This window comes from Musa acuminata, chromosome BXJ1-8, assembly GCF_036884655.1.
Source record: "Musa acuminata AAA Group cultivar baxijiao chromosome BXJ1-8, Cavendish_Baxijiao_AAA, whole genome shotgun sequence".
NCBI lineage: Eukaryota > Viridiplantae > Streptophyta > Magnoliopsida > Zingiberales > Musaceae > Musa > Musa acuminata.
In genome coordinates this window covers 19420068-19492156 of record NC_088334.1, presented here as the reverse complement: position 1 = coordinate 19492156, position 72089 = coordinate 19420068, and the positions used below count along the sequence as shown (strand labels likewise).

Below are 72089 nucleotides of genomic sequence, written 5' to 3'. Positions count from 1 at the left end.
TATTGGTTATTGCAGCACACTATGATTATGAGATCTAGCAGATGATGTGAAAATCATGTTCCTCAATGGCAATCTCAAGGAGGAGGTGTATATGATACAGCTTGAGGGATTCATGTCCAAGGATTGCCTAGATAAAGTGTGTAGGTTGCTTATGTTCATTTGTGGATTAAAGCAAGCTTTCCGAAGTTGGAACATGAGATTTGATGAGGTAATCAGATCTTATGACTTCTTTAAGAACGAAGATGAGCCTTGTGTATACAAGAAGGTAAGTGGAAGTGCTATCACCTTCTTGGTGTTATATGTAGATGACATCTTAATCATTGGGAATGATGTAAGAATTCTATCCACAATAAATGTTTGGTTATCTAGACACTTCTCCATGAAGGACTTAGGGGAAATATTCTATATCTTGGGGATTCAAATCTATAGAGATAGATCTAAGAGGATGCTTGGCTTGTCCCAGTCTAGGTACATAGACACCATTGTCAAAAGGTTTGGCATAAAAAATTCCAAGAGATGTCTCATACCGATGAGACATGGGATATCACTTTCTATGAGTATGTCCTCAAAGACTCCTAAAGAAAGGACGAACATGGATAGGATACCCTATACCTCAGCGATAGAGTCTATCATATATGGCATGCTATATACCAAGCCTGATATAGCGCATGCTTTGAGTGTCACAAGTAGGTATTAAGCAGATCTAGGCTTGGAGCACTGGAAAGCAGTAAAGTGTATCCTTAAGTACTTGAGAAGGACTAAGGATCTTTTACTGGTATATAGAGGTAGTAACCTCTGGGTTGAAGGCTATATAAACTCGAGATTCCAGTCTATTGTCAATGATAATAGGTCTAATTCAGAGCATGTGTTCGCCCTGAATAGTGGAGTAGTAAGTCAGAAGAGTTCCAAGCAAGATACTACTACTGACTCGACTACAGAGGCGGAGTATATTGTTGCTGCAAAGGCAGCAAAGGAGGGAGTCTGGATGAAGAAGTTCATCATAGATCTAGGAGTTATGCCGGGCAGCGAGGAGCCGATTCCCTTATATTGTGACAACAATGGGACGATTGCTTAAGCGAAGGAAACTAGGTCTCATCAGAAGTGTTACAAAGATGTTCCAGCTTATTAGAGAGATCGTGGCTCGAGGAGATGTAATAGTGGAAAGAGTTCCATCTGAAGATAACATCACAGATCCACTAATAAAGTTGTTGTCTGAATATTGTCATTGAGTGTCATAGGGGTCTGATGGGGATCAGACACATAGGTGATTGACTTTAGGTCAAGTGGGAGATTACTAGTCATAAGTGCCCTACAAGCCAATCACGTGAGTGATGACACATGTGACATGACATGCATTCTTTTTGCTTAATATATTTTGACATTTTATCACTTTATATTACTTGTTGGATATATATATATAAATATATATATTGATATTTATGGATTTGTGCAATAAGAATCGGATCGTGATGAGATCATGATAATGAGACCGATTCACCTTTAAACACAAACCCTAAATAATCCTAGTCATAGTTTACTCGAGAAGGACATCAAGATAATATGATAGACTAGTGTGCTGTATACCCATCGATATGATAGAGGCAGCTAATCTTGTAGCTGCTCATGTGGGGACACTAAGGATGTTAAGAACGAGTTGGCACTAAGAGAGGGGGGTGAATTAGTGCAGCGGTAAAACCACATCGGTTTCGAAAAATTCTTTCGTACGTTGAAAATAAATTTCGAAAACTTGAAAGCGTATGCAAGCGTAGGCATAGTAAAAGCACAGTAAGAAGGAGAGGCAGTTTGCTATAAAAGTAAATTGCTCAAAGTAAATGCAAACGACCCAATTCAATCTGGGCAGTACCATTGCTTGACAGGGGCGGTTCGAAAACTAGTAGCATTTACTGTTGACGGTACCACCGCCCACGCCATTTGGGAGAGGCGGTGCCACTGCCGGTTGGGCTTTAAGGTCTGAATGGGCTATTCAATATGACCCAATTCAGGCCTATTAAGGGCCCAGTTGGCCCCTAATTATGTTAGTGAGATTACCTCCCAATTTTAACTTAATTTATAGACTAACTATAATATTTAAGATAATTGACAAAGCATTCTAGTTCCGGTACGTCAATTGCTCTTCCGGCGATCTTCTAGTGAACTTCTGACGAACTCCCGACAATGTTCCGGTAGACTCCTAGCAAGCTCCTGGACTTCACAATGATGTTCTTGGCGAGTTCCAATGAGCTTCTTTAGTAAGCTCCTGGACTTCTCGGCTGGCAAAACTTCCAACGAACTCTCGAACTCCCAACGAAATCACGTTCTTGACTCCGAGTCTTCATTTTGCTTTATGCCTTGCTATCGTAGTTAATCCTGCACATGTAAAACACACTTCAATCTAGACAATTATTACTAAGCATGATTCATATTATCCGACATGTCATTGGTCCATTGACGCTTCGTTCGATTCTTCGGTGCATCGTCCTTTCTTGCGGCATATTGCCCAATCGGCCAGTTGACCTCCGTAACTCTGGCATCCTTAGCAAAATATCTGCTCTTCTTGGCCCGATGTCCGAAACCGTGGCCCGAAGCCTTCTATCGATACGTCAACCGATCCTTCGGCACAATGTCCAATCTTCTAACATGTTTCTCTAGCCCAACATGATTTTTCCTGCTTTAAATGTCTCTCCCTGATCGAAGAATCCTGCGTCACTCAAAATGTAGATCAAATCATAAACACTTATCAATTGGTTTCATCATCAAAATATGAGATTTAACAATCTCTCCCTTTTTGATGATGATAACCAATTGATTATGGAGATAACCAAATGAGAGCCTCATATTGTATTTACTTCTTGCAATTTATATTTACTACAAATTGCCCCTCTTTACTTGTTTTACTTGAAACTTAAAATAATCGGCCAACCTAAGAACCTATGGCCGATTGGGCAATAGGCTACAAGAGTGGATGTAGGTCACAACGAGCGTAGGCAATTTGCTGTAAAAGTAACGCACCTAAGAACCAACCGACTAGGCTTTTAGGTGCTTAATAGGTTGTTTAATACGGCCCAATTTAGCACTGTTAAGGGCCCAGTTGGGCCCTAATTAAGTTAGTGGGATTACCTCCCAATCCTAACTTACAGACTAACTATAATATTTAAGACAATTAACAAAGCATTCTAGTTCTGGTATATCAATTGCTCTTCCGATGAGCTTCCGGTGAACTTCCGATGAACTCCCGGCAATGTTCTGGTGGACTCTCGGCAAGCTCCTAGGCTTCACGATGATCTTCTTGGTGAGTTCCGATAAGCTTCTTTGGCAAGTTCTTGGACTTCTTGGTTGGCTCCGGTAGAACTTCCGACAAACGTCTGGACTTCCAACGAACTCTCGAACTCCCAACGAAATCGCGTTCTTGACTCCGGGACTTCATTTTGCTTTATGCCTTGCTATTATAGTTAATCCTGCACATGTAAAATATACTTCGATCTAGAAAATTATTACTAAGCATGAATCATGTTGTCCGGAATATCATTAGTCCATCGACGCTTCGTTCGATTCTTCGGCGCATCGTCCTTTCTTACGGCCTATTGCCGAATCAGCCAATTGACCTCTGCAACTCCGATATCCTTGACACAATATCCGCTTTTCTTGGCCCGATGCCCGAAACTGTGGCCCGAAGCCTTCTATCGATACGTTAACCGATCCTTCGGCGCGACGTCCAATCTTCTGACATGTTTCTTCGGCTCAACATGATTTTTCCTGCTTTAAATGTCTCTCCCTAATCGATGTATCATACGTCACTCAAAACATAGATCAAATCATAAACACTTATCAATTGGTTTCATAATCAAAATCTGAGATTCAACAATCACCCCCTTTTTGATGATGACAACCAATTGATGACGGAGTTAACCTTAACTCCCGTTAAACAAACTCCCCTTATCAATATGTCATAGTGATAGAACTCTTGGATTAAAAAATCCAAGCAACATGTTATCATAAACTTATGCACAACATCATACTTCTCCCCCTTTCTCATCAACAAAAAGGAGAAGTTCAACTATAAGTGTTTGAGATATAATGTCAAACATTGTATTTTTCATCATATAATTTGTAAGCTAGAAAATTTAGCAAGTGTTACATCATATTTAGAATATGCAAGCTAGCAGATTTTATATTATTTAAGAGCGTGTAAGCTAGCAAGTTTTCAAAAACAAATACAAGATAGCATTTCTATTTAAGTGTGCAAGCTAGCAATATTTGTTTCCTTTTGCAATGTGCAAATTGCAAGTTTTACTTCTTGAGATCGGCAAGATAGCACTTTTGCTTTTAAGATGAGCAAACTAAAAAGTTTTGTCTCTTTTTGCGATATGTATATTTGCAATTTTTGCTCCTTTTAGTTGTGCAAGTAAGCAAGTAAGCTTTTGCATCTTCTTAACTTGTGCAAGCTAGCTATCTCCCCCTTTGTCATTGTCAATAAGAAGGGAAGAATACAATTTTGTATCTCTTTTTTCCTTTACAATAATTTTCAAAGCATGACAAAGATAAGTAATCATTTTTATTTCAAAATGCCATAATTGAGATAAACTTTGAATTCAAATCAAAGCAATTTTAATCATGATTCCGCAATACATCACATACATCATCATAATAAAACAAACATAAGTATTGCATGCATCATTCCAAATCATAAATATTTCATATCATGGTATCAATTTGTCAAATTACATCCTACCATGCATGATCATAACTTTTCCTCCTTTTATCATTGTAAACAAGAAATAATAAGGGAAGAACATAATAGTATAAAATATTTCAATCATTTCATGGTATACGTGTCATAAATATAAAAAAATTATGTCATCAAAGATAAGACCACTTGAATACCAAAAGACATTATTCATATAGTAAATCTCTTCTTTAAATAAAATACCAAGAATAAAAAATTATTGATGTACGAAGAAGATATCTTGATTCAAAAAATCTCAAGTAATTCTAAGAAACCAACCAAGATCATGATTTTGATAAAACTCATTCAAATTCAAATTATCAAAATCATCAAAATCTCAACATTTCTTTCAAGAGATTCAAAATAGCATAAATAATTTTATTGGTCTCTTAGTGAAAAAACGATAAGATAGAGAAAAAGGAAATTTTCAAGAAAAATGCTTTCCTCCTTTTGTTTCAACTTATTGATTGATTTCATACATGCATATTCTTCTCTTTTAAATTCATGCATCATTCATTAACACTAAAAAAGAACTTTCAAAAGATCGCAAAAATTATCATGCATAAGTTTGAAATATAAACTCGTTAAGCATGCTTTCAAATCATCATTATATTTTCATTAAGACTTCAAGCATGGTTTTGTTGAACATAATGTTGAATGATTCTTAAAGATATCTAAACTTCTTTAGTTTCAATTTGTGTGATTGACTTTATATTAGCATGCCCAAATATTTGTTCTTATGGTAAAACTATGCATCAACATTTAAAATGGAAAGATAAAAAAATCATCAAGATCAAAAAGTGTAACACATAATTCCAAAACATATGATTTCAAATCATTACTTCAAGTCCTTATGCACAAAAATCATCAAGTATGATACAAACATTTATTTTCAAAATATTCATCATGATAAGACATACAAGCCAAAGAAATTATTAAACATAGAGCATATTCATCGATCATGGTTTCATTGAGCATAAGACATTTTTAATCAAAATCATTTTATTTGTTTATCATATAACATATAATTTTCATGATTATTTTTAAAATCACTAAAAAGGTAAGCATGATCTAATTTTATTTTTGCATTTTCATTAAACATATAATTCAAAAAAATATATATTTATTTTTTCTAAACTAATTTAAGAATAACTCATGAAAAGCATTATGTAATTTCGTAATAAATTAAAGGAGTTTCATTTGAGTTGTTTACCTCATTTTCGAATGTCTTCGGACGAGTTTGATTCGTCCAAAATCGCCTTCTTCTTCTTTTTAAGTTTATTTTTAATTTTCGATTCTTGTTTTAAAAATTTCATAAGGAGTTCAAGTTCACCATCACTTGAGCTTATGCTCGAGTGGTCTTCAATTGTTCTAAGTCCGAAATCCTTCCTGTTCTTTAGAATGTGCTTCTCAAGTTCTTCATGTACATTGCACGTCATTTCATAGGTCATCAAAGACCCTATAAGTTCTTTAATTGGTAAATGGTTCAAGTTTTTTTTATTCTTGAATAGCCATCACTTTTGAATCCCAACTCTTATTAAGAGAACGTAAAATCTTGTTTACAAGTTCAAAATCCGAAAAACTTCTACCAAGTGCTTTTAAACCATTGACGACATCCGTAAAACATGTGTACATGTCAACAACGGTTTCACTTGGTTTCATTCGAAAAAGTTTAAAATTATGCATTAAAAGTTGATTTTCGAATCTTTAACTTTTCTAGTGCTTTCATGTGTGATTTTGAGAGTGTGCCATATATCAAAAGTCGTTTCACAAGTAGAAATCCGATTAAACTCAGTTTTATCCAAAGCGCAAAATAAAGCATTCATAGCTTTCACATTTAAAGAAAAAGTTTTCTTCTCCAAATCATTCTATTCTTTCATTGGAGTAGAAAACTTTTGAAATCTATTTTCAATGATATTCCATAAGTTCAAATCCAAAGAAAGTAAAAAAAACTCTCATTCGAGTTTTCCAATATGTGTAGTCCGTCTTATTGAACAAGGGAGGACGAATGAGAGAGTGACCCTCTTGAAAGTAGAAAAGAGTCATTTCTCTTGGGTATTAAACCAAATGAGAAATACGAGGCTCTGATATCAACTGTTAGGAACGAGTCAGCACTAGGGGGGGGGGAATTAGTGCAGCGGTAAAACCACATCGGTTTCAAAAAATTATTTCGTATGTTGAAAACCAATTTAGAAAACTTGAAAGTGTACGAGAGCTTAGGTATAGTAAAAGCACAGTAAGAAGGAGAGGTAGTTTGCTATAAAAGTAAATTGCTCAAAGTAAATGCAAACCGAGTTTATAGTGGTTCGGCCGTCGTGACCTACATCCACTCTCGATTCCTCCTCCGTCAAGGCCACCGGCATCGACTATCGGTCTTCCTTCAATAGGCGAAGATCAACCACCTTTTACAACTTGATTCTCCTTTTACTGAGTTTAGGAGATAATCTTTGCACCCCCCACTTACTCCTCTCTCAAACTATTCTAACACTTAGAACTTTGCGAGGAGTTTCACACAAGATTATAGTAGTGTTTCTTTTCTTTTTACTCTCAATACTTATGTATCTTAACTAGGGATGAGAGAGGTATTTATAGGCTTCAAGTTGATTCAAACTTGGAACTTAAAAATGTCTCATCCCGGGTTTCTCGAGTACGGGCGATACCACCGCTTGTGTTGGGCGGTACCACTGCTTGGCTTCCTGACACTATACGGTACCACCGCCTAACAAAGCTCGGAGAAATAGCTCTGACGGTACCACTGCTTGACAAGGACGGTACCACCACTGGTAGCATTTACTGTCGGCGGTACCACTGCCCAAACCACTTAGGAGACCGAGTCTCCTAAGAGATGCTACCGTCAACTGGGCTTTAGGTGCTAAATGGGCTGTTTAATACGGCCCAATTTAGGCCTATTAAGGGCTCAATTGACCCTTAATTAAGTTAGTGGGATTACCTCCCAATCCAAACTTAATTTATAGACTAAATATAATATTTAAGTCAATTGACAAAGCATTCTAGTTTCGGTATGTCAATTGCTCTTCCGGCGAGCTTCTGGAGATCTTCCGACGAACGGCAATGTTCCGGCGGACTCCCGACAAGCTCCTAGACTTTATGACGATCTTCTTGGTGAGTTCTGACAAGCTTCTTTGGCAAGCTCCTAGACTTCTCGGTTGGTTCCGGCAGAACTTCCGACGAACGTCCGAGCTTCCGATAAACTCTCGAACTCCCAACGAAATCGTGTTCTTGATTCCGGGACTTCATTTTGCTTTATGCCTTGCTATTGTAGTTAATCCTACATATGTAAAACACACTTCAATCTAGACAATTATTACTAAGCATGAATCATGTTGTCCGGCATGTCATTGGTCCATCGACGCTTCGTCCGATTCTTCGACGCATTGTCCTTTCTTGTGACCTAATACCCAATTGACTAGTTGACCTCCGCAAATATCCTTAGCATAATATTAGTTTTTCTTGGCCCGATGCCTGAAACCGTGGCCCGAAGCCTTTTGTTGATATGTCGACCGATCCTTCGGTGCGATGTCAAATCTTCTAACATGTTTCTCTGGCCCAACATGATTTTTTCTGCTTTAAATGTCTCTCCTTGATCGAAGCATCCTACGTCACTCAAAACACAGATCAAATCATAAACACTTATCAATTGGTTTCATCATCAAAATCCAAGATTCAACAAAGGATACAGTATAGGCTCTCGTTGGAGAATGAGTTCATTGATTGATTCGCTTATGGAATAATGGATGGATGATGATGCCTTATTGTCCGACAGTGATTCCATAGTCCTAGTAGTGTATCTGGTCCTTAGACTCGAGACACCAAGAATGTCCTATATGAGGACTCCACTATTTGATACCAGACTTATAGGTTTGGAAATTCCAAATCTAGTACAACCGGTTATTGGGAGTGGAAGCCAACCTTATGAGGACTATTGAGTACGATAGAGGATCATATGCTCTCAGTTTCATGAGAGAAATATCCCGTGTGTTCTTGCTCAAACAAATCCTTTGCCAAGGTCAATCGGATTGAGAGAAAAGAATTTTTCGGGAGAATCCGATTAGAGTGAGACTCAAGGAGAAACTGTATGGGCCTAACAGCACCATGCCCACTATATGATCTTTGGGATATTAGATGGATGAAGGACTATAGGTACATGGTAACTAAGGACAGATATGTCCAACGGATTGGATTCCCCCTGTATCTTCTAGGGACTACGGCATAGTGACCTGATACGTCCAAAATCGATAAATCGAGTGAATTATTAAAGAGATAATAATTCATTAAGCCTGAAGGAGTTCTGACATATATGACTCATGTCCAGCTCGATATTGGGCCTAGAGGGTCACACACATATGGTGGTGTTACGACGAGTAGAGGTTCGGATATAAGATATCCGCTAGAGTCCCTATCTTATTGGATATCCAATAATCCTCTGAATTATTGGATCCTATGGATGAGATCCAATAAGAGCTAATAAGAGATTATTGGGTAGAGACCAACTAATCTAATAAGCTTGGGTAATTAGATAGAGATCCAATACCCAATAGGATAGGATCCATTAGGGTTAACTGGAGGCCTCTATAAATAGGAGGGAACTAAAAGTCCATAGGCTGGGGTTTCTTAGTAGCCACCTCCTATTCTCCTCTCCCTTTCTCCTCCTCAGATAGTAGGTATGGAGATTTGAGGAGCGTCGTTGCAGCCCTGCTATGTGGATCATCGCTAGAGAGGATGATGCTTGACCTCCTTCTTTACTCCTACAGATCTATAGGGATTCAAGGATATATGATCTCCTTAGGTAACATAACCATCTTTCTAATATGTAGTTTTTAATTTTGTGGATTTTGTGCACCAATCTACGCATGACGACAAACACGTATTAGGAAATTTGGGGTTTTTTTGTTTTATATTCTTCCGCTGCGCATGTGATGTCGCCCCCAGATTTCCTAACAACATGTACCATCACTCATGTGATTGGCTTATAGGGCACCTATGACTAGCAATCTCGTATTTGACCTAAAGTCAATCACCTACTTGTTTGATCCCTATTAGACCTTCGTGATGCTCAAAGATAATTTGAGACAATGAGTTTGTTAGTGAATCTACAATGCACTCTTTAGGTGAAACTCTTTCTACTATTGCATTTCATTGGGCCACGATCTCTCTAATAAGCTGGAACATCCTCAGAATACTTTTGATGAGACCTGGATTCTTTTACTTGAGTTATTGCCCTATTGTTGTTGCAATATAAGAGAATTGACTCCTCGCTACTTAGTATGACTCCCAAATCTATAATGAACTTCTTCATCCAGACTCCCTCTTTTGCTACCTTTATCGTAACAATGTACTCTATATTTATGCTTGAGTCATCTATAATATCTTGCTTGGAACTCTTATAGCATACTACTTCATTTAGGGTGAACACATACCCTGAATTAGACTTGTTATCATCAATATCAGATTAAAAACTCGAGTTTGTATAGTCCTCAACCCTAAGACTACTACCTCCATATACCAATAAAAGATTCTTAGTCCTTTTTGAGTACTTTAGAATAACTTTACTGCTTTCCAATGCTCCAAGCCTGGATCCGCCTAATACCTGCTCGTGACACTCAAAGCATGTGTTATATTTGTTGAATCTCATATTTTGATGATAAAAATAATTGATATAGTTTATGATCTAATCTGCATTTTGAGTAACGCAAGTCTAGCTTTGATCATGAAGAGACAATTAAAGTAGGAAGAATCAATGTTGGGCCGGAGTGGAACATGTCAGAAGATTGAACATCGAGCCAAAGGATCGATCGATATTGTGACAGAAGGCTTCATGCCATGAGTTTGGGCATCGGGCCTAGAAGAGTAGACATTGCACCAAGGAGATTAGAGTTACAAAGGTCAACATACCGATTGGACAAAATGTCACAAAAGAGGACGATGCGCCAAAGGATTGGATGAAGCACCGATGAACCAATGACATGCTAGACAACAAGTGATTAATGCTTTGTAATAATTGTCTAGATCAAAGTAATTTTAGTTGTAATTGGGTTGGTTTAGAATGTAATTAAGCCAACTCAATTATGGGTCAACTAGGCCCAAAGTGGGGTTATTTTGGGCTAAGAGAAAGGCCCATTTAGTAACCCAAAAGTTGGGATAAGCGGTGGCACCGCTAGAGGCTCAGTCTCCAAGACACAGCCTTTGAGACTTTGTTAGGCGGTAGTATCGTCAGACTGGGCAGTGATACCGCTAGACTGGGTAGTGGTACCACCCAGTGTTAGTGCTATAGGCGGTGGTACTGCCCAACACAAGCGGTGGTACCGCTTGGGCCAGGGAAACTCGGGATAAGATATTTTTTACTCTAATTTTAAAGTCATTTGATATCTATATATACCTTAGCTATTCCTGTATGGAAGAGCATGAATTTGAGAAAAAGATGGGGAAAGAATACTTAAGAAAAATTGGAAACTCTATTAAGATGTATAGTCTCTTCCTCTTAAAGTTAGAAGTTTTCTAAGGAAAGAGTGAGGTCTAAAACAGAGGTTGTAAAGGTTCTCTCCTGAGCCTATCAAAAGAAGAAAAAGTGTAAAAGGATAGTTGATCTTCACCCATTGAAGGAAGATTGGTAGTAGAAGCTAGTGGCCTCGAGTAAAGAGGAATCGGGAGTGGATGTAGGTAACAATGACCAAACCACTATAAATCGATTTGCATTTCTGTTTTGCTATTTAACTTTATTGCAAACTAATTTACTTCATCATTACTTTAGCTGCACACTTTTATGAACATTTTTGAAGTTAAAACATTTTCGATACAAATTTTTATTATACGAATATTTCTGACTCGACATGATTTTTACATATGTACTAAGTCACCCCCCCTCTTAGTGCCAACTCAATCGTAACAGTTGGTATCAGAGCTAGTTTTTCTCAATTGGTTTAACACCCAAGAGAAATGACTTTTATCGGATTCTAAGAGGGTCATTCTATCATTCGTCCTCCTATGTTCAATGGGACGAACTACATATATTGGAAAACTCGAATGAGAGTTTTCTTGCTTTCTTTAGATTTTAATTTATGGAATAATATTGAAAATATATTTCAAAAGTCTTCTTTCCAATAAACGAATGAAATGATTTGGAGAAGAAGACTTTCTCTTTGAATGTCAAAGCTATGAATATTTTGTTTTCTACTTTGATTAAAAATAAATTTAATCGAGTTTCTATTTGCGAAATGACATATGAGATTTAGCACACACTTGAAATCACACACGAAGGCACTAGTAGAGTTAAAGATTCTAAGATAAATCTTTTGATGCATGATTTTGAGTTGTTTCATATGAAACCAAGTGAAACCATTAGAAATATATACACTTGTTTTACAGATGTCGTCAATAGTTTAAAAACACTTAGCAAATATTTTTTGAATCTTGAACTTGTGAATAAAGTTTTATATTCTCTTACTAAAAATAGGGATTCAAAAGTAATTACTATACAAGAGGCAAAAAACTTAAATAATTTTTCACTAGAAGAACTTATTAGTTCATTAATGACATACAACATAACGTGCAAGGCACATGACGAACATGATGAACTTAAGAACAACCTTCCAAAGAACAGGAAGAACTTGTCACTTAGAACAAAAGAAGACCACATGAGCAAAAGCTCAAGTAATGATGACATAAAAGTCCTCACAAGTAAATTTATAAAATTTATAAAATAAGAATCAACTAATAAAAATAAACTTAAAAAGAAGAAGTTGCCAAAGAAGAAGAAGACACTCAAGGCAACTTAGGATGAAAAGAGTGCATCCAAAGATGAGGAGCAAACCGATCAAGATGAAGTGACGAACTTCACTTTGGTGGCTCTCGGCGATGATGTAAATGACTCACCCAAAACTCCTTTACTTTACTATAAAATTACTTGATACTTTTCATTAGTTATTTTTAAATTAGTTAGTAAAAAATAAAAAAATGCAAAATGAGTTAGATTCACTAAAGAAGGAAAATGCATTACTACAACAAACAAAATTATTTTGATTGAAATTCAAAATTATTTGAGTTAGTACGAGTACTCCAAAAACTAACTCAATTAGACATAAACTAACTCAATCTAGACACAATCGATTACAAGCGTGAATCTTATGTTATCTGGCATATCATTGGTTCATTCGACGCTTCATCCGATCATTCAACGTATTGCCCAATCAGCATATTGACCTCCCGCAACTTTCGATCTCCTTGGTGCAATGTCCAATCCTTTGGCCCGATGCCCGAACTCATAGCATGAAGTCCTTCTGACACGTTAACCATTCCTCCGACTCGACATCTAATCATATGATATATTTTACTCTAGCCCAACATTTGATTCTTCTTGCTTTTAATCGAATTGTCTTTCCTTGATCGAGGTTAGTCTTACGTCACACAAACGTATATTAGATCATAACTTATCAATTGATTTCACCATCAAAATCCAAGATTCAACATGACCCTCTAAGCCCAATATTGAGTTGACCATGATTCATACATATTAGAACTCCTTCTAGCTTAGTGAATTATTATCTCTATAATAATTCACTCAACTCATCCACTGCGAACGTACTAAGCTACTACACTACAATCCCCATATGATATAAGGGAATCCAATCTATTGAATCTGTTCATCCTTAATTATTGTGTATCTATAGTCTCTCATCTATCTAATATAACAGAGGTCATATGTCAGGTATGGTGCTGTCAGGCTTATATGGTTTCTCATCGAGTCTCGCCCTAATCAGATTCTCCTAGAGAACTCTTTCTCTCTTAATCCGAGTGACCCTAGCTAATGATTTACCTAAGTAAGAACACATGAGATATTCCTCTCATGATACCGAGAGTGGATGATCCTCTATCGATACTCAATAGCCCTTGTAAAGTTAGTTGCCACCCCTCTACCGACTATGCTAGATTTAGAACTTTCAAGTCTATAAGTCTAGCATCAAAGAGTAGAGTATTTATATAAGACATCCTTGGTATCTCAAGTCTAACGATCAGATACACTATTGGGACAATGGAATCATTATCTAATAATGAGGTATCATCAACCATCCAGTATTCTATGAACGAATAAATCAGTGAACTCATTCTCCAATGAACACCTGCATTGTATCCCTAGTGTTCCCACATGAGTAGCTATGAGACCAACCTCCTCCATCATATGGACGGATATATAGTACACTAGTTTATATGGTCAGCTCGATGTCCCTCTCAAGTAACCTATGATTGAGATTATTTAGAGTTTGTTTAGAGGTAAATTGGTTTCATTATTGTAATTTCATCACGATCTGATTTTCATTATACAAATCCATGAATATCACAATACATATAATAGACAATATAAAGTATAAAAAATATCAAATAAATAATAAGTAAAAGGAGTATATATATCATATCACATGTTGTCATGGACAAACTTCTAAACAGGATGTTTGATGTAATGCTTATGTATGTCCGTGTCTTTCAATATGTTCATGCTTTGTACAGCATGTAGAGGGATGGTCGAAGGCTTAATAGTCCTATTTTAGTTAGGTTGGTGGCCGCTTTAGGCTTGTAAATAAAGGTTGTGTCATGTGGACACGTGTGAGAGATTATCGGTCTATAATGGATCGTTTTACCCTTTGTTGTGCAACTGTTCAGAGCTTGTAAAGTCTGTTTGTAATTTGCATTGTCTATAAAGTGTTTTTAGAGATGTTTGCTTGTGGATCCCGAGTGAGGCGTTTTCTCTATCCTTTTCTCTCTTTGTGGGTCCTAAGGGATCATGGGAGGCTTCGGGGAGGCTGACCTTTACGGACGGACATGCAAGGGTGCCGCACGACTTAGGTAAACCAACTAAGTCCGTGACAATTGGTATTAGAGCCTTTGAACCCCTTGGGTGGCACAAGGCTGGATGGGGCTTCGGTATAGTACCGGGCATTGAACACTCATTCGCAAGTTTGCACGTTGCTTGACAGGAACTTGTTGTTGCGCCCGGGATTTGGTGAGCAGCTGTTTGTGGGCTTGCAGCTCTTCCTTCAACCTTCTAAAGCCCTTGATTTCCCCCTCTCCCTCTTTTCTCTTGTGCACGCAAGGTGCTCACTGAATTACTTGTAAAGCTTCCCCTTTTTTCGCGAGACGTCGGGACTTGTCCGTCGCTCATTCTTTCGAACTAATCAACTTTTTCTTTTATAGGTCCTTCGGGACCTATGAGAGGTTACAAGTGGGCTGATCTTTGCGGAGCAATATCGCAAGGGCGAAGCGCGACTTAGGTAACGCAAGCTAAGTTCGCGTCTTGGCCGCAAGGGTGCCTTACGCCTTAGGCAATTCCAACTAAGGCCGTGACAATGTATTGTCATCACTCACGTGATTAGCTTGCAGGTACGTATGACTTGCATCAATAATATTTTATTAATTATATTCTAATATAATATTAAATTGATATTTCCACAATCATGGATATTCTATGCCAATTGTCAACTTATTGTATGGAACATTCATACAAAGCCACCACTATAAAAAAATCTAAGTATATATTAACATGATTCATCTTAAAAGCATTTGTTAGTAAAGTAATTCAACAATTTAGACTTGTCTAACTTTGCAAGGTAAGCAGCCTCTCCAATAACCGATTACGGGATTGAAATAACTAAATTTAGGTTATTTAAATATAAAATAAAAAAAGGATCATTTAGTGCTTGTTAATTCATTTCCTCCGGAGGATGCTTCTTTTGCGGAGGACCGCACATGGTGAGGGAGTGTCCATAAAAACAGGCACTCAATGCACTAACAGCTTCCATCCACCCTCCCAAATCAGACAAGGGCAAGGCTGTCGCCCTTAGCTCAAGTAGTTCTGAAGCCAGCAACGACGATGAGGAGTCGCAAGGACCCCGGATGGAAGCCATGCATTTGTTGAACGCCATGTGGGGTCAAGTGGGGGAGAACCCGAAGACAAGGCAACAAAAAGCAGGAAGTGGCGAGCTAATGTATGTTGACATCAAGCTCAATGGCTGAACAACTCGTACAATGGTGGACACGGGCGCTACCCACAACTTTATAGTCGATCGAGAAGCAAAGCGACTTGGGTTAATCTTGGAGAAGAGCCCAAGTCGAATGAAGGCGGTGAACTCGGTGGCCAGGTGAATCTCCGGGTTGGCGAAGGGAGTCCCCATCAAGATCGGGACATGGAGCGGGAACACCAACATGATGGCAGTGCCATTGGATGACTTCCAAGTGATTCTTGGAATGGAGTTTATGCACACGGCAAAGTTGGTGCCAATGCCGTTCTTGAACTCCCTATGTATGATGGGAGGCGACGATCCCTGCTTGGTTCCTGTCTCTCGGAGAGGAACCAAGGAATCACAACATATATCGGCGTTGCAACTAAAGAAAATGGTGCGAAAAGGTGAATTAACCTTCGTGGTTGCGATGAAACTAGAGCCACTTGACGAGAAGGCCATTCAAGAATCTGCTGTAGTGGCGAACGTCCTGAAAGAGTTCAATGACGTTATGCCACCCGAGTTGCTGAAGACTCTTCCACCACATAGGGGCGTGGATGACAACATCGAGCTGGAGCCAGGAGTGAAGCCTCCAGCGAGACCACCCTACCGCATGCCCCCGCCAGAGTTGGCAGAACTCAAGAAGCAGTTAGGTGAACTGCTAAGCGGTGGTCTCATCCGCAGCTCAGAAGCACCTTTCGGAGCTCCAGTTCTCTTCCAGAAGAAATAAGATGGGAGCCTCCAATTATGTGTCGATTACCGAGCCCTCAACAAAGTGATAGTGAAGAACAAGTATCCCATCCCGCTCATTGCGGACTTGTTCGACCAATTGGGCAAAGCCAAGTATTTCTCAAAACTTGACTTTCGGTCGGTGTATTGGTAGGTGTGCATTGCTAAAGGCGACGAAGTGAAGACTACCTGTGTGACCAGGTATAGAGCGTTTGAGTTCTTGGTGATGCCTTTCAGCTTAACCAATGCTCCGACCACATTCTGCACTCTCATGAACCAGCTATTCAACGAGTATTTGGATAAGTTCGTGATTATCTACTTGGACTATATCGTCATCTACAGTCAAACGCTCGAGGAGCACGTTAAGCACCTTCGGACAATTTTCAAGGTTCTCAAGGAGAATACTTTGTTCGTAAAAAGGGAGAAATGCTACTTTGCTTAAACTGAGATATTATTCTTGGGACACCGAATAGGTGATGGCTCCATTCGGATGGATAAGTCGAAGGTGCAAGCGATTGCGGAATGACGAACTCCAAATAAGGTGCTAGAGTTGAGATCCTTCCTTGGTTTCGTCAACTATTATCGACGTTTCATAGCGGGATATTCGAAGCGTGCAACCCCACTGACGGAGTTGCTGAAGAAGGAGCAGTCTTAGAAGTGGTCTGACAAATGTGAAATAGCATTCCAAGATCTGAAGGCTGCTGTTATGGAAGAACTAGTGCTCAAATTGCCAGACTATGGGGAGCCTTTTGAAGTCCATACAGATGCTTCAGACTTCGCTATTGGGAGAGTACTCATGTAGGAGGGTCATCCGGTGGCCTACGAGAGTCGCAAACTCAATGAGACCGAGCGGCGGTATCTAGTGCATGAGAAGGAGATGACAGCGGTGATCCACTGTCTACGAGTTTGGCGACACTATCTCCTTGGATCGCGATTTGTGCTAAGGACGGACAACATCGCTCTGAGCTATTTCCAAACTCAGAAGAAGTTCTCCCCAAAGCAGGCACATTGGTAGGACTTCCTGGCTGAATTTGATATGGCAATGGAGTATAAGCCTGGGAAGGCAAATGTCATGGCTGATGCATTGAGTCAGAAAGTGGAGTGCGTGAATGTCGCAAAGTTGGAGGGCGGAGGCCAAGCAAGTCAGTTACACTCCAACTTCCTTTCCAGGATCAGGGATGGACTGTATAGTGACCCCCAGGCAGTTATCCTGATGCAGCTCATCAAAGAAGGCAAGGCACGACGATTCTGGGTCTAGGAGGGACTCGTTTACATAAAAGGGAATAGAGTTTATGTTCCCCGAGTAGACAATTTGAGGCGTGAACTCTTAAAAGAGTATCACGATTCCCTTTGGGCTGGACACCCAGGCATTCACAGAACGTTGGCTCTCGTGGAGAGAGCTTTCTACTAGCCAAAGATGGGGATTGATGTGGAGGAATATGTTCGAACATGTCTTACTTGCCAACAAGACAAGGTGGAGCAGCGGAAGCCGGTGGGACTTTTGGAGCCGTTACCCGTACCAGAAAGGCCATGGGAGAGCATATCCTTGGACTTCATATCAAGCTTGCCATTTGTAGGGAGACTCGGATCGATACTCATGGTGGTCGATCGGTTTTCAAAGTATGCAACTTTTATTGCTGCTCCCCTACACTGTTCAGCAGAGGAGGCGGCCAAGTTGATGATGAAGGATGTGGTGAAGTATTGGGGAGTCCCATACAATATCACTAGTGATCGAGACGCTCGGTTCCTGGGACGATTCTGGACCGAGCTATTCAAATTATTGGGGTCAAAATTATACTTCTCTACAAGCCTCCACCCCTAGATGGATGGCCAGACTGAAAGGATAAACTCGCTCTTGGAGCAATATCTTCGGCACTACGTGAGTGCCAACCAACGAGATTGGGTGAAGCTGTTGGACATTGCCCAATTCTCCTACAACTTGCAGCGGAGCTCTGCATCTAACAAGAGCCCCTTCGAGATCATTACTGGATAACAACCGTCGACTCTGCACACCATGGCCATTGGGTATACTGGAAGTAGCCCGTCAGCCTACCATTTCGTAAAGGAGTGGCATCGAAATGCAGATATTGCGCGGGCTTACGTGGAGAAGGCGGCAAAAAGGATGAAGAAGTGGGCCAACTTGGGAAGGCGACCACAAGAGTTCAAAGTTGGCGATTTGGTGTTGGTAAAGCTCCAACCAACATCACTCCAATTCTTTAGGAACAAAGTCCATAAAGGATTGGTGCGCAAGTATGAGGGCCCTTCCCAATTATCAGCAGGGTAGGTAACGTCTCTTACAAGTTGCAACTATCGGCGTGGTTCAAAATTCACAACGTTCTTCACGCCAGCAACCTAAAAGCCTACCACTCGGATCCGCAAGATGCTTCCCGAAGTGTTCCAACTCGGCTACCTCCCATCACAACCTCCTATGAGAAGCGAGTTGAAACCATTCTGGCGGACTGCAAGATAAAGCTACCCAAAGGATTTAAGCAGACAGAGTATTTGGTGAAGTGGCGAAAGCTTCCCCGAACTGAAGCCAGTTGGAAGCCTGAAGACGCCCTACGACATGAAGAGGAGATCATCAATAACTACCAACAAGCGTTGATGAGGGTGTCGACAGTTTAAGTGGGGGAGAATGTCATGAACGGTTATCGCGCACCCACAACAACTCCGTTCAATGAACCGTTCGTCACACTCATCTACATATACAGTTACTGGGCAGCCTATTTTGCCTTAGTTTTGAGTCATTTTGCTTGTAAATATGTAAGTTTGAACAAGCTGCAGCATTACAAAGCGACCGCCCACCGAACCGAGCAAAACAGCCCCAAAACAATCCAAAACAGCTCCGTTTTCGTGTGCTGCGGGCTGATTTCTGGAATCTGCCTCCGCTCACTAAAACGTAAGCCATCTCAACCCCTTTGAATCCCCCGGGTGGCATAGGATTGGATGGGGCTTCGGTATAGTACCGGGCGTTGAACACTCATTTGCAAGTTTGCACGTTGCCTTGACAGGAACTTGTTGTCGCGCTCGGGATTCGGTGAGCAGCTGTTTGTGGGCTTGCAACTGTTCGTTCAACCTTCTAAAGCCCTTGGTTTCCCCCTCTCCCTCTTTTCTCTTGTGCACGTAAGGTGCTCGCTGAATTGCTTGTAAAGCTTCCCCTCTTTTCGCGAGATGTCAGGACTTGCCTGTCGCTTGTTCTTTCGAACTAATCAACTTTCTCTTTTACAGGTCCTTCAGGACTTGCGAGAGGTTACAAGTGGGCTGATCTTTGCGGAGCAATATTGCAAGGGCGAAGCGCTACTTAGGCAACGCAAGCTAAGTTCACATCTTGGCCGCAAGGGTGCCTCACGCCTTAGGCAATTCCAACTAAGGCTGTGACAATGTGTTGTCATCACTCACGTGATTAGCTTGTAGGTACGTATGACTTGCATCAATAATATTTTATTGATTATATTATAATATAATATTAAATTGATATTTCCACAATCATGGATATTCTACGTCAATTGTCAACTTATTGTATGGAACATTCATACAAAGCCACCACTATAAAAAAATCTAAGTATATATTAACATGATTCATCTTAAAAGCATTTGTTAGTAAAGTAATTCAACAATTTAGACTTGTCTAACTTTGCAATATGGTAAGCAGCCTCTCCAATAACCGATTACGGGATTGAAATAACTAAATTTAGGTCATTTAAATATAAAATAAAAAAAGGATCATTTAGTGCTTGTTAATTCATTTCCATGGTGTCGTGAAAGTTGGAGAGTTTTTTTAAAGGATGGTAAATAAGTTAAAATATTTTTGAAAGGATTACATTGTTTTTGAATAAGACTTAAAAACAACAGACAACCTTATTGAAAAATAGTGTAGCTAAGTTAAAAACTATTTAATTTTTTAAAACTTTAAAAATTCTTCTCTGAAAAATATATAAGTGAATTTGTGACCAAATTGGAGATAGATTCAGCCTAATTTGGGGAGAATTGGGAAAAAAAATTTTAAAATCCCAAAAAACGAGAAAGTTGTATTAGGTGCTTCTAAAATCATTTACTTGGTAACTGAGTTATATTGTTTCTGAAGACGACCCAAAAATAGTGTAGCTCAGTTTGAAGATATTTATTTTTTCATTAAAAAAATCAGAAATGCTTCCTTAATAATATCCAAGTGAAATTTTGGCCAAATGAGAGATAGATTCAACCTAGTTCGGCCAAAAGTGGAAAATTTTGAAAAAAAAAAAATTTCTTCCCATTAAGGGGTTGAAATAAATCCAAATAGGCCATTTAAAATCTCAAAAATAGTAATAGTTTTCACTAGGTGCTTCTCAATTCATTTTCATAATGTCCTGAATGTGATTTTTTTTAGAGGGTGACAACTAAGTTCCACTGAATGAGTTTATATTATTTTTGAAGTGGACCCAGAAACACTGTAACTTGGAAAAGTATGTAACTTAACTAAAATGTATTCTATTTTATAAAATTTTAGAAATGATTCTCTCATAATATACAAGTAAATTTGTGGCCAAACATGAATTTGGTCAAAGTTAAGAAAAATAGAAAATCTCAGCCCATTAAGAGGTTGGAATAACTCAAAATAGGTCATTTAAATCTCAAAAATAATAAAAGCTTGTCTTGAAAATGTATTTAACTTGAAAGCATACAGAAGGAAAAGGATAAACCAGATTTTTATAGTGGTTCGGTCGTCGTAACCTACATCCACTACTGATTTCTCTTCCGTCGAGGCAACTGGCTTCCACTACTGATCTTCTTTTAATGGGTGGAGATCGACTATCCTTTTACACCTCTCTTCTCCTATTCATAGGTTTAGGAGACAACCTTTTACAAGCACTCACTCCTCCCTAAATAGAATTCTAAACTTAGAGCTAGAGGAGGGGATCTTAAGTGATTGCTATAGCATTTTCCCACATTTAAGTTCTCTATGCTTGTGTATGTTCACTAGGGATGAGAGGAATATTTATAGGCCTTAAGTGGATTCAAACTTGGAGCCTAAAAGTGTCTCATCTTGAGTTTTTAGGGTACTGGCAGTACCACTGCCTGCAGCACTGACACTAGGCGGTACCACCGCCTAGTCTGGCAGTACCACCGCCCAATCTAGCGATACCATCGCCTAGTCTGGTAGTACCACCGTCCAGTCTAGCGGTACCACTGCTTGACACCTTGCCACTGGGCAGTACCACTGCCTAGTCTAGCAATACCACCGCTTGACAATCTCTCGGAGACTAAGTCTGGGCGGTACCATTGCCCAGACTGGTGGTACCATCGCTTGACATAGTCTCGAAGATTGTACCACAAATGTTTCCATTTGTTGGGTCATTGTTTGGGCCTTTCACTTGGCCCAACACAGCCCAAACTTGGGCCCAATTGGCCCCTAATTGAGTTGACCCAATTCCAACCCAATTATTCCTAAAACCTTCTTCGATATAGACAATTATTATAAAGCTTGAATCAAATGTTGTCCAACATTTTATTGGTTCATCGACGCTTCATCCGATTCTTTGGCGTATCATCCTCACTTGTGACCTATTGCCCAATCGGCCAATTGACATCCGCAACTCCAATTTCCTTAGCACAATTTTTGCTCTTCTTGGCTTGATGCCCGAACCCATGGCCCGAAGCCTTCTATCGATATGTCGACCGATCCTCCGGCTCGACGTCCAATCTTTTGACATGTTCCACTCTAGCCCAACATGATTCTTCCTACTTTAATTGTTTCTCCCTTATCGAAACTTCCTGCGTCACTCAAAATATAAATCAAATCATAAACACATCAATTGATTTCATTATCAAAATTTGAGATTCAATAATCTCTCCCTTTTTTATGATGACAATCAATTAATGACGAAGTTTAAATTAAACTCCCCCCTATCAATGTGTTATATTGATAGAACTCTTGAATTCAAAAATCTAAGCAACATGTCATCATAAAATCATGCATAATCAAATTTTTAATACATCATTCCATTCATGATCATCATCATACATTCTCTGCCTTTGTCATCAACAAAAAGAAGAATTGCAACTAGTAATTTTTAAAACATGCAAGTTCTACTTCGTTATAAAACATGCAAGCTTAGCAAGTTTTAAAGATATGCAAGACTGCATTTTTGTCTCTTGTTGAAGTGTGCAAGCTAGCAATTCTTGCTTCCTTTTACAATGTGCAAGTTATAAGTTTTGCTTTTTAAGATAGGCAAGATAGCACTTTTGCTTCTCTTGAGATTGCAAGCTAGCAATTCTTTGTGATGTTCAAGATAGCAAGTTCTTTCTTCTCTTTCGAGAAGTGCAAGCTAGCAATTTTGCTTCCTAGCAAGTTTTTCTCCTTAAAATGTGCAAGCTAGCAAGTTCTTTTCTTCCCTTTGAAATATATAAGCTAGTAATTTTTCTCTCCCTTTGTCATTATCAAAAAGAAGGGAAGAATACAATGTTGTAATTCTTTTCCCTTTACATCAATTTTTAAATCATGACAAAGATAAAGTATCAATCTTATTTCAATATGTTTGTGCATCATTATAGTTTCAAAATAAAACATGCATAATTTCAAAATATTATATTTCATCTTTACTTCATGCTACCAAAAATAAATCAATTATCACTATGGGCATATCATACATGATACTCAAGCATTCATGATACATCATTTTGGGCATAACATTCATGATGCTAAGACATTAAAATTTTTAAATATTTATCACTTCATGCATTAAATCAACATTTTGATCATGATACCAAACATCCATCATTTATTTTCTACTTATTCAATTTTTCAAATCAACAAAGTCACTTTGAAGAGATTCAAAATGAAATAAAGAGATTTATCGATCTCTTGAAATACAAGTGATTTTCTTTCTCTCCTTTGTCATTGTAAATAAGAAAGAAGAAGAGGGGAATAATACATAACAAGACTCAAGTCATAAATTATCAAGATGTCAAGTAACATATCATGGTTTAATAGGATAAGCCTCCTTTTTGGTGAATAGCAAAAAGAATTATAGGAAAACAAAGTATGAAAAATCTTGATTTATAGAAAATTTTCAAGTTGTAATCAAAAGACCATTGGATAATTTTTCTCTTTAGTAAATGACAAAAAGACACATAGGAGAAAAGATTTTAATTCATACATATGAAATCTTCAATCATCAAGATCATGATTTGGATAAAACTCATTCAAATCTAAATCATCAAAATCACTTTAATAGTTCAAGAGATTCATAAAATAACATAAATAGATTCATTAATCTCTTTTTAAAAAATCAATAAGATAGAGAAAAAAAAATTTCAAGAAAAATGCTTACTTCTTTGTAGTTGTTTCAATTTAAGTGATTTGATTTCTTACGAGCATGCCCAAGTTTTTACGCCAAATCAAAACATACATCATCATTTAAAACCAAAAGACAAATACAAGATTCACCACAAAAATCATCATGATAAAAAATATAACACATTAAATATAAGGCTTCTTTAAACAAGAGATTTTATTTATCATTTTAATTCTAATGATAATATATTTTTATTTTTATGTGTTTCATTTTATGTGATTGATTTCATATAAGTATGCTCAAGTTTTTCATATGGAAATCATCCATCATGTTTAAAACTAAAAAAGCAACTTTCATTACGATAAAGATCAATAAGCCATAAATCACAAAAATCATCATTTATAATTATAAAATATAAGCTCATTAAGCATGATTTCAAATCACCATTGCTTCAAATCATCATTACATTATTACATCATTAAATCATCAAGCATGGTTTCATTGAACATAAAGCATCTTGAATCAAAATCAAAATCAAAAAGTAATATGGAAATCATTAATACTTCATTACATCATTAAAACATAAAGCATTATTTCATTAAACATAAAGTATTTTTAATCAAAATCATTTTGTTTGTAATGTATTTTTCTTTTTAAATGAATCTAACTTTTCATGCTTAGTGCTAAGAGTTAACATGCAATTGTTATGCTCAAAATTTAATTATTATTATTTCAAAATCACTAGAAAGAGAAGCATGATATATATATATATATATATATATATATATATATATATATATATATATATATAATTTTTTTACTAACTAATTTAAAAATAACTCATAAAAAGCATCAAGTAATTTCAAAATAAAGTAAAAGAGTTTTGTTTGAGTTGTTTACCTTATTGTCGAGAGTCATCAAAGCGAAGTTTGTCGTTTTGTCTTCATCAGTTTGCTCCTCATCTTCGGATGCACTCATTTCATCCCAAGTCACCATGAGTGCTTTCTTCTTCTTTGGCAGCTTTTCTTTTTAAGTTCATTTTTCTTCTTAGTTTCATGTTTTATAAATTTTATAAATTTACTTGTGATGAGTTCTATGTCATCATCACTTGAGCTTTCACTCGAGTTATCTTCTTTTGTTCTAAGTGTAAAATCCTTTCTGTTCTTTAGAAGGTTATTCTTATGTTCATCAAGTTCATCATGTGCCTTGCATGTCATTTCATATGTCATCAATGAGCTAATAAGTTCTTCTAGTGGAAAATTATTAAAGTTCTTTGCCTCTTGTATTGTAGTTACTTTCGGATCCCAACTCTTTGGAAGGGATCTTAGAACCTTGTTTATAAGTTCAAGATTAGAAAAACATTTGTCAAGAGCTTTTAAACTATTGACGACATTCGTAAAATGAGTATATATGTCAACAATAGTTTTATTTGGCTTCATACAAAATATTTCAAAATCATGCATCAAAAGATTAATATTCGAATCTTTAACTCTACTAGTGCCTTCATGTGTGATTTCAAAAGTGCCAAATATCATAGCGGTTTCACAAATAGAAACTCGATTGAATTCATTTTTAATCCAAAGTACAAAATAAAACATTCATAGCTTTGGCGTTCAAAAAGAATGTCTTCTTCTCCAAATTATTCCAATCATTGGAAGAGAAGACTTTTGAAATCCGTTTTCAATAATATTTCATAAATCAAGATTCAACGAAAGCAAAAAAACTTTTATTCGAGTTTTCCAATAAGAGTAATCCATCCCATTGAACATAGGAGGACGAATAATAGAATGACCCTCTTGAAAGTCGAAAAGAGCTATTTCTCTTAGGTGTTAAATCAAATGAGAAAAATGTGGCTCTGATACCAACTGTTTGGATCAAGTCGACACTAAGAGGGGGGAGGGGAGTGAATTAGTGCAGCGGTAAAATTACGTTGAGTTGAAAATCTTTGTATGACAAAAGCTCGTATTGGAAATATATTTAACTTGAAAGCATACAGAAGCGTAGCGAAAGTAAGAATTCAGTTTTCAATATAAGGAAAAAGCATGAAGGAAATGTAAGCCAAATATTTATAGCGGTTCGGTCGTCCTAACCTATATCCACTCCCGATTCCTCTTCCGTTGAGGCCACCGGCTTCCACTACCGATCTAACGGGTGAAGATCAACTACCCTTTTACACCCCTCTTCTCCTTTTCACAGGTTTAAGAGACAACCTTTTATAAGCACTCACTCCTCCCTAATCAGAATTCTAAACTTAGAGCTATAGGAGGGGATCTTTCAAGTGATTGCTACAGCGTTTTCCCACTTTTAAGTTCTCTGTGCTTATGTATGTTAACCAGGGATAAGAGGGGTATTTATAGGCCTTAAGTGGATTCAAACTTGGAGCCTAAAAGTGTCTCATCCTCGATTTTTGGAGTACTGGCGGTACCACCGCTTGTGCTGGGTGGTACCACCACCTACAGCACTGACACTAGATGGTACCACCGCCCAATCTAGTGGTACCATCGCCTGACACCTTGCCACTGGGTGGTACCACTACCCAATCTGGCGGTACCATCGCCTGACAGTCTCTTGGAGACTAAGTCTAGGTGGTAATACCGCTTGACATAATCTCATAGATTGTGCCATCGAAGGTTCCATCTGTTGGGTCACTATTTAGACCTTTCACTTGGCCCAACATAGCCCAAACTTAGGCCCAATTGGCCCCTAATTGAGTTGGCCCAATTCCAACTCAATTATATCTAAAACCTATTTCGATCTAGATAATTACTACAAAGCTTGAATCAAATATTGTCCGGCATGTTGTTAGTTCATCGACGTTTCATCCGATTCTTTGGCGCATCGTCCTCTCTTGCGGCCTATTCCCCAATCGACTAGTTGACATCTGTAACTCTGATTTCCTTAGCATAATTTTCGCTATTCTTGGCTCGATGCCCAAACCCATGGCCCGAAGCCTTCTGCCAATACGTTGCCCGATCCTTTGGCTCGACGTCCAATCTTCTGACATGTTCCACTCCAGCCCAACATGATTCTTCCTGCTTTAATTGTCTCTCCTTGATCGAAGCTTCCTGCGTTACTCAAAACACATATTAGATCATAAGTACATCAATTGATTTCATCATCGAAATCAGAGATTCAACAAAAAATTCTCATTTGATGAAAATTGATATCGGAAAGAATTTAACTTGAAAGCTCGTTCGTAAGTGTAGTGAGAGTAGTAAGCAAGTAAATCAGTTTGCAATATGAGAATAAAGAGCAAAATAGAAATGCAAACTGAGTACACTGGGTTTATACTGGTTCGGTCGTCGTGACCTACGTCCACTTTTGATTCCTCCTCTATTGAGGTCATTGACATCTACTAACGGTCTTCCTTCAATAGGTGAATACCAAATACCCTCTTACAACTATTTTTTTCTTTTCATAGGTTTAGGTGATAATCTTTATAACCCACTCACTCCTCTCTTAATCTGAAATCAACACTTAGAGCTAGAGGGAAATTCTCATAAGGTTACAACAATATTTTTCCTAATTTTTGTTCTCAGTTTTGTGTTCTGAGCAGGGATGAGTGGGATTTTTATAGGCCCCAAATGGAATTAAATTTGGAGCTAAAATGGTCTCATCCCGGGTTTTCAAGGTACTGACGGTACCACCGCTAGTATTGGGTGGTACCATTGCTTGACAAATTGACAACTAGTGGTACCACCGCCTATTAGTCTGACACTAGATGGTACCACTGCTCAGTCTGACACTAACATTGGGCGACACCACCACTTGACACAGTCTTGAAGATTATGTCTAGGCGGTACTATCACCCAAACAACTTGGGAGGCCGAGTCCCAAGCAGTGCCACCGCCAGCCCTAGTGGCTTGGGCATGTTAAGGGTTGTTGCATGGGCCTCACTTGGCCCAAAATAGCCCCAACTTAGGCCCAATGGGCCCATAATTAAGTTGAAATTATTTCATCCCAATATTGACTCAATTAAACCTACACTAACTCGATCTAGATAAATTATTACAAAGCATAAATTATATGTTGTCCGTTATGTCATCGGTTCTTCCAATGCTTTGTCCGATCCTTCGGCGCATCGTCATCTCTTGTGGCGTATTGTCCAATTGGCATGTTGACTCCCGTAACTTCCGATCTCCTTGGTGCAATGTCTGATCCTTCGACCCGATACCCGAACTCATAGCACGAAGTCCTTTTGCTAGCCCGTCGACCAATCCTCCGGCCCGATGTCCAATCTCCTAACATGTTCAATTCCAGCCCAACGTTTAATTCCTCCTGCTTCAATAAATTTGCCTCTTCATGATCGAAGCTAGTCCTACATCACTTAAAACGTAAATTAAATCACAAACTCACCAATTATTTTAATCGTCAAAATATAAGATTCAATAATCTCCCCCTTTTTTATGATGACAATCAATTAATGATGGAGTTTAAACTAAATTCCCCCTATCAATATGCCATATTGATAGAAAATTTGAATTCAAAAAATCATGACTATTTCATCATTGCATACATCATGAATATTAAAAGAACCAATTAATCATATCATTGCATGCATCTTAAAATCATGAGTATTTCATGACATGTTCAAAGTACACCATGCATGATCATCATCATGACTTCTCCCCCTTTATCATCAACAAAAAGAAAAAGTGTAACTAGCAAGTTTTTGAGGTATAATTTTAAATCATTGCTTTATAAACATAATTTTAAGTTTTTGAAACATCATTGCATATATCATCATGCAAGCTAGCAAGTTTTTCATATATGAATAATAGCAAAATTTTTACATCTTTTGAGATGTGCAAGATAGCATGTTTTTGTATCTTCTTGAAATGTGCAAGCTAGCAAACTTTGCTTTTCTTTTGAAATGTGCAAGATAGCAAGTTTCTACTTCTTTGAAATATGCAATCAAGTAATTTTGCTTTCTTGTGCAATGTGCAAGCTAGAAATTTTTACTTCCTTTTGCAAACTAGCAAGTTTTCTTTACGTGAAATGTGCAAGCTCATAATTTTTACTTTCTTTTGTGATGTGCAAACTAGCGAGACTTTCTCTCCCTTTATTATTGTCAAAAAAGAAGGGAAAAATATAATAGTTTAATTTTTCTCTTTTATACATTAATGATTTAATCATATTATGAGATATACAAATCATAAATATAAGGCAATTATACATCATAAAATTCAAGTTCAAATCATAACATGATTAATTTGAATACATCTCTTCTTTTGAAAATACCAAGAAGAATCATAGGAGGATAATTAATGAAAAATCTTGATTCATAATAAATCTTAATTTATAAATATCAAGTGAAAGAATCAAGATTCATTTAGATGAATCTCTTCTTCAATGAAAGGAAAAATCTTGATTCATAGAAAACTTTCAAGTTGTAATGAAAAGAACAATCATGATTCATTTGGATAATTTTCCTCTTTAATAAATGATAAAAAGAAACATAGGAGATCAAATATAAGATCTTGATTAAAAAAAAATAAGTATTAAATATCGAGAAATCAAGATCATGATTAGCATAAAAAAAATCTCAATCCATAAATTTTTTTTGTAAGAAATGTCAAGTCATAATCATCACTTTGGGCATAATACCAAAACAATAAATTTTCAAATCATCATTGCTTGGGTATGCATGATACAGTTTCAAGTCTTCAAGATATAACATGCATAATTTCAAACCATTACAAACCATTATCAAGGTTATAGTTTGTTTGCATAAGTCTCTTATTTAGTAAATGGTAAGAAGAAATCATCAAAGATAGAAAAGATTTTGATTCTCGTAAAAGATACCTCAAGTAGAGAAATCAAAAGATGGTTCATAATTCGGTTGGAAAATTTTCATTCAAATTCAATTTGTCAACTCTAAACTCATCATCAAAATCACTTTTCTTACATTTAAAAAATTCATTGAAAATAATGTATATTGATTCCTATGAGATTAAAAATAGCTAAAATTCTTTAGTTTCAATTTGTGTGATTGACCTTATACTAGCATGCCCTAGTCTTCCATACAAAAGCATTGTATCATCATTTAAAATCGAAAAGCAATACGAAAATCATCAAGATCAATAGATTATTGTTTGGGTAACCATCAACCATTTTCAATCAAAAGATTTATTATAACAAAAACCATCAAGTTTCAATCATGATCTTTCCTTTATTATTGTTTGTTATAATAATATATTTTTCTTTTTTAAGTGAATCTAACTCTTCATGCAATTGTCATGCCCAATTTTTTAATTTTTCAAAATCACTAGAAAGAGAAGCATGATCCCGCTTTTTTTTTTGTATTTTATAAACTAATTTAAAAGTAACTTATGAAATGCATCAAGTAATTTCATAATAAAGTAAAATGATTTTAGTTGAATCACTTACCTTGTTGTCAAAAGCCATTAAGGCATAGTTCGCCACTTTGTCTTTATTGTTTTGCTCCTCATCTTCGAATGCACTCATTTCATCTCAAGTCACCTTGAGTGCTTTCTTCTTTTTTGGTAACTTCTTCTTTTTAAGTTCATTTTTATTATTTGGTTCTTGTTTTAAGAACCTTTTAAGCTTTATTGTTAAGAGTTCAAAGTCATCATCACTTGAGCTTTCGCTCGTGTGGTCTTCATTTGTTCTAAGTGTCAAATCTTTCATATTCTTTGGAAGGTTGTTCTTAAGTTAATCATGTTCGATACAAATTATTTCGTATGTCATTAAAAACCTGATAAGTTCTTCAAGAAGGAAATTATTCAAGTCCTTTATCTCTTGTATTACCATCACTTTCGGATCCTAACTTTTTGGAAGGGATCTTAGTATTTTGTTAACAAATTTAAAATTAAAAAATTTTTTACCAAGTGCTTTCAAACCATTAATGACATCTGTAAAACAAGTATACATGTCTCTAATGGTTTTGCTTAGTTTCATTCGAAACAATTCAAAACTATACATCAAAAGATTAATTTTTGATTCTTTAACCCTATTTGTGCATGTGCATGATTTCAAGAGTGTGCCAAATGTCATATGCAGTTTCACAAGTCAAAATATGATTAAACTCATTTTTATCCAAAGCACAAAGCAAAGCATTCATAGCTTTTGCATTTAACGAAAACGATTTTTTCTCAAAATTATTCTATTCATTCATAGGTTTAGAAGGTTGTTGAAAATCATATTCAATAATATTCCATAAATTAAAGTTTAAAGAAAGCAAGAAAACTCGCATTCGTGTTTTTTCAATACGTGTAGTCTGTCCCATTGAACATAGGAGGACGAGTGATAGAAAGACCATCTTGAAAGTCGAAAAAAGTTATATCTCTTGGGTGTTAATCTAACGGAGAGAAACGTGGTTCCGATACCAACTATTAGGATCATGAATCGGCACTAAGAGGGGGGGTGAATTAGTGCGTACGATAAAAATGACGATTTGAAAATTCTTATTTGATAAAAACCGATATCGGAAAGAGTTTAACTTGATAGTGCATTCGTAAGCGTAGTGAGAGTAGTAAGCAAGTAAATCAGTTTACAATATGAGAATGAAAAGAAGAACAGAAATGCAAACCGAGTATATTAGGTTTATAGTAGTTCGGTTGTTGTGACCTATGTCCACTTCAGATTCCTCCTCCGTTGAGACCACCGGCGTTCACTAATGGTCTTCTTTCAATGCGCAAATATCCACTACCCTCTTATAACTCTGTTATCCTTTTCACGGTTTAGGAGATAACCTTTACAACTCACTCACTCATCTCTTAAACTAAAATCAACACTTAGAGCTAGAGGAGGGAATTCTCACAAAATTACAATAGCATTTTCCCTAATTTTTGTTCTCAGCTTTTGTGTTCATTGAGCAAGGATGAGTGTGGTTTTTATAGGCCCCAAATGGATTTAAATTTGAAGCCAAAATAATCTCATCTTGGGTTTTTGGGGTACTAGTGGTACTACCACCAGTATTGAGCGATACCATCGCTTGACAGATTGATAACTAGCGGTACCATCGCCTGTCAGTTTGATACTGGGTGGTACCACTGCTCAGTTTAACACTGACATTGGGTGGTACCATTGCCTAGACAACCTGGGAGGCCAAGTCCTAGGTGGTGCCACTACTTGGGCCTATTGAGGGTTGCTGCATGGGCCTCACTTGGCCCAAAACAGCCCTAAATCAGGCCCAATGGGCCCTTAATTGAGTTGACATTGTTTTATCACAATACCGATCCAATTAGACCTAAACTAACTCGATCTAGACAAATTATTACAAAGCACGAATTATATGTTGTCCAACATATCATTAGTTCTTCCGATGCTTCGTCTAATCCTTCGGTGCATTGTCCTCTCCTTCGGTGTATTGCCCAATTGGCAGGTTGACTCCCACAACTTTTGATCTCCTTAACATAATGTCCGACCCTTCGACCTGATGTCCGAACTCACAGCACGAAGTCTTTTTGTCGGCCTATCAACCAATCATCCAACCCGACATCTAATCTCTCGATATGTTCAACTTCGACCCAACGTTTGATTCTACTTCAATCAATTTACCTCTCCTTGATCGAAGCTAGTCATACGTCACTCAAAACACAGATTAGATCATAAACTTATCAATTGATTTCATTATCAAAATTTAAAATTTAACACAAACCACTAGGCTAAACCAATTTTTGATAAAGGGTCATTTCTACTAAACCCTATCATAATGAGCAATCCATTATCATCAAAATGAGTGACCAAATTGAACGTAAGCAAGCAGTATCTAATATTGGGAGCCTTATTGGGAGAAACTATCCACTATCTAATATTTTAGCATGACATGCCTGATTGAAAAAATAAAATATATTTAATAAGATAAATATATTATTTCAACCGAATAATTATGTAAGTTTATAATTATATAAGTTTATAAAACAGTATCAAATGGGACTAATCTAAGATCAATCACCGAGTGAACAATAGAGATACTCGGATTAAACACCCAAGGATAATAGGTTTTGATCATCGACATGGAGAGAGTTTAAAAGGATAGAGAGAGGACCATAAAGTGAGCGGATGAAGATGAAGAGAAAACACCTTGTTGGCCGAGGAAGATGAGAGGCTTCGTGTGGAACTGAGACGTCACCGCACCAAGGCTTAGAACGGAGAGGTCACTCATTGGAATTGAGAGGTCATAGGAGAAAGCACAAGAGTAGTTTGATATTTTAGGGAAACGGAAAGTGAACAGAACCTTCAACTCGTTCTTCTTCTTGTTTAGATATAAAGGACCAAACCGATTGTTTAATAATGTTCTAATATTTTACAAATGAACAGGTACTCTGCACAAAAAAAAGTTAACGTGGGCTCTTTGTGGGAAAAATAAAATCAAGGGATTTTTTTTTCTTCTGAAAATCCACTTGATAAAATATGTATTTGTATTTATTCTAACATTTAAATGTAAGAAATTTATTTCTCCAGTATATCTCCTCTTTTGTGTGTGGTACAAATGATTATTTGTTTTGATAGGGTGAAAACGTTCTAAGTTATAGTATTGACAAAGGTAAAAATCATTAAATTATTCATGTTGTTGCAAATTGTTGCTGATCAAACTATCAACTACTTATAAGAAAACAAAACTAGTTTATAGCAGCACGAGAACTTTATCCCAAGGAAAAACAGTGCAAGAGAAACTTGGATCACTATGTTTAAGACATATGTCATTATTTATGTGTTTGAATTATGGAAACAATCACTCTCTTTTACAAGTATGATCATGTATTTATATCGCTACAATCACAATAGTCAAGATAATCTTTAATTAAAATATGGTCATCAATTTATATCCTTGCAATCATGATACCGAATATACAACTTATAAGAAATAAGGAAGAAAAAAAAAAAGAAGGCAAACTTGAAAGTTAGGATCAATGAATTGCCTTTTATGTATTTTATAATATATTAATATTATAAATATATTAATAAATTTTATTATATATATATATATATATTTATTTAATGTATCTTACCATCCATGTATGTGTTCGTAGCGGATCAAATTGATTAATGGATTCAGTTTCAAAATCATAATTTAGATCGAGTAAATAAAAAATATATGGACAAATACATGTGCTAGACAAGAGAAAGGAGTAAGAGAGTTTGACTTTATCGTATGCACTACATCCATATGACAGGGTTAGATCGCACAAACCTCCATCCTACGGTCTAGTACTATAACAAACTCTTTGTGTATACAAATCTCGTTAGGGCTACAGCTTCGCTTCACACACTCTCTCTCTCTCTCTCTCTCTCTGTTTGGCTGCCACTATTTTCTCTTTGGATTTTTAAGAGCTCCTTAGGCTTCCATCAGGATGATAAACCCTTGACTATATACTTATTTCACTTATGTTGGTCATATAATTAATATGATTAATTGCGATTGAACGACTTGATGATATTTTTTTGGAATTAGAACACCTGTTTGATTTTGTTTCCTTGTATATGCATCCGAATAGTTCCTTAGCTTTTATGTCTGTGTTGATTCCCGTTCCTTGGTGCTTGTGCAAGAAAAGGTGCTTCTGAACATCCATTTGCTGAATCCGCTGGACGAGAGGAGGCACAAAGCACCAGCGTGAAGCTCCGTGGTTGTGCAACTATTGTTCAACTATTGTTCTTTCGATGGTGTTTCATGCATTTTGCTCATAGGATGTGAAGCTCCGTGGTTGCTTCAGCATGTAAGTCTTTTCATCTCATGGTTTTAATCTATCTATTCAAGGCTGATTATGAGACTTCATCTATCATCTAACACGAGTTAAGCATTGTCGTCTACACGAATACTAAAGTCGTAGTTGATAAGTAGATGAGATTTTTCTAACTGTTTGAGGAAATCTCTCTATTCTGTTGAGGAAAATCCTCTGTCCACAGTAACACGCTGCCTCAAGCGGAGTCATTGAAGAAGCACAAGACACGGATTCAGAGCCAGTGCTAACGAGCACCGTCTTAGCTCTGCTCATCCACTCCTTCTCTTCCTTCATCGTCGGTCTTGCTTTTCTTCGCCGGCCTTGCTCCCTCTCCTATTTGCTACTTAGAGCAGACACTCTCCGTCGCCGTCACGCAAGGAGGAAAACATTCTCTCACTGCCTCCTCAATAGTGGTGAATGGCGAACAGCGGTGTCTTCCTCACTTCCCGACCAGCAGCAATCGGGAAGCGAGGAAGACACCGACTACAACATATCAAGGTTATCATTGATGACTTGGCCTTGATAGGTTATTCCCTATGTGACGAAGAGGTTATCATTCATACCCTCAATGGTCTCGACACCGACTACAAGGAATTGGCTGCTGCAATTCGGGCACGCGACTCGCCAGTCTCTTTTGAAGATCTCTATGATAAGCTGACTGACTACGAGATGTACTTGAAACGTGCGGACAAACTGCCTGGATCAACTGTCACAGCTCAAGTCAGTCACAAGTCTAAACGGAAGAGCACTCGGTACTTGCTGAACATCACCGAAGGTTTGGCTAATGCGCCTCTTGATTCTGTGAGTTCCATGCAACACCCCTCATATCCTCCTAGTCATCACTTCTCGCAAAATGGCAACTCCAGCCATCATCCGTCTTGGCGTCCTGCCCTACCGAGCCATCAAAGACGGGTCGTTTGCCAATTGTGTGACAAAGTCGGCCGCTCCGCTAAAGTTTGCCGGTCTTGTCCCCACCTCTCTGCTCCGTCACACTGGCCTCAGGCAAATCTCCTAACTTCTCCGACACCTAGCCAGTCCAACTAGATTGTCGGCTCTAGTGCCTCTCATCACATCACCGTTGATTTTCAGAATTTGTCTCTTCATAATCCCTATGGCAGCAATGAAGATATCATCATCGGTGATGGTAAAGGACTTCCTATAACTCATACTAGTTCCACATCGCTTAATTCTGACTCTAATACATTTACCCTCGATGATGTTTTATGCGCCCCTCATATTAAACGCAACCTAATTTCTGTTTCTCAATTTTGCAAACATAACAATACTTCCATTGAATTATTTCCTGATTCATTTCTTGTTAAGGACTTGAGCACGGGGGCATCATTGGTTCAAGGCCCGAATAAAGACAACATTTACGAATGGTCGTCAACCTCTCAATAACCCAGCCCACTGTTCATTCTTCTGTTGCGGCTCCAGTTGATGTGTGGCATCGTCGGTTTGGTCATCCCTCATCCTTTATTCAGCATAAGTTATTATCTCGTCACTCTCTTCATCTTTTTAAGTCCACTAATTCTATGATGCATTGTGATGCTTGTCTTAGTAATAAGAGTCATCGGCAGCCTTTTGGCTCATCTTCCATTTCCTCTTTTAAACCTTTTGAAATTATATATACTGATGTTTGGGGTCCTGCTCCAATCTTATCTTTTTATAAGTTCCGATTTTATGTTATTTTTATAGATCACTTCTCTAAGTACACATGGATATATCCTCTTTCCCATAAATATGACGTTTCTCGCATTTTTTCCACTTTCCAGAAGTTGGTCAAAAACTATTTTCAGGCTACCATTAAAATAGTCTACTCTGATGGTGGCAATGAATATCAAGCCTTGGCATCCCATCTCTCAGCTTGTGGCATTCAACACCTCAAGTCTCCCCCACATACTCCTCAACTAGTTGGTTCTGCCGAATGCAAACATCAGCATATAGTAGAAACTGGACTCACACTTCTACATCAGGCTTCCATGCCTTCAACTTTTTGGACAGCAGCCTTTCAAACTGCTGTCTACCTAATTAATCGAATGCTTACACCAGTTCTACAATACCAATCCCCCTTTGACACATTATTTCACAAACCTTCTAACCTTCGTAAACTCCGAGTGTTCGGTTGTTTATGTTATCCTTGGTTACGTCCCTATGCCTCTCATAAGTTAACATCCCGCTCTACTCCTTGCGTCTTTATTGGTTACTCACTTGAACATAATGCTTTCCACTGCTATAATCTTCACACTCACAAAATCTTCATATCACGTCACGTTGTCTTTGTTGAGTCTAACTTTCCTTTCCAAACCCTTTCATATCCTGCCATACGGACCACTTCCCTATCTTACTAGAGTATACCTTTGGACCAATCAGACAAGCCTCCCATAACTTCGTCTACTTCCTCCCCTCCTGATCCGCACTATATCACTCCAGTTCAACACTTGCCCGTTTCCTCTATTCCTACTCCACTCCACTCTTCCCCAATTGATGGGGCAATATGTTCCGAAACACAACCATCCTCTTTACCTCCTTCTTGCCCAAGTGCCCCTAACGTGTCTCCACTTGACCTGGCTTGTGCCACAGATCCTCACCCAACATCACCTCCCAATCCTGTCGTCTCCAATCATCCTATGACCACTCGCTCTAAGCATGGTATTTTTAAACCTCGTCAGGTACTTAACCTACAAGCTATCATGAATTCCTCATCCCCCAACGTTGAACCCACCACCTTCACTCAAGCCTAAAAATCTCCGCATTGGCGTACTACCATGAGTGAGGAATATAATGCCCTCCTCCATAATTCAACGTGAGATCTCATTCATTTCCATCCTTTACAAAACATCATCGGGTGTAAGTAGGTCTTTAGAATTAAGCGGAACCCAGATGGCTCTATTGCCCGATATAAGGCATGCCTGGTCGCCAAAGGGTTTCATCAACGACCTGGAGTTGATTTCACTGAAACGTTTAGTCCTGTTGTTAAACCCACTACAATTCGGCTTATCTTGAGTCTAGCTACCACTAAAGGCTAGCAATTACAACAATTGGATGTTAATAATGCCTTTCTACAGGGATCTCTATCCGAAGATGTTTTTATGCAACAACCCCCCGGTTTTACTCATCCTCAGTATCCACAACATGTTTGCAAACTTCGGAAAGCCATTTATGGACTTCGTTAGGCTCCGAGAGCTTGGTACACTGAACTTAGCTCATTTTTGACTTCTATCGGCTTTCTTAACTCCAAATCTAACACTTCGTTGTTTCCGCGACATCATCATGGAAACACAATGTATATTCTGGTATATGTGGATGATATTATTGTCACAGGCAACAATCCCATCAGCATCCAAGCATTCATCAAACAGTTGGCAGCTCGATTCTCGCTAAAGGATCTCGGACCCTTGAGCTACTTTCTGGGCGTCGAAGCTACCTATATGTGCGCTAATCCGGTCTTCCACTCCCGTATGAAACATATTGCTATCAACTTCCATTTTGTACGCGATCAAGTTGTCCGTCGTCAACTTCGTGTTTCTCATGTTCATACGGCTATTCAATTGGCCGACTCATTTACGAAGCCTCTAGCTCGTAAACTTTTTGCATTACATCAGTCCAAGATTGACCTCCTTGATCGGAGCACCATCTTGCGAGGGCATGATAAGTAGATGAGATTTTCCTAACTGTTTGAGAAAATCTCTCTACTCTGTTGAGGGAAATCCTCTAATCTGTTGAGGAAAATTCTCCTTTCTAACCTGTATAAAAGGAAGGAAGATATGTTAATAACAATCAACTTCTTCTACAACTTGTTTATCTATTTATTTTCTAATAGTAGTGACCTATAGCGGGTTTCACACGAGTCTTGAAGCTATAATTAATTATCGAGTGGGTTTCACACAACTCTCAAAGATGTAATAGCGTGGTGGTTTTGCATGAATCTTAAAGATATAATGTGACCTTGTGATCTTTCTTAAAAAAGAACCATGATGACACCAAGCACAAATTATTTCGTCTTCTCCCTGCTCTTTTCTCTCTTAGTCTTCATCTTCATCTTCGTCTTCCCTTGCCGGTGTCTGCAAGCCTCCTCCGACCGGGTGTTGCCTCCTCCAAATCTCTATGCGACAGCGATGGCAGGCATGTGATTTTGCATGCCCCACTTGGTGAAGTCGCCTTCTCTGCTCTGGGATGCCCCACCTTCCAATGTTGCGCAGCCTTCTCGCCGCCATCGAAGGTGTCAAAGGCCGCCTATCTATGCCTTTTGACTAGTTGAAAAGCGTTCTTGGGGGACGCCCATCGATTCTTCACACTTCGAACACGCTAGTTTCTAGTTGATTCGTTCATTGCTGGGTCTCGATTCTTAGGTGCTAATTTCTTGGATGCATGTTAGTCTAGATTATGATTCTTTGTATGCGGTGCATGGTCTTGGTTTTTTGGTCATGCGCTAATCATAGATCCTACATTCTCAATTCATCTCGCGTCAATGCTGATCATGTCTTCTGTTAAAGTTTTTTTTGTCTTCTATTCAAGTTCTTTCTTACGCATCAGAAATTTCAAAATGAGTAGCATTTTTTTTTTTGCCCAATCATTAATTAGGACCATAATAACATAACTCATATATCATTACGTCTCTCCCTTCTTGGGTGGCATCATTTGTCAACGAACTCTTCTATTACTATTATCATCGAAGATTTCTCATATTGAAGTTTAAAGAATTGTTGCACTATTATTTGGGTACCAAGTTTATTTTTTAATGTTGGACATACTTATATTGATGTTAGTTGAACTCTATCTGTGTATTAAATTGCACACTTTGTTTTGGGTTCGATGTTTCTTTGTCTATGCCGTAGAGTTTTTTTTTATTTTTTTATGTGAAGGCTTGGCACGAGTTTTTTATTTTATTTTTACTACTCTGTTAGTTAGCTTCCTTTTCTTCCTTTTTTTTTTTTCTTTCTTCTTTTTTCCTCCTCTATTCCTTCGTTGTTGTTTTCTCTTCTTCCTTTTTTTTTTCTTTCTATATAAAACATCAATATATACCAATATACCGTGTGTTGATACGTCGATAGATTGGACACCAATCTGATTCGATCATCAAAATGGATCCGATACCTAAAACGGTAATCCTTGACATGAAAAAAATAGCAAATCAAGCCTTGTTAAATCATAAGATTTGATAAAAGCAAAGTTATTCAGGTTAGTGCAAATTGATCAATTCAAGCACTGAGAAAAGAGTCACAAAGATGTAATAGCTAGCTAGGAGATCCTTTCAGAATCAATCCATTTACTGTCAGCTCAAAGGCAAAGAATAACAATGTAGAAAATATGGAATATTAAATTGTGACAAGAAAAGATCGACAATAGAATGGCTGTCAAAGATAAGATACAGTGAGTATTTATCAGAAACTGAGTTTAATAAGCTAGGATAGACAAAAAGGAACGAGTAGTTGATACACCTGCAAAAACCTCAGAATATTACCTAGATCCAATCCAAATAGTAAGGCTCTCGTGACATTGCAACAAAAGGGCAGGCGCATGGTTGATACACCCATCAAATATCCCTTCTCACGTGTACCTAAGAAAATGATAGGGATCTGTACGTGTCAATAAAAAATAAGTCGATGTAGCTGCCCAACAAATAACAGTTCCGAGTTTGTTGAGTTTTACGACTAGCCACCGACCAAAAGACCTAATGAAGTACCTCATTTTGGAAGTGCGTAATTGCAAATCGGGACTTATTATGGAGGCGGTAGGAGTTTAACATACAGCTGGAAAGGATAGGATACAGTGTAGGGATTGATTAGCTCTAGCAGAAAATTTTGTTTTTCTGTTGTAACTTCATTCTAAGCCTCCGGCACACATATTTAATCTGCAAAGATCACACATATTTCTAGCAGAATAAATTTGCCCTTTTTCGTTTACTTTACTTTACTTCCAACGACTCATCTATCCCATGCTTAATTCTGCTGCTGACATGACAGTTCCATCTGTTTTTTTTTTTTTTGTGCCAAAATATAATGAATCAATTATTCAAATATTTGCTCTCGAGTTTAACTTCCAGATACAATAGACGTTTAGATAATTTTTGCTAAAAAATTAATAACAATGGAAGATTAATGTGTTGATAAGAACAGTATTGTAAATACAAATGCAACAAAAGTCAGAGAAAATCAAGTATTCGGTTTGCAAAGACACACGTTTGCCCATCTACATGGAACATTGCTGCAAGCTGAAAATATAATTGATAATATCATTAAAATTGGTTCGATATCAGTTTAAAGTTGATCTGTAAAATCTTCTTTGTACTATATACCCAAAAGACTCAAATGGGAACTGCCATTGAAGACTGTCAATAGTAGAAAGCAACCTAAAGACATAACAAATTGTTCTTTAGATGAGGGTTAACGCCTTCAATCATTCATGATAGACAACTAATAAATATTACCTAAATAACATCCTTGAAAAACTATTTAATAGTAAAGCATCATGATCTAATTCGTATGTAAGACACTTCCGATGGAAAAAGACCAAAGACAACAATATCAGCTAGAGACAAAAAAGCTGTGTGCACATTTGATGAATTTATATGTTACAATGTAGGATTAGCTAATCCCAATATTAGCTTCCAATAGAATTATTGAATATGTAAACATATTGTCATTTTCTTTGATATTTCAGCATTGAACACCCACAGTAACAAAAGCTAGTGTTAAAATTCATGTTCTAAACATTTATATTACACCGTATGTTTATTGGACGATGTCAATAGATTTTGGTTCAGTGCTAGTTGCACTTGATGGGTATACATACTATAAAGAAAATTACCTTGTGACCTCCAAAGGGCTTGACTAGTACATCAGGTGATTCCTACAACCATTAGGAACCAAGATCATTACTTAAAATATTGTTTGAACCAATACATACCTACACAATATTTACCTCTCCATCTAAGTAACAATGATGAAGCATATAGTTTTTACTGCCGTGGATAAATCATTTTTTTCAATAACATCGGGTGGTATTGGCTGATAACAATCTGATAGATTATCAAAATTGGTATGAGAACACAATCTAAATCCATGAAGAAGACCACTCGATCATTGGAGAAAAAAAGTATAAGATATGAGCAGTGACTCCTGGCAAAATGAATGAAACTAACACACAGGATCTTCTAACCTATAATTGTCTTATTGTCTCTAAGCTTCAAATATGAATGCATACATAACATCTTGTCAAAGTGGTTCACACAGAATTGATTCCAAAACTTTGAGTCAAGGTAAAAGCTTCAAATAAACCTGTCAAGAGGGAGAAACAGGGGTTTAAAAATCGCTAGCCAATGTACAGGACTGCACTAATCTGATGCTTGATTAACAGAATTGATGCAATTTCCATTCAGAATATGATGTAATTGATATGAAATATACAGACATGGAAGCATGTGCATATTTCAAACTTCTGATAGTAAATATCGTCCACGAGAACAACAGAATAAGGAAACTAAAACTGTTTCTGATTACTAACAGCAGTGGAAGAAGCATACACCATTTTTTAGACTAATCAATGCCAATATGTATGGACAAAAGCTGACGACTTAGTGGGGCTTAGCAATGTCTTTGCTGAGTTGCAGAAGGAGAACCATCAATTTGTCTACATCCAAACATCCAAGCCCATCATCCAACGGGAGTTTCCCATGCAAAACTCTTCAGTTATATTGTCTAGGTGTTGCTGACAGAAAACTCTAGAGTTATCCTAGAAGCTTACTACTCAAAGCATCCTTGTGTTACAATATGAGCTGCACTCATTTTCGGACTTAGATTATGTTATAAAAAACTTAGAGCTAACAATAAATTTTCCTTTTATTTAACTATAACTTAAAGAAGCAATTAAACCCTTTAAAGTTCAAAAGTAGAGCAACCTTTTGGTCAGGTATATCAAGCAATTTTACTATAAGCATAGAGTTGAAAAGATTATCAATGCATGAACCATAGGTCACAAGACCCCAGACCTTTACACATATATAATGTAGATATTTTCACACCTGCAATGGAATTCCTTAACACAAGCATAAAATTGGTCATAAATTTCTAGGACATTGGAATTAAACAAATGAAAATATAGTTTTTTCCATAACCAAGGAACTCTTTGTGAAAGGAATAATAAAACCTAATTAATCATCAACACTGGACCAACATAAGTAAAAGGTTATTGATCATAAATGAGTTCATTTGCAGACAAACTACCAATAGCCATCCTAGGAAGAAAAGGTGATACAAGAACTAGTAGAATAAAGAACCATATAAAATTTATATTATAACATAAAGCATGTTTATGTCATCATCTACCAATTCAAAATTATTGTGAGGTCTACTGCATTTGCATCTTTCTCATACCAACTTCTAAGTGTGTTCAAATTGATAATAACAGATGAATGCTCCACCAAGGTCATTTGGCCTCCAATTATTAGCAATTTTAATGTTACTTACTGGAAGATTTAAGAAAGTTCATAAACTGAATTTTAGTGGGAATTATCTAAAATTGTTTGAAGAATTAATAGATCAAAATAAAACAAAATTGAGATGAAAAGAACAATTGATGGCCTTTTGGTGTTTTAGTACACTTTCTCTAAGGTGATAACTGCCCCCACTCAGCATTACAAGTTTTTGAGATGGAAAGAACAAGATTGATGGGCTTATGGTGAATTAGTACACTTTCTTTAAGGTGTAACTGCCACCAGTCAGTATTACAAGTTTTTGATATAGAACTCTTTGGTGCCATCCGCAAGTCATCGATTGAATACTTGAATCATTGTTCCCCAAGCATGTATTGTTCATCAAAAAGTCGTATTAACATTTTCTTTACCAAAGAACTCCTTAATCCATTGACAGGTTGCTAAGCCTAAAAAGATTCACGAACACTAACAATTCCCCCAAAAGCATCCAAGATAAACCCCACCAGAAAGAAATCAGAGAAGAATGATCCACAAGATCCTTCAAGAATCGTTTGTGTAGCATCTTACTCCTAGTTTCATTCATACCCTACATGCATGACTAAAGTAGGATATCATATTTTCAAATTTCATTATTGATCGATAAAAGTGCAACGGAAGGCATGCAATTTTAAAATTAAAACATACTAATTTACTAATCAAAATCATAAGGCTTTTGCTGTACATAATATTTTTGACACATGTACATGATTATAACATCGAACCAAAGAAAAACATAAATATAACATATTTAAAATTTATACACAAAATTCCCACAGGTCATCGTTTAGATCTACGCTAGCATGGGCTTGCACGTGTTTACTTTCCTGCCCAATCACTTGGGTTGGAAACTAGTATTCTTATATGCAAATTAGAGTCTACAGTAAGTAATTACTCAGTAAGTATAAGTCTTTAAAGCTTTATTCAGGTGAACATGCATCATGTTATGTATACAATATTTCAAAATCATTAGTATAAGATATTTAACGGTAAACCCCTCATCGTATGACTTATTTAGCAAGCATAACCCTATAACATAGCATATGCAAAATAAAAAATTAAAATTCTATATAAAAATAATTCGAAATGCTTATATGCACATGTAGTAAGCATGGTGAACTCACAGAGTTCTACACCTCATATTATAACATATACGTGCACTTTCACATCGTATGTCATCATAATATATACGTGCGCTCCCACACTCTATGTCATAATATATACATGCACTCTCACACTATACGTCATAATACATACGTGCACTCCCACAGTGCATGTCATAATATATACATGCACTTCCACACCACACGCCATAATATATACATACACTCCCACAATGCACGTCATAATACATATGTGCACTCCCACACGACACTTCATAGAATATACGTGCATTGCACGTCGTAACATACTCATGCACTCCCATATCACACGTTATAGAAAACAAGTACATGCCCACACCGCATGTTATCATATATGCATACATACAAGATATTTTTATCGTAATTTATATATTTTTATGCTTACAAAATATATACATTCACATCTAGCTCATGACTAGCTCATGACGATTATATCAGTGGAAACATACTTTCGAAAATATCTTATGCATACGATAATTTATATGACTACTATTTTGCAATGAATTAAACTTATACATTAAACTAAAAAATGAACATACCAATGAAAGACCATGTTCGTTAATAATCGAGGATGCTAGGGAGCGATACTCCTATCAAATTGAGAGCATAGAGTCACGAAATGCCTTAATTAAGAACCTTACATCTTGAATTGTTGATTTATAATAATTTATTACAATAATTTATAGAAAAAGTTTGATAAAATCCCTCATAAAATAAACTATACTAAACCTAAAAATTTATCTAAATTCAACCATCAAATTTTCCAACAATTCACTCTATAATTAAATGAACTAGCTAGTATCAATCAAATCATCACATAATTCTATGAAGAAATTTTATTTCACTATTATAGTTGACCAAATGATCTTGAATTATCATGAAATTTTATAAAAAGCTAGGAGATATATAAAACTAAATACACACCAAATTTCAACTTAAAACGAAATCACTTAGAGGCTAAACTACATTCCTAATTCAATTAGTAACACCTATTCTATTTGTTGAAACTGGGTTGGGATTATTTGAACCTCATATCTTGGTATACAGTAGTGGTATTCATTCAATTCCAAATTTCACAGAACCCGACAGGAATCTTTTAAAACATATCAAAAGGTCAGAGCCTAATCATATTCCTAAGAGGTCTAATTCAACTCAAATAGAACCCCTTCTCAGAAAATAGGGGATTCTAAGTATCTCAGATTGGAACAATCATAACTCGATGCATTAGTCTTAGATTAAGGTCATGCTAGACCATAAGAGAATCATCCAAAACATACCCAAAAATTAAAGATACATTCAAAGTCTAGGTTACTCAAAAGCAGTTGAAAAGATCAGTTTATAATCTGTAAAACTGAAACCCTAGATATAGCAAGGGAAGAATTAGATTTCTCTTACCTCAATCTTCCATAGAGCTAGGGTTTCCTAGCTTCCATGAGAAAAACTAAAAGAATGGTTGAAGAATGAGAGAAATGATAGTGGGTTATCCGGTTGGTAAAGAGGATGAGGCTAAAATAAGGTAGAGGTGCTTAAGAGGTTGCCTTGAAGTCTAGGATTCAATCCCATTAGATCTCATTTCAAGTTTTTCTTTTCTTTTCTTGTTTTACTAAAATAATTTAATGTTGCAACAACTTTCATTAAGGTTAATTTGGTTTGACAAAGATAACATTTTTGGTTCAAACTCATCCTTCAATCTCACTTATGTATCTCAACATTTAGTATAATACTTCTCTTTGATTTGCATCTTCATTTAATTTTTCATTACTCCATCCATACCAAAGTAGCTTACGATCCTCCACAAACTTAATGTATAAAACTTGAACTTCCTTACGTTAATCATAGTCAAACTCATTCAAGCATTGAGATTCACGTAAGGCCTATGACACTTGATGAGATCCTATATCAGGGACAATTATCAAGTAACTTTATGATCTATTACATGCAATGGAATACTCTTGTTTTATGGCATGATCCGGATGAATATGGTGAGTTGGCGGGGGAATACGATACACATTCCTTGCCAAAAATTGATGCTCGATGCAATAGTGTGCAATCCAAGTGGATTTGCCATTATGGTATCCCATGTACTTTAAGCAAATGATATAACACTATATTCAAAAGATTTGAGCATTCTCACTTGTTCAAAATACATGTTTAGAAGAAAACAAAAGTTCATTATGTTAATGAAAGGCAATTCATCTCAAAGACTCAAACATACTTGATTGATAAATCAATCAAACCATGTAGTAGTTTAGTATTTTTACTTCTAAAAATCATTATTTCAACCAAACCATCAAGTAGTTCAAAGTTTTAGTTCAAGAATTCAATTTTTGATACCCTCGGTAAATGGTATATGAGCTAGAATGAAATATAGACATTAAATAAACATTCCTAAAGGTACTTTGGATGTCCAATTCCCAAAAAAGGCTAAGAAGATTTTGAGTCTAGATCATGATAAATATGGTACAAAGTAGAGCAAAGTAGAGCTAGGACCATAGATATATAGATTGTCAACCCAAATAGGACAATGAAAGAGAACATCGCAAAGTAGATTCGACAATATAGAACTATGTGTCCAAAATAATGCAAATTAGGTGGTGATTCTATGATATATATATCATAGAATCACTACCTAATTTGCATTCTTAGGGACACCTGGTTCTACATTATATATATATATATATATATATATATATATATATATACATATATACACACACACACACACACACACACACACACATAGAATCGCCACATAATTTGCATTATTTGGGACACCACCTAGTTCTACATACATACATACATATATGTACATGTACATATATGTGTGTGTATGTGATTGTGTGGATCTTACAAAATTGATAAAAGATTGAGTGTGAATGTAGTATTCTCAATTAGTTCACATAAGATCTTAGTTTGTAAATATTATAACCATAGTGCACTATCCAAGTGCTCTTTTTCCAAGTACAAGTTGACATGGTTTCAAAACACTGACATTTTAGACATATTACAATGAGCTTTACTATTCAGTTCGACAATAATTGATAAATCATAAAAATCTAAATTAAAATAAATTTTGAAATCAATTAAAGAATAATAAATTTTGATTGGGATAATAAAGATCTAAGTAACAATAATATTCGATAATGTTTTATCATAAACATCATCACTGTATAGTTTTGCTGTTCGCCTTAGTGTATTGTTACAAATCATGGGACACTAAATTCAACATGCAAAAAAGATATATGATGGAAAAGTAAATTATGTAAAAGTTTACATATGCCAAATCCTTTATCATTGAATAATTGCACATCATCTGACTTATTTGTAACTATTATTCAAATGATAAAATATTAGGAATAAAGCACAAAATAAGAAAAATCCAAAGACTGACTTTTGCAGGAGGGTTAAGCATATCAGAGAGATTTGTGAGATTATTAAACTCAAAATCCCTGGAAAATTAAACCAGGAAGCTTCAGCTAAAATAAGAAATTATCAACATAGAACAGTCATTTACCTTCAATAAGGTCTAACAAGATCAGACTTTTATTGCCATAAAATTCATGATTTGCCAAATGATGTATGGAACAGAACCACTCAGACTATTATTCTCAAGCAACCTGCAAAATACAATAAAATCCTAATATAGTGTTTGTTACAGCACAGCAAGTCTCCAAGTTGCAACACTGACTCTGCAGGATTTTAAAGTGGAGAATTAGGAACATAGCAGAAAAAAAAAACTCTTGAGATCAATAAATAAGGAACATACCATAACGTGGTTCTATATTAATTGCCTATGTCGACGGAAGAAACTAATTTTTTTGTTATATGAGAAAAACCAATACAATAAGTATCTGTCCCGAATTAACCCAAACCCCAGTCTTAAATTTCTTATATACTCAAATAAAATTCTTCTTTAAAGCCTCTCTAGATCAACTAAGAATACACAAGAGTACTGAAGTATCTTCAAAATATCTTCTTCTATACCTCTCGGACTCCTCCAACTAGTTTGAATCTAAGTACTATTACTAAACTTTGGAAGACTAACAGGAATCATATTAATCAACAAAGCAACCATTCAAAAAAAGGGGAAAAGGGATGATTTCTGGAAAAATAAGCTCAAGTGACACTTATATAAATGTTGACTATCTCACCGCATTCTCATACAAGGTGCTAAAAGAAATTAAATCAATGGTACGATTTTTACAGTATCAGTAACAACTTATTGGGACTGCACTAATACTGAACGAACCTGAAGATGATGCATAAAAAAATTAATGACATATTTAGCATACAAGATTCTTTTGCTTTATGAACTTTTTTTGATGGATAAAAATGTAAAAATATTAGAATAATTAGGATAAAAATAATTCCCAGTTCACGGACACAAAATCTTAACACATCAAACTGAAAACAATATAATGAACAAATAGACCCATTGAGGCTACTACCTTACAATGAAGGCGGCCAAAATGGATCACATGCATACTAATGCATCATATAAGATGCCGAAAGAACTGAAAAATTGTGCCTGATAAAACATAGAAGCTCAATGCATTTTATTTAACCAAAAACAAAATACCGAAGGGAAGCGGTGTAACTAGGGTTGCGAATCTCCACTCACAGGGAGGTCGAGATAGGTAAATAGAAGGTTGAATCTATAGGAACGAAACTGTCTGAAGATTCCGAAGCAAGAAGCGGAGAAATGCGAACGATTAGGGTTTACGACAGGAAACACTCATCGGAATAAAAAACAAGATAACAAATCGATTCTCTAACAGCCTCCAAATAAAAATCCATCGAGATTGTACCTTTACAAGCCGACTCGGACACTTGAACACGGCGATCAAGCAGGAATGGCCGTATGTTCCGTAAGACGAGAGCCCGCTTGTAGGCGAGCACGGAACAACGGCGCTCCAACAATGCCTATCTGAGATCGTCTACTTTGTGAAACTATCCCGGTAATTAGACCATGACGCCATAAGTGAGCCGGCCCAACTCCTTGATGGTATCGAGGACGCGCATGTTTGCCTCGGGGGAGGAGGCCTAATTGCGCGTAAGAAATATTAAAAATATATCACGTGGACGGGTGCGACGGGTCACACGTGGATTACCGATCACACTTAAAATATTTAATCTTAATTCTTCATTAAAAATTTATATAAATCGAAAAAATTATATAAAAATAATAATTTAAAATATAATAAAATTATATTTTTATTATTTTTATTTATAATTTTTTTAAATATATTACTTAAAAAATAACGAGAATTTAGATTAAATATTTTATTTTTTATATAGATCATAATATTATTTTTTAAAATATAAAGATCAAAATATTAATTATGGTTAATTATAAGGGTAGATGACAACTCCATGGACTCTAATAAGTGCGAAGCTTCATTTAAGAGAGAAAAAAAGAAAAAAAAATTCAAAAGTAAAATATATTAAATTTTCCCGCTCCGAAATATCTTCTTTCCCATCCCTTTCACTCGTAAAAAAAAAAACAAAAACGTTTCGTTTACTCGCAAAGGAAGCACGGGGCCACCGTTTCGTAGGTTACCGAGAATGGAGGTAAACAAATTGGGTTGTGTAGTCGGGCTCTAAATTATAAAACCAGTCGATAGAATCTGCGCTTCGCATATGCCTTCCCTCCTCTCTTCCCCAACAAGACCAGCACTCTTTTCACAGACGTACCTGTTTTTTAATTGGAGATTGTAACAAGAATGGGCGGGACACACCGAGGCATAGGTGGTTGGTGAAAGCGTGTGTCGAGAACTGAAATGCAACGTATTTTTGGCAGTACCATAGGCTTGCTCTCGAGCCCGCTCTCTTATCCTGTACCCTTCGTTCTTTAAACAGCGTTCTCCCTTTCCTTCTCCCTCTCCCTCTTCGTCTTCCTCTTCATCGCTCGCTCTCAGTCCCATGGCGTCGACTTCCTCTACTTTTCTCCACGCCTCCCTCTGCTCCCCCCAAACCCTCTCCTCTCCCTCCTTCCCCTTCCTCTTCTCCCTTTCTCTTCCCCAATCCCAATCCCAATCTCGCACCCTCCTCTTCAGACGACCCCTCCCCTCCACATCCCCCTCGCTATCGCCGTCCTCTTCCTCTTCATTACGATGGCTTCGCGTCTCCACTGTCCCCGTTGAGCAAGCTCCGGCACCTGAATTTGACTTCGGTGAGGAGATTGCCCACCTTGATGCTCTCCGCTCTGGCCTCCTCGCGGCGAAGAGCCTCGCGGAGCGGCTAAACGTTCTCGATGCCGATTCTAGGGTTAGGAATTTCTTTGGGCCGTCCGCGCACCCGGTCCTTGATCGGTTGGAGGCTTCCGAGGTGTTCTTGCTTAAATGCCTAGTCGCCGGCGGCCAGGAGCATGTTCTTGGCGCGGAGATGGATTGGGGCCGCCAGCTTCATCAGGCAGAGAGGAGCGCGTTACGGACAGCATTCTATGCATTGGCGGATATGATTGAAAAGTGGAGTTTGGACGGCAATGAGATTGGCGGTAATGAATGTAGCAAGCGGGACATTGGGGATATCGAAATTGACCAGCTGAAGATGCTTTTACATACTCTGGAAGAAGTCGAGGAATTCTATGATTGCATTGGAGGAATCATTGGGTGAGTTGAGTTTGTTGTTCATTACCTTATCTTTTGGTAGACTTCTATTTGTTAAGTTGGACTAGGAATGAAAGATTTACTGCAATCACTTTATACAGGATTCTTTTCCTATAAAAGTTTTCTGTTTAGCACCAGAAGGGTGAAAGAAATTGTAACTAGCAGAAGAGCAATAAAGGTGTAAGATAAAAGAATTGAAAGTATAACTCCTTTTCTTTTGGTAAACAATTGAATATTCCCTTCTCCAACAAGTAAAATACTCCTCTCCAATTGGATATATGTTTGAGTTTTCAACATGAATATATCCTCTAAATTCAAATTTTCTCTTAATAATTTATAACTTTCTTCCTCTTGGGGGAATTATTATTTAGTTCTTTCACTCGTGTGGAGAGATAAAACATGGTGTTTGTGTTTTTTTTTCTCAAAAAATAAAAGCAAGGTCTTATTTATGGATGAACATCTGATGTTTGATTTAGGTTACCTTTCCTTCCCATGATCCATTCTACTAATCTTGATATATATTCACAAGAAGATTCTACTAAACCTTTTCCAGCTGAATTAATCCTACTGACTGCCATCTAACTAACCCTACCATTTCGATTTGTAGAATCATCTGAAACGACAAAATCATCTTATAACAACCCAAATCAAACTCGGAATTTCAGATTGGACTTAGCCAATATGCAACACCTTGCCTTCGATGACCTTCATTTTCTTCTCCTTTCTTTCTTTAATTTGTAAACAAAGAAGTTTGTTTCAAAGACACCTCAAAATCATGCGGACTAAGTGAGCTTTATTGCCGAGGTATTGTCTTTAGGTTGAGATATTTCTGCAGAACTTTTTTTGGCTTTATTTTGATTCCTCTATCTTTATTTCTCTAATTTCGAGCTTTTGTTTGCTTAATCAAAACCATATGTGAATTAATAATTTTTAAATTAGAAGTCTGTCATATTAAATGACATTGTATATGATGCTCACACATGGAGTTGAACCCGAAACCTGTGATTTGTGCAATAATGCACTAACCAATCGGATGTCTCAACTAAGATGAACTAAATTAAATTCAAAGATCCTCCAATAGAATATCAATGAAGATTAACCCTTTTGTGACAGTATGCAAATGTGGTAATCTGCTCTGGATGGCCTTATCGTGGGGTTGATGTTGTAAGCTTATATTTAGACATTAGGTAGTGAGATAAGATGGAGACACAAGTACTTAAAATTGGGAATCTTGTTTACAAAGGACTTGGTCTTGGACATGACCAAGTCCAGGTGTTATATGGATACTCAAGTGTTGGCTTATGATTATGGTTATGGTGAATTATTTAAAATACACAAGAATTTACAGTTTAGATAGTTTAATTTACGAAGCATTTTTCAAACTAAAGCAAAATGGGATTCCTCTTAACCATTTTAGTATAAATAATGAAGATGTTAGATGCAATATTTAAGATTTTTTTTTTTACGTTTGATGCATATATTTAAGATTTAAGACTATAGTAAAATATATTCTTTTTTCTTACTTAGGTATCAAGTAATGACATTACAGCTTCTTTCGTCCTCGAAAGTTGATGGACAGTCTATGAATTCATATCTTCACTCTTACAAGGCTCGAGGAAGTGAGAGGATAAAGCTTCATGTTCCTAGAGGACTTGATCTTCTGGAAAATACAGAGGATGCATCTCAAGCAGCTCTATGGGGAATTGAGGTTGGTAAACCTCAAATATGTTATAAATGTTTGTCCTTCTATACATTTGCTACGATAACCTTCTGAAGTTGTTAAGCAAGTTTCATTACCTCTAGGGTTTGCCGAAACTAGGTGAAATCTATCCGCTTGGTGGTGCAGGGGACCGTCTTGGTTTGGTTGACCCCAACACACGTGAATGTCTTCCTGCTGCACTACTTCCATTTTGTGGACGAACTCTATTGGAAGGTTTAATTAGAGATCTCCAGGTACAAGATGTAGATTCTTTTAATCTAAACAAGGATGTTATGCTTTTTACAAATACAATTCTTTTTGTTCTGTCTTTTTATTGTCATTTTTATTTCATTTTTTCCAAAGAAATATCATTGATTGGATTTTGTTAGTTCTTTAATTATTTTGTTGATAAATTATGGTTCATACAATTTTACAACAACACCTGCTTTAAAGCAATGTGAATCCTTATCTTTTGTACATCTGATTATTATGTGTATATGTATTAGATTTATATGATTACAGAGTTGGTGTAGTTAATATTTTTATATGAACTCATAAGTCATAACCGCCTATTAAGAAACAGATTATGATATAATTTTTCTCTCTTTTCTCCAGTAGCAACAATTTTTTTCCAAGGAGAGAAACCTGACCTACTATATTTACATGTTCACTTTTAGTGTATATTATGTTCTTGTGAGCTTTAACATATGAAGCAATAAAAAGCACCAAATGTTCTAGCTGTATCGGCTATAATTAAGTGGTACTTACCAACTTACCATGGTGCTGTACAATGTTTGATACAGGATGATATTTAATTCATACTAGAAGTTGTTTTCCGCTGAAAGTATTAGGGAACTTATGACATCTGTGATCTAGTGGGTAAAAGTCTTTCTTGAGGATATAGTAGTTTCATTTAATTGCCGTTATCTTTATCAGGAAATATTCTTGTTAGTATTTTGGGAAATTTTTCTGAACTAATCTATGAGTTATATTTTGTGGTGAATCCAATTTCTTTCTCTATCTTAGGAAGCATTTCAAACTCTTATCTATTACTTCTCTTCAGATGGTTCATTTTTCCTATTTAATATTTGAAAATAGATATCTTATAACCAATAAAGTGTGGACCAAGACAGTCTGCTTTACATATATATAATGGTGAAAAATAATCTTCTGTGATATATTTCTCGTGTGCATGTCTGTCTTCCTTCTCTGTTTCTTTGGTGAAAATTTACCAAAAGATCTAGAAAATAAATGCAAATAAGTGGTGGATATTTCATGTTGAACAATATATCCTCTTCTGCTTTTACATAGTGATTGTGGAGATCCTACCAAGCCAATAACTCTAGATTATTATTATTAGGCTTACATCCAGTTAATGGATTATTTTCTTTTCCAATTTGTCTTAACCAAGCAGCTATAGGTTATTTTACAGATATAATTATGTACGTATTTGAGATATGAGCTGATCAGGTTATTTTTTGTTCTTATGAGGCATTGTTTGATTCATTGCTGCCTATATGACATCTTCATTGGCTTGCGGGAGCCAGGATGTGCTTTTAATATTATAACTGATTTACTCAACTAGAAAAGCTAATTAACCCGTGCTGAATTCCAGGCTAGAGAGTTCCTTTATTTCAAGATCTATGGGAAACAATGTATAACTCCTGTTGCAATCATGACAAGTTCAGTGAAGAACAATCATAATCACTTAATTGCACTCTGTGAAAAATTCAGATGGTTTGGGAGAAGCAAAGAAAAATTTCGGCTTTTTGAACAGGTATATGTATTGTAATATGCTTAGTGTTCTTTAATGCAAATCTTGTTAGGATTTCAAAGTAAATGCACATAATTGTCTCCTAATGTTGCCACCAAGTCTTGTTTCACTGATTCTTCTATATATGTTATCCCACAGCCTCTGGTGCCAGTTTTGGCTGCTGAAGATGGTCGCTGGTTGATAACCAGACCACTCACACCAGTCTGCAAACCTGGTGGTCATGGCGCAATCTGGAAGCTTGCAAATGACAAATGCATATTCCAATGGTTCTATGATCATGGAAGAAAAGGTGCTACTGTTCGACAAGTCAGGTTATCTTTTTCTCTATGTATTATGTAGCGTAGAAAGTCCAATAACTAATCTTTCAAAGTTTTTATTAGTGATTCTATGTTCTCCTGCTGCAGTAATGTTGTGGCTGCGACTGACTTGACACTTTTGGCATTGGCAGGAATAGGTCTGCACTATGACAAGGTGTAAATTTATGGTTTGCTATGCTTTTAATTGTGTTGACTGTGGTGTCAACACTACTTTAGGTTTAATTGCACTTGAGAAAGAAAGACATTGATTAGGGTGTTAATAATTGCTGTAGTATATGGTGAGTCCCTGCTCTAATTTTAATTAGAATGTGAAGCATTTGGAACATTCAGAGGAGCTTCTTTGTGCAATGTTAAGAGGGCTGCAGCCAAGCACCAGTAATGACCATTCTTGGTGCTGCTCAGTATATTTGTTATTATTATTTTTTTCTAGTGATGTCATCTAGTACTAGGTTGATATCACAAGGTGGACTAGAACTCTTTGGGTTCAATTACTTATTGTAATACATCCTCCAAGGACTTTGACTATCGATATTTTGCTACAAAAATTGAGGTAGGCTGATATTTCTAAAAAATTGTTGGAAACTCTAGTGATGTTTCTAAATTAGCTTAACTTTACCAGAATGAAGTGACTTTTTTCTTGAAATTGGCTTGGCTACTACCTGAGTGCCTATGTTGACACCTAGATCAGTGATTTCAATAGGCGCTTGGGCGCTCGCCTAGGCGCTCAGGCAAGGCGAGGCCTAATCGCCTCATTTCATTTCTAGGCGATGCGCTTCAAAGAGGCGCCGCTTGGGCGCTCGCTCGAGCTCAGGCGTCGGGCGCTTCGGGCGAGCGCCCGAGTTAAACCAGGTGACCGAACCAGCATTTTAGGTCTGGTTCAGTCTCTAGTGCTTTAGTTGGTTCAATCGAACCAACTAAAGCACCGATATCAGCCTTCCTCTCGCGACTTCCCAACCCTAACCTTGCTCGCCGCTCCCGCTCTCGCTGTCGCTGCTACCGCTGTCGCTGCCACTATCGCCGCCCCCGCTATCGCTACCGCTGCTCGTTTCTACCGCTGTCACTGCCACTGTCGCCACTCCCGCTCTCGCTGCCCGCTTCTACCGCTGCCACTATCGTCGCTCGTCGCTCCCGCTCTCGTTATTGTTACTCGCTACTACCTTTGCCATTGTTGTCGCCCGCCGCTCTCAGTCCCGCTGCTGTTGCTTGCTACTATCACTGCCACTGTCGTCGCTCGCCGCTCCTGCTCCCGCTACCACTGCTCTCAGTCAGTAGCCTCGATCTTCCTCTTACACTCTTCTCACTTCATATACTGTTAATAGTATATTAACAGTATACTACTAACTATATACTAGTAACAATATTTTTATTTATTAGATTAATAATATATTATTTTGATTTTAATACTATTAATTTTTATTTATTTGAAATTATTGTTATTTTTTTGAATTTTGAGACTTTTTGTTAATGTGATATTGTAATTTTACAAGATTTTCTTAATTTAATATCATATTTTTATTTAAATAATTATATTTATTAATTATATTATATATTTTTATATTTTAGTACCTCGTTTCGCTCAGGCGAGCACCTAGGTGAGCGCTTAGCGCCTCCGGTGTTTTTGGACCTTGGCGCCTAGCGCTTTTTAAATCACTGATCAAGATTATTTGACTATGTGGATGACTTAAATACATGATAATTAGTATACTTAGTTTCTTATGAGTAAAATAATGATCACTTTTTCTATTCTTTTATTAGTTTGAGTTACTAATTTATTTAGACACAAGAATTATCATTGAATATACATTTTTTCCTGACATTTGAAGTGCTGCAGAAATTAGGTTTTGCTTCCTGTCAGCGAAACTTAGGAGCAACAGAAGGAGTAAATGTGCTTGTTGAGAAACACAACCATGACAGGACATGGTCTTATGGTATTACATGTATTGAGTACACTGAGTTTGAGAAGTTTGGCATTATGGATAGGCCTACTTCTTTTGATAGGTATGCTCTCTATTTGCGACATGTATTGTAAAAAAAGGATGACTTACTTCTGTTATATTTATTTTGTGAAAATTTTACTCAGTCAAATTGCTCTTCATGTTGAGTTACTGGATTTGGAGTGGAGAATAATATTGTTATTTTTTTTATTCCTTCTAAAGAGGGAAGATGTAGTTTCTAAATGTATTATTAATTTTCATACATATAAAAGTAAATTTACTGGCTTTTGGGAATTTGCTTCTTTCTTCCATCAAGTAGGGCCATCCATCTGGTGACCTTGAACATTTGCATACTATGTAGTAGTTAGGCCTTCTACCTAGGTAGTCCTAGGCATCTGACTTTCTTAAAACCTAAATATAAAATTCTATATACGTGACACCCAGTTTAGTCCTACATCAGATAAGGGAGGAAAATTAGATTGTTGATTGGTCTACTATCATTAACTTGGGCCTAAGCGTTTTGGATCAATAATTAGGTTCATAAAAAATAGATGAGTCTGTCATTATCAATTTGGACTTTAATCATTTTGTATCAATGATTCAAACTAATAAAGTTAATAAGTTAGTTGTCCTATTAGTTTGAATTTGACAAGATATCATCTAAAGCATTTATAGTTTTGTACTATATCTTATCCATGTATCTATGTGATGGCTTTGTTTTTGTTCATTAAGCACCTGTTTTTGAAGCTCGATAATGATACTTAAAGTAATTTTAAACCATTAGAAGGTAGTTGAACTTTTCTGGCAAACATTCTAGTAATTTGGAAGAAGCTGATCTAGCATGTAAGGGATTCATAAGAATTTAATTTATAAAACTATTAATGGAAAAGGCTTTGTCAGGATTTATTCTTGGCACTCTAGTAAATGGTCATCATATCTTATGTATAAGCCTGGAGCTGTTGGGAGGAAATTGCTCTTTACTTACTGAGACACACCTCTGTGGTTTGATCGAAATAATGAATGACTACTTTGATCCTTTTCAAAATACATTCAAGCTGTCATTTTTGTTGTTTATTTTGTTCTTACTGACATCATTAGTGACCTCTGATGCATAAGATTTTATTTGCAGAATTAGCATGTTGCTACTGGTAGCGAGTCGTGTATTTCTTCTCATTATTCTTCCTGGATTATCTCCATTCCATATATTATTGGGGTATCATTTTGGTGTTTATTGTTCCTTCATTGTGATTTAGCTTGCAGCCTCAGTTTCCAGCAAACACAAATATTCTTTATGTTGATCTGAAATCTGCTGAAAAAGTTGGATCTTGTCGGGGTACAAATTGCTTGCCAGGCATGGTATTGAATTTGAAAAAGCCAGTTTCATATGTGGATCATCTTGGTATTCAGCATAGGTACAAATTCTCACAAAAAGTATCTTATAGATTTGTCAGTTAATGGTTCTATGTTAGATTTACTTACTATTGATCACCCACTGATGGAATAGCTTTTGTCTTATGAATAAGTTCATTGCTATACAATGCAGTGTCACAAATTTTGAGAATTTAATTGGCAGTGTGAATTTGATTACTTCAAAGCTTGCTCATGAACTGAAATGATATTGTTTTTCATCTCCCTGTCTTTTCTTGCTTCTCCTTATATTTGAAACAAAGCATTCTTTATGTTGTATTGCATCTTCAATGAACTACCTGACTACTGTTTGCTAATTTATTTTATGAGTTTGCAAGGCAATTTCTTAATTGTATGTTTGTTTTAAATTGTCTTTCCCAGAATTGTACAATTAGACACTTACAAGAGCCAAATGTTGATTTAAGTGTATAATAAATATATTATTTCCACAAAGGAAACATTGCACAGAACAAGAGCCATCAATTACTTCATAAAATGAGGCATATTTTTGTAGTCTACTCCTGAAAAGCTTCTAAGAATCTTGGGGGAATGATATAAAGTATAAGAATTATTTAGTGCTGAATGTTAAGAACCATATCTGCTTTCTGTCCTAACCTCAACTGTAGGGATTACCTCATGTTATCTGGTTGCTGCTCTTATCAATTGTTAGTTCCCTAACCTAGATAGGCCTTCATGAGCTGCTTTTACCAGAGAGGAGGAAATGTTCAAAATCATATTGAAGTATATGTACATTTGTCAAATTCTCATGCAATAATGTCAGGGCATGACCAATACCAAACGATCTGAATATCACACAATGTATTTTTAATAAATGTATAGAATATGTCTTCATTGTTATTGAGCTATCCAGGATAGTTTGCTACTTTGCTGGACTAGAAATGTATAATCTCTTTTGCCTATGACCATATTCCTTTATAGGAATAATGCATGTGTCTGAGTATTTGTTGTATTGTTATTTTTGTATTAATCTTGTTTTGGCATGAGTATAATACTTAGGATTCTCTAAAGTCAATCAGTCATACTAACATATGAGATGATCCTTGGGTGGACAATATTCCTTTTAAAAAATGACAAGCATTCGTCAACATGGATGAATGATAAATTTTACTTATGTTTTTGAGTTAATTTTGGATAATAATTAGCTGTATAATATACATTTGCTTTTCAACTTGGATACTGTAGCTTGGATGTTTGCATACAATTAATTGACTTGATGATGACTACTGGGTTTGGGCTTCTGAGTTGTTATCATTGCATCATTAACGTGAAACATTGTTAACCTATTAAATAAGGAGAAATGTTTCCCACTATCAGATCTTGCAACACAACTTATGTTTTATTAAGGGCTTTTTAATATACCATTTTTGAATTTTTTATGCTCATTTTCTATTAAATGAATATAGTACATCGCAACGATAGTCTACATAAGATAAGCATTTACATGTTTTTATTAGGGACTGATGGTCCATGCCAAATGTTTTCATGATGGGCAATTCATTTTTTGGCGTTTCATAATGGCTCCATCCTTATTTACCCTTCTATCCTTTTCCATGTTGCAGTGCATTTGGAGGTAGGCTAGAGTGTACGATGCAAAATATTGCAGATAACTTTCTGAATACTTGTAACACTAGGTGCCTGGGAGACATTGAATGTACGAGGTCATTATGCTTTTGTTACCATCCTAGGACATAATCTTGTCTGCCTTTGCTTGGTTTTACTAAGGAGCTTTAAATCATGTTTTCTATTTACAGCTGTTCTCGATACATTCATTGTATATAATGAAAGAAAAAGGGTCACTTCATCAGCCAAAAGGAAAAGGAAACAAACAAGCAATTCATTGCATCAGGTTTGTGAAGCTTAAATACTAAAATAAATTCACAATAACTTATTGATTGATGAATTTCTCTTTTGACATTTTTTATTAGTTATTAATAACAATTAAGGTGGCATGCATTATCAAACATGCATCATACTCTAGGGTGTAACACTTGCATGCAATAATGACAAACATGACCAACAAGAGCTTCTGTTTATTTGATTGGTTTTCTGAAGTGGAGCAAAGTTATGATATCTTTCCCACTAACGACTCCTTTTTGAACCTAAGACATATCCAAAATTTATTTGTTCTTTCAAATTTGAGTCCGAAATTCAACTACCTCTTTAATACTTGTTCATGTGCAGACCCCAGATGGTGCGCTTTTGGATGTCTTGCGGAATGCTTATGAACTTCTCTCATCTTGTGATATAGAAATCCCCAAGGTATTTCATTCTAGTTAAGATTTAATCTTGATTAGCACTGGATTCTTGCTGTAATTAAAATCATATGATTTATTTTCTTCATCCAACTGTTGTATTTCTATAAATCTGTTGTGTTATTAATATGGTCCTGCAAGCACTTGCATTAACAAATGATTGGACCTGGTTGTTCTCCATACTCCATGCCCTTGATATTTGTTGAAGTGTCAATTGCCTTAAGACATTCATTGGCATTGTCTTTCTTCTGGAACTTCTGTTGTATGGACCAGCACCCTCTTATAAATGAACAGAAGTACTAGCTGCAATGGCAGCAATCAAATATTGGTTGCATGTGTATTCTTAGATGAACACTTAAAGGTGGACAAGGTTTGTTTTGAACCAATACAGTGGCTGTTTGTTTTTAGTTAGCACCACTTGATGCCTATCAATTGTGTCCTATCTTTTACTTTCACAACTGACACCTTTGGTCTGATTGAGAGTTATACTTGTCTTGGATTTGTGTCCACGTGTTAGTTTTACTATCCAAAAAAGTTACATCTTCTATGCCAACATATAGATGGACTTTCAATCAAGGTATGCAATACCGTACCGTACCGGTGTTTCGAGGTTGACTCGGTACGGTACGATACCAGTGTATCGAGTGGTACACCAGGGCATACCGAATGGTACATCAGGGCTTACCGAGCGATTTCCTCTTACTGTAGCACTGTAGCATTGCTACAGTGTAACACTATAGCACTATAGCACGGTCCATCCGGTAGCAGGCGGTCCGCGTACCGGTATGTCGTCGGACCGGTACGTATCGCCTGTACCGGGCGATACCATTCGAAATTGCATACCATGCTTTCAATGCTACAACTTGATTCCATATACTTAGTTATTGGAAGGTGAAGCTTTAGCATCACCGTGAAATCAATCCTTTTTGGTTTGAGTGAGCAAGGTTTGTGTCATGAAAATGGTATCTCTACTTGCATATCGCTATGAACATTGATCTTCTTTGACCTAGTGGGAGTCTCATGCACTAGGATATTCTTTTGGCACTTTGTTACTATCTTACGAGCGTTACCATGGATATTGAAATAGCCTGACACTTTATGTCCATAGTAATACTTATCATGAGAAAAATCGTTTAGTTGCTGGTTTTAGTTGAGTCCTCTCTTACTAGTACCTATTACTATTTAGTGTTTGAATTAAAATGTCACCAATTATCACATTGCAATACAAATCTTGCATATGTGTAGTACTTTGTATTTTGAGAGTGGATGAGTATTTAGTCGTTTGTTTTTTCGCACAATATATTGGGCAAGTACCAAATATTTGGATTCTTGAGTATAGTCCATGTATGACTTCTCAGCATTTCTTCAACTTATCACATTCGAGCATTGACATCGTGTAAAGACATCACCTTTTTCAATCCTATCCTAGGATGAAATGGGCTAAATAGCCACGTCTCATGCTAATTAAGTTATCAAAGTTATGTCATAGTAGGGCCATTTTTTTCATAAAAAGTAATGCCTATCTGTGTTATTGCCTATTATCATATCTATCTATTTAAAATATTTTCATAATTAAAAGGAGAAAATGAGTTCATTTGATATTTTGCAAATCTTGGTGTATCCTTTATTAGGTATGTTTTGGATATGTTACATTGGAGGATATTTCATGGATAAATATAAGATAAATAGTTTTATAATTTTTAAAATAATTATTAAAAGGATCTTATGGGTGTTTCAATGAGAATTTTATTTTTAAAATATTATTCATATAATTTTTAGACGAGATGGATAGACAACTAGTATGTTTCTTTATTCCACTTTTATTTATCATCAATTCATGATTACAGATTTAAAATAATGGATTGTGTTATATATCTACTTGTCAAGCTTTGTCTCATACAATAATATGTTTGTTTTTTTTTTTTACTTGCATCCTGGTGTTTTTCTAAAAGACTAGGCATATTGAAGTATCTGTTCTTTGTAATTCGTATGCTATTCCAGTCTCCATGGTTTGTGGTGTGGCAACCAAGTACAATACATACATAATCTTTTAAAGAAACTTTAATATTTTTAACTTTAAAAAATAATATATTGTAGGATGCAAATAAAAACATAAACATATTATTGTATTTGCCAAAACTTGACGAGCAGATATATATAAATTATTAATTATACAACAATATTATAACATAATATCTTAAGAAGACAAAAAAGACTGAAAGATATTTGATAAATAAAGAAAGGTCATGATTTTAAATCTGTAATCATAAGTTGATGCTAAATAAATTTAGAATAAGAAAATATATTTAGTTGTACATTCATCTCGTCTAAAAAATAAATGAATAATATTAAAAAAATGAACTTCTTCTACAAGCACCAATATATGTCTCCTAGAAATACCCTACAATATATTCTAGCCAACACATGCCTACCAACAAGGATACACCAAGATTTTTGAAATATCAAATGGATTTATTTTCTCCTACTAGAAAAAACCAAGGTTATATATCCTTTAATCAACATCTAACATTTCATCAAAATATCTCACGATATAATAATTAAACTCCTATTTGTGGGGTTTGGTAGAAACCTCGTTACAGAAGGTTTTTGAAAAGGAAAAATACAACATATCTTCTATGATTGGATTTTGTTCTCTCTAGTTGATTGATCTTCTTATTGAGATCTTTCTTTTTTTAGTTAAATTTTCTAAAAGTTTCATGATTTGAATTCTCTTTGAAGTATGAAATATACACTGTTCCTTCTTGTATTTGCTGACTTCCTTTTCAATGCAGATCTGATTTGGATTTGAATCCAAGATCTCTTGTTTTAGGAAATAGTCACTCAAAACATTTCGTTAATCTAAATTCTAGAATAATATACAATAGTTCCAGTAAAATCTCAGTCAAGCGACACGTGTAAATGGCAATGTCCCTACTAGAAGCCTTCTAGATAGGTTTCTAAGGCCTAACTCAAAATAACTAAATTTGAGACAGTGATTCAATATGAGCTAAAATCTGAAATCAAAATCAATACAAAATTGAACCAAGTGTCAATTCATATTCATGGAATCTGGATACTTACTGAAAACCAACAAAAAATCATTGAAAATATAGAAATTGTCAAATCAAGACCTTGACTTGCTTAATTAAATCAAGCAATCTGGAGTTGATCTTGGAGTCATTTTTGCATCAATGGCATTTGGCACCATAATACATAACTTGATAATCAGGGTTCAAGTCACTAAGGTTGTGGGACTCGAATTTACTTCAATGTTTTGCCATCATCTTATTTTATATTTTTTAAGTTTTAGCTTGTAAAGTTTCTCGTGTTATTTCATACTTTCTCCATTACATGGGTGTCGGTTTGTAAAGCTGACTAGTCTTAGTTTGGCTCATTGCCGCTCCTCAGTGCTTTAAACATCAAACCAACTTGAGAAAATAAAATTTTGTTTTTACTGAAAAAATTTTATACTCCAATATAATTTGTTCTGTTGTGCTTAATTCCTTGGTATTAAATTTCTTTTGCTGATTTTCTCAGATTGAGGACAACAGCATATACTTCAATTCTGTGCCCCCATTTCTTATTTTTCTCCACCCTGCTTTAGGTCCACTTTGGGAGATTACTAGACAAAAGGTATGCACAATGATTGATCTAAAATCTCAGTAGCTCTAATTTTATCCTTTAGTTTTTACATGATGTGCTCATGTTAGATATGATTGGGTTCTATGGCAATATATAATGACTAAATCATTGTATTCTAATTTCTTGGGTTGTAAAAAATATCAAAATAGTATGAGATTTTCTGTATGCTTATTTGGACCTGTAGGAAAATTTACAGAAATGAATCAATGAGTTATCATGTGTTGACTGTGTGATGGAAGTGAAAGTATTACCTCTGAGCATGCTACTATAGTGGGTTATGCTTCATATATCTTATGATAAATTAAGATTGATTTAACAGTTGGATGTGAATTTAATATTCTTGCACCTCCAGAGGACTAAAACATGAAAGCAATACGGGATAATAGCTTCCTTGGTTTTTAGATTTTCTGTTGGTGCTAAATATAATAGTGATCTAATTGTATTCACTGCCTTGTATTATATATATCAACATCATCAGGAAGAAATAAATTTATTTGGTCTGTAAGTTTTCCCAAAGCTACCAATTTTGTATTGAAACAATAAAATGTTTCCGAACAGAATTAAATGTTGTGTTTGATTCTTGAAGAAGTGATATGTCTCAGTGTGCAATTAATTTGTGATGTCACTTTCACCTATAATGTTTATGAAGTATTACGAACTATCTTGTTCCACAAGTCTGATTTTTCCTTTTTCAGAGTATGTTTTAACCAAGGTTCGCAATACCATATTGTACCGGTATTTCAATCTGGGCTCGGTACCGGTACGGTACGGTATACCGAGCAGTACACCCAAGTGTATCGAGCGGTACATTCAGGTGTGTCGAGTACTGTAGTACTGTAGTAGTGCTACAGTGCACTGCTATAGTGCTACAGTGCACTCGGACCGGTAACAGGCGGTCCACGTACCGACAACCGGTCGGACCGATATGTACTGCCCGTACCAGGTGGTACAGTTCGGTACTGCAGACCCTGGTTTTAACTCACACCATGCTTTGTGGGAATTTTTATTAAGCATATTCTTGTTCTCTGACCTTGAAAGACTCTTATCATACCAAAAAACAATCGTATTCATTCAAGGTTCTACCAGTTTTTTGTCAGTTAGGAAATTGGATCAGGTATATATTCTCTTTGGAACATTTTCTGAGAAGTCAATGTTGTGGATTAGGGTTTAACATGCATTTGCCACTTTCTTTGGTTGTCATTAGTTTTTCTAGGATTCACAGATATAGACTATTTTGTTGAAGTAAAGCCATGTGCTCAAATTAAGTATGCATATGTGAATTTCTGTCGGAATATTAATTTAATGTGGTGGTTGCCAACTATATATACTCTTCATTGAAAAAATCCATGATCATTCTTTCTTATTATTATGTGTAGCTTTGTCTTCCAATTGCCATTCTTCCTGACTAGGAAGGGCAAACATAGTCAACTAGCATTACTGTTCTTTCTTATTATTCTATCTTTTGCCTTTAGTCCTTTGAAGGTATAAGAAAAAGTGACAAATTTTAGAGTGAGCTGCTTTTACAAGTGATACTCAGAAATCACATGAAGGCTAAAAACAATGTCTGCACTAATGGTGCTGTCCAAACTTTACGTTCTGATACAGTGTAAACTTCCTGTCCTGTCAAAAATTAGATATTTGCTCTCTATCTTATGCTAAAAACAATGTTGCATGAGGGCATGACTAATATCAGTCTTTGACACTTCAAGATAATGCATTTAGTGATGTAATAATTTAATTTTAGCTGATCTTGGTTCTGGTTCTAATCTTTTATTTGTGATGATTTGAATAACTTTCCTAGGTTAGGCTCTTCTTTTGACTAATCAATTTGCATAAGTTTCAGTCCATGTCGATCACCACCTGGAGTTTAGTGTAAGGTCATGTCAGCAAGTGCCCTAAAAGGTGTATTTTGAAGTTGCAATTAGGATGGGAAAGTAGCTTACATACCCTCTCATTTCATCCTGACAACTGAGGTAAGACTATATAAAATACAGCAACCTTAATAAATTAACACAAGCTTTGCTTCTCAAATCCCTATTAACCATCTGATGAGTTCTAGAACCTTTCGTTATAGATTATATGTAGGAATAGTTGTTAGCCTGTTTGACCTTATTAACTAGAATAATGAATCCATTTATAGAGATAGATTTAGGTGAACATATTTCACAATTCTCATGGCCCAAATCATGTGGCTTTTTGTCCTAAAAAAATACTCAATGTATGTCCTTGGAGGGGATATTGAGTTACACAATTTCTCACAAATCTACATCGATGTGGAACTATCAAGGGCATCTGCTGAATAATTCATTAGGATTTTGCTTCTGGGAAGCAGTAGTTTTCAGTAATGAAGAAAGATGCTATACTTTAAAGGTTTCAAGTTTATGCTTAGTCTTATTTTATGAGTCGAAGTAATTATGGATTATCTTTTTGTAACTTATGCAGTTCTATGGTGGTTCTATTTCTGAAGGTTCTGAGTTGCAAATAGAGGTAGCAGAATTTGTTTGGAGAAATGTGCAGGTACTTGTGACCTTATACCCTTGTTAAAAAGTCATTGTACTTGATAACCAAAATTGTATTTGGATCTCAGCTCAGTGGAAGCCTTATTATTGTTGCTGAAAATATAATGGGCTCAGCAAGGATGAACCAAAACAATGAACCAGTACTGCACTATGGACAAAGGTACGACTGATTGTTTTGTAGTATTAAGATTTCAGAGCAGAACATTTAGCTAACATTTCACTTCTACTGGTGGAAGATGTGCAAGATGTAAGCTGCAAAATGTTAAGGTTTTAAATAGAGGAATCGACTGGATGTCCTCAGAAAATGTCTACTGGAAGCATGATGTTCAAAGATTAGAGACTATGAAAATCATTCTTCATGGAAACGCAGAATTTGAGGCAGTGGATGTTGTCTTGCAGGTACAGTTGGCTGACAATCAGCAGAATAATTTGTGTATTCACATTGAATATTGACTTTTTTTCATGCAGGGAAATCATGTTTTCGAGGTTCCAGATGGTTACAAAATGTGTATCATTCCAGAAAATTCAGGTATATAAAGTTCACCTGATTTATTTGCTGGCATGGTTTTCCATTATTCTGTTTGAGACTTGCGATATGTAAAATCACGTATATGCATTATTGCTTTGTTGTAGTCCTAGTTTCAAGCTTTATAGAATGTTTTTTAAGACCATCTCTGAGTTATTGTGCTTGTTCCCAACATGCAAGCCCAAAGTGAATCTGAGCTTGCAATACCAAAATATGGACTGCTGACATTAACCTGCATCTATATGTGATTCAGGTTTCATGATTAGGTTAGATCCCATTAGAGAAGATGAGATGGAAACTGGTAGCTGGTTCTGGCAGTATGAGATGAAGGGCACGCATATTAACTTGGAAATGGTAGAGTTATAGTCTCTCAGACCCTGTAACTCAGTCATTGATATGCAGTTGTTTGACACAGTTCATCTTCTCATTGATTCATTAGTTCAACCTAGGTTGAACATCTTGTATGTAATTTCTTTGATAATGTGCATCCATCCCAGTTTTCTCTTGATATTTTTTTTCTTTTCTTCATATTTATATTTATTCTAATTTAATGTATTGAATTTGTCACAAGTTACTAATTGTATAAGATTCAACGGATAGTTTTTTTGCATCTTGACATCTGTTTGATTGTATTTAGTTGAATCTATGTGGATTAAAGATCTGTGAAGAAACAAGTTACAGTCTCATATTAGTTGTCATTTAAAAGTTCCATTCTGCAGTGTTAACACTACTTATTTTACTTCAATAGTCGGGATGGAAGCATCAGATGAACAAGACTTAACAAGCTTAAAAATGCAGTGAGTTGAAGCTTGTTCTGGTTTATGATATGTTGGCACCATGTTGACAACATGTTAGATTTATATGGCTTACATGCTAAGGTCAGATGGTTGACATCTCGATATTACATGGTTGATACTTCTGCTATGTATCTAATATCTCAGTGTCATGCAGGAGACATCTTTGTTATTATATAATTTTTACCTTAGTGTTGGTCTTATCATGTTCCATTAATCGTTCACACCCGGTCATAAAATTTGTGCTACATATCAAAGTGTTACATCATCTCGGACTCGGTGTGGATTAGCGATACTTATATCTAAAATCAATACAACATGTTTCTAAAATTAATACATCATTACCATCTCAAGGTAATGACTTAGGGAACTAATTATAAAAAGAGGAGGGGGTGGGGGTGTTCCATAAGTATGCCCAAGTCACATAAACTAGGAATATATTTGACCTGTTAGATTAGTTTAGTGACTTGACTTAAGTATCGGATGGGCTTTGTCAAGAATGCGGTAGGAATCCGATCAAATTGGTGAAGTTTGACTTGAGAAAAGATTATGAATCAGCTTCCATTGTGGACAATCAAAATATAACTTAATAGTTGGGCACTAAAAAGAGAATTGACCAAAATAAAAATATCTTAAGGAAACTTTGTTGAACCGTCTCGATTGAATCCCGAGGACTAGAGTCTGTCAGCCTCTAATGCCAATACCTGGGTTGCTCAAGGTGTCAAGTGAACCAGCTCCTCCAACGCTCCAATTCCTTGATCCCTCATTACTCAACCAACCACTTCCTCCTTCATGAAACCTTGCACAATTTGATGTAACAAGTGCAAGTCTTAACTAGGATAGTTAAAACTATGATCTTATACCTTCCTCAATTAGCACAGGCGGCACAGCAAGCACCACCTATCTCATCTGCACCATGATTCCTAGCTCTAGCTCCATCACTTATTCTAGTTCCCAGCCTCACTGTCTAAGTCTTGATCTATTCGAGCGCTGCACCCTAAAAAGCACACTCCCCTTAACCTGGCCAAATTCCAAACCCTCCACCAAAGCCAAAATCTAAAAATGAGTCAATAGGCCAATCGGTTGAACTCCCCTCTAATGTCTGAGACCATCTCAATGAGATGGATTAGACGTTGGAAGAGATCCCTAAGGAAATAAGACAGGGGAAGTAGCCAAAAGCTGTGCCATACCTACAGTTTCATTTCATAAAGGATATAAATAGTGAGCCAATTCCCTAGGGGTTTCGGTCGCCAACCCTAGATTTATATGACGGGTAGTCTGATCTCTCAGAGTACATGGTGGCATTCACTTCCAAGATGATACTTTATGGAATCACAAACTTCCTCATGTGCCAAACCTTTCTCATAACCTTGAGGGGCACAACACTAGAATGGTTTGCCAAACTCTCTCCTAAATCTATCTCTTTATTTGGCCAGCTAACAAGGGAGTTTAAACTTAAATTCGTTAACTATAAGCTCCCCAAGAAACCCATAACTTCCCTCTGGCCATTCGTTAAGAAGAAAAAGAATTATTAGATAGCTACATACGAAGATTTAATCAGGAAGTCAGATGGTCATAGATCCAATAACTTTTGTCCTTATCAATGATTACATCAATGACTTTCAGCCTTCAAGATTAGTTTATAAAGTTATCACTCATTGCCAGAGTTGCTACAAGATGCTAATCACCATATTATCATGAAGTCCATAATTATTGGAAAGAGAAAGATCGAACTAAAAAAGTCAACAAAGAAAGATAGGTCAACATCAGCATCCACTAGAAAGGTCACAAAGTGATTGGATGAGGGGCAACCGCATTCCCCCTAGATGAGATTTTACATCATCAAACATGTCTTATATAAAGGTGTTTATGTTGATATGAGAAAAGGGACTCCTTCTTACACCTCATCCCTTAAGGGCGCTTGTGATGAGAATGAATTAGTCTATGTGATGAGAATGGATTAGCAAATTAAAGAGCTAATCCAAAGAAGACATCTCAATAAATTCCTTCACTAGGTCTATGAGACATCACTAAGACCCCGGGGCCCCATCGAGTAACAGATAGATATGATCATTGGTAGAACAATCGCTGTTAAAAAATATGGGGTAGCATCACATGCACAACAAAAAAACAGAAAATAAAATCCTAGAATTTCTCGCAAGAAAAGAAGGTTTCATCATCGTGCAAACATTGGTGTGCAAAAACCTATAAAATCGAAAATAACACGTATAAGAAAGATGTGTTACCTAGGGAGATCATATATCCTTGAAAACCTATAGTTCTTTGAGAGAGGATGAAAGACATCATTGTAGGGAAATCTAGGGGCGACATCACATGCGTAGTAGAAGAATAGAAAACAAAAATCCCAGATTTTCACAAAAAGGTTTCATCATCATGCGAAGATTGGTGCGCAAAAACTCATGAAATTGAAAATCATGAGTAAGATAGTTGTGTTATCTAGAGAGATCGTATATCTCTAAAATTTTACAGATCTATGAGAGAGGATGAAGAAGGTCAAATATCCTCGTCTCTAGTGGTGATCCACACAGTAGGGGCTATGAAAACGCTTCTCGAATCGCTGCCCAAATCTCTACATGCCTCTATTAGCTGAGGAGAAGGAGAGAGGAGAATAGGAGGTGGCAGCCAAAAAAGCCCAGCCTATGGCCCTTTAGTTCCCTCCTATTTATAGAGGCCCCCTATTAACTTAACCCTAATGGATCTTACCCTATTGAGTATTGGATCTCCATCCAACTACCCAAGCCTCTTAAATTAGTGGATCTCTATCCAATAATCTCTCATTGGCTCTTATTGGATCTCATCTATAGAATCCAATAATTCAGGGGCTTATTGGATATCCAATAAGATAAGGGCTTTGACGGATATCTCATATCTGAACCTCTACTCATTGCAACACCTACCATATGTACGTGACTCTCTAGGCCCAATATCGAGCTAGCCGTGAGTTATACTTGTCAGAACTCCTTATAGCTTAGTGAATTATTATCTCTATAATAATTCATTCGACTCATCGACTATGGACATACTAGGCCACTACGTCGTAGTCCCCAAACGATATAGGAGAATCCAATCCATTGTACATATATGTCCTTAGTTACTATGTACTTATAATCCCTCATCCAACTAATATCTCAGAGACCATATACTAAGCATGGTGCTGTCAAGCCCATATAGTTTTTACTCAAGTCTCGCTCTAATCAAATTCTCACAAAGAACTATTTCTCTCTCAATCTGAATGAACCTAGATAGGGATTTGTCCGAGCAAGAACACATGGGATATTCCTCTTATAACACCGAGAGCGGATGATCTTCTATCGATACTCAATAGCCCTCGTAAGGTTGGCTGCCACTCCCAATGATCAATTGTGCTAGATCTGAAACTTTCAAATTTATAAGTTCGGTATTAAAGAGTGGAGTACTTATATAGGACATCCTTGTTATCTCAAATCTAAGGACCAAATATACCACTAGGATAACGAAATCATTGTCTAACAATGAGATATTATCAGCCATCCAACATTCCATGAGTAGATCAATTAGTGAACTCATTCTCCAATGAGCACCTGCACTATATCCCTGGTGTCCCTGTTAGGATCAAGAGCACTAAGAGGGGAGGGGGGGGGGGGGGGGGGTGGGGGGTGAATTAGCACAGCGGAAAACTTTCGATAATTTAAAACGACGTTCGTATGATGAAATCATTTCCGACGTAAAATCATTTTTGGAAACTTAACTTGAAAGCGAGTTCGTAAATGAGTGCAGCAAAAGTAATGAGGAAGTAAAGTACATATGGAGGTTTGCAGTAAGGTAAGCAGCAAGAATAAATGCAAACAAGAGAAGACGAGAGTTTATAGTGGTTCGGTCAATCGTGACCTATATCCACTCCTCCGATTCCTCTTCCATCGAGGCCATTGGCATCCACTAACGATCTTCCTTTACTAGGCGAAGATCAACCTCTTTCTTACACCCCTCTTCTCCTTTTACCGGGTTTAGGAGACAACCCTTACAAGCACTCATTGCTAGTTACAGGTGCCCAGCAAGCCAATCACGTGAGTAATGGCACGTATGACTTGATACAAAATCTTTTTGCTTATTATATTTTAGCATATATTACTTTATAACTATTGAATATATGCACATATATATTGTGATGTCCTTGGATTTGTGCAATGGGAATCGGATCGTGATGAGATCATGAAAAGGAGATCGATTCACCTTTAAACACATATCCTAAATAATCCCAATCATAGGTTACTCGAGAGGGACATCGTGATAACCGGATAGACTGGTGTGCTGTATACCCATCCATATGATGGATGCAACAGGTCTCATAGCTGCTCGTGTAGGAACACTAGGGATACAGTACAAATGCTCATTGGAGAATGAGTTCACTGATTGATCCGCTTACGGAATGCTGGATGGTTGATGATGCCTTATTATCAGACAACGATTCCGTAGTCCTAGTGGTATATTTGGTCCTTAGACTTGAGACACCAAGGATGTCCTGTATGAGTGCTCCACTCTTTGATACATGACTTATAGGTTTGGC

General features: G+C 36.5%; 1 protein-coding gene and 1 long non-coding RNA gene across 7 annotated transcripts; one reads left to right on the top strand and one right to left on the bottom strand.

Annotated features, from left to right (window-relative positions):
* Positions 1 to 39125: 39125 nt before the first annotated feature.
* LOC108951936 (uncharacterized) lies at positions 39126 to 49054 on the bottom strand. Of its 4 annotated transcripts, XR_010475943.1 has the most exons (5): positions 48841 to 49054; positions 47547 to 47721; positions 41582 to 41700; positions 41345 to 41441; positions 39126 to 41272 (listed from the first exon to the last, which is right to left on the bottom strand). It is a non-coding gene; the product is annotated as an uncharacterized LOC108951936 (long non-coding RNA). The 4 variants fall into 4 exon arrangements; XR_001976496.2 differs by having other exon boundaries at positions 41345 to 41700; XR_010475942.1 differs by having other exon boundaries at positions 41250 to 41441.
* An 804-nt stretch (positions 49055 to 49858) lies between these two features.
* Positions 49859 to 67341, top strand: LOC135587663 (UTP--glucose-1-phosphate uridylyltransferase 3, chloroplastic-like). 3 transcript variants are annotated; one of them, XM_065079301.1, is made up of 17 exons: positions 49859 to 50643; positions 52168 to 52348; positions 52444 to 52593; positions 53955 to 54116; positions 54252 to 54424; positions 54518 to 54584; positions 56262 to 56428; positions 57618 to 57776; positions 59352 to 59443; positions 59544 to 59638; positions 59974 to 60051; positions 63582 to 63677; positions 66129 to 66203; positions 66274 to 66365; positions 66442 to 66604; positions 66674 to 66734; positions 66985 to 67341. In XM_065079301.1, exons 1-17 carry the CDS (start codon positions 49955 to 49957, stop codon positions 67095 to 67097), a joined length of 2613 nt encoding a protein of 870 aa, XP_064935373.1. In that variant the 5' UTR covers positions 49859 to 49954; the 3' UTR covers positions 67098 to 67341. The 3 variants fall into 3 exon arrangements, 1 of the variants encoding a protein (XP_064935373.1); XR_010475941.1 differs by lacking the exons at positions 66674 to 66734; positions 66985 to 67341 and having other exon boundaries at positions 66154 to 66203; positions 66442 to 66487; XR_010475940.1 differs by lacking the exons at positions 66442 to 66604; positions 66674 to 66734; positions 66985 to 67341 and adding an exon at positions 65530 to 65659 and having other exon boundaries at positions 66274 to 66337.
* Positions 67342 to 72089: the final 4748 nt, after the last annotated feature.

Excerpts from the sequence above, each read along its gene's own strand:
- LOC135587663 (XM_065079301.1), top strand. The coding sequence starts at position 49,955 with ATGGCGTCGACTTCCTCTACTTTTCTCCACGCCTCCCTCTGCTCCCCC. Across the intron at positions 52,594-53,954 it reads GTTTAATTAGAGATCTCCAG|GCTAGAGAGTTCCTTTATTT; the intron begins GTACAAGATGTA and ends GCTGAATTCCAG. Across the intron at positions 56,429-57,617 it reads AGGCCTACTTCTTTTGATAG|CTTGCAGCCTCAGTTTCCAG; the intron begins GTATGCTCTCTA and ends ATTGTGATTTAG.